This window comes from Grammomys surdaster, unplaced genomic scaffold (assembly GCF_004785775.1).
Source record: "Grammomys surdaster isolate TR1022 unplaced genomic scaffold, NIH_TR_1.0 125562, whole genome shotgun sequence".
Taxonomy (NCBI): Eukaryota; Metazoa; Chordata; class Mammalia; order Rodentia; family Muridae; genus Grammomys; species Grammomys surdaster.
Window position 1 is genome coordinate 425,574 of NW_021620409.1, and position 68,807 is coordinate 494,380.

General features: G+C 46.3%; 5 protein-coding genes and 1 pseudogene across 5 annotated transcripts in view; 4 read left to right on the top strand and 2 right to left on the bottom strand.

The window, feature by feature from the left end:
• Window positions 1–13,032, top strand: part of Stat2 (signal transducer and activator of transcription 2) — a 19,982-nt gene extending 6,950 nt beyond the window's left edge. Inside the window, exons 9-24 of the mRNA XM_028786617.1 lie at window positions 1,844–2,002; window positions 2,097–2,189; window positions 2,392–2,451; window positions 2,814–2,831; window positions 3,429–3,522; window positions 3,634–3,681; window positions 3,779–3,862; window positions 4,024–4,122; window positions 4,212–4,347; window positions 4,464–4,516; window positions 4,632–4,726; window positions 5,398–5,534; window positions 5,709–5,891; window positions 6,110–6,167; window positions 10,886–11,166; window positions 11,381–13,032. Coding sequence (XP_028642450.1) covers window positions 1,844–2,002; window positions 2,097–2,189; window positions 2,392–2,451; window positions 2,814–2,831; window positions 3,429–3,522; window positions 3,634–3,681; window positions 3,779–3,862; window positions 4,024–4,122; window positions 4,212–4,347; window positions 4,464–4,516; window positions 4,632–4,726; window positions 5,398–5,534; window positions 5,709–5,891; window positions 6,110–6,167; window positions 10,886–11,166; window positions 11,381–11,523 — 1,741 coding nt within the window. The 3' untranslated portion in view covers window positions 11,524–13,032. The remainder of the gene's footprint in view (window positions 1–1,843; window positions 2,003–2,096; window positions 2,190–2,391; window positions 2,452–2,813; window positions 2,832–3,428; window positions 3,523–3,633; window positions 3,682–3,778; window positions 3,863–4,023; window positions 4,123–4,211; window positions 4,348–4,463; window positions 4,517–4,631; window positions 4,727–5,397; window positions 5,535–5,708; window positions 5,892–6,109; window positions 6,168–10,885; window positions 11,167–11,380) is intronic.
• Window positions 13,033–17,016: 3,984 nt separating this feature from the next.
• Il23a (interleukin 23 subunit alpha) lies at window positions 17,017–19,217 on the bottom strand. The gene is made up of 4 exons (XM_028786710.1): window positions 18,649–19,217; window positions 18,325–18,429; window positions 17,923–18,069; window positions 17,017–17,820 (listed from the first exon to the last, which is right to left on the bottom strand). The coding sequence occupies exons 1-4, from the start codon at window positions 18,808–18,810 to the stop codon at window positions 17,641–17,643; spliced, it is 594 nt and encodes a 197-aa protein (XP_028642543.1). The 5' UTR covers window positions 18,811–19,217; the 3' UTR covers window positions 17,017–17,640.
• A 1,041-nt stretch (window positions 19,218–20,258) lies between these two features.
• Window positions 20,259–20,359, bottom strand: LOC114638299 (annotated as a pseudogene).
• A 3,885-nt stretch (window positions 20,360–24,244) lies between these two features.
• Pan2 (poly(A) specific ribonuclease subunit PAN2) lies at window positions 24,245–43,023 on the top strand. Its single transcript, XM_028786701.1, is given in 27 exon segments — window positions 24,245–24,363; window positions 24,986–25,384; window positions 29,690–29,859; window positions 29,960–30,080; window positions 30,235–30,312; window positions 30,669–30,936; window positions 31,971–32,313; window positions 32,504–32,600; window positions 34,123–34,239; window positions 34,395–34,514; window positions 34,764–34,892; window positions 35,005–35,204; window positions 35,312–35,448; window positions 35,578–35,684; window positions 35,861–35,959; window positions 36,072–36,142; window positions 36,244–36,385; window positions 36,667–36,684; window positions 36,686–36,838; window positions 37,010–37,069; window positions 37,673–37,763; window positions 39,086–39,243; window positions 39,333–39,476; window positions 39,854–40,033; window positions 40,636–40,729; window positions 41,905–42,102; window positions 42,398–43,023. Coding segments are annotated over 26 exon segments (3,612 nt in total). The 5' UTR covers window positions 24,245–24,363; window positions 24,986–25,102; the 3' UTR covers window positions 42,433–43,023.
• An 892-nt stretch (window positions 43,024–43,915) lies between these two features.
• On the top strand, window positions 43,916–48,824 carry Cnpy2 (canopy FGF signaling regulator 2). The gene is made up of 6 exons (XM_028786702.1): window positions 43,916–44,225; window positions 44,786–44,898; window positions 45,051–45,166; window positions 47,644–47,847; window positions 48,160–48,256; window positions 48,652–48,824. Exons 2-6 carry the CDS (start codon window positions 44,811–44,813, stop codon window positions 48,693–48,695), a joined length of 549 nt encoding a protein of 182 aa, XP_028642535.1. The 5' UTR covers window positions 43,916–44,225; window positions 44,786–44,810; the 3' UTR covers window positions 48,696–48,824.
• Window positions 48,825–59,322: 10,498 nt separating this feature from the next.
• Window positions 59,323–68,807, top strand: part of Cs (citrate synthase) — a 22,146-nt gene continuing 12,661 nt past the window's right edge. The window contains exon 1 of the mRNA XM_028786645.1: window positions 59,323–59,524. Within this exon, the coding sequence (XP_028642478.1) occupies window positions 59,483–59,524 (42 nt within the window). The 5' untranslated portion in view covers window positions 59,323–59,482. The remainder of the gene's footprint in view (window positions 59,525–68,807) is intronic.

A 68,807-nucleotide genomic window follows, 5' to 3' on the forward strand; every position in this document is an offset into this window, starting at 1 on the left:
TATTTATTATGTATGAATATACTGTAGCTGTCTTCAGACACACTAGAAGAGGGCATCAGATCTCATTACAGATGGTTGTGAGCCACCATGTGGTTGCTGGGATTTGAACTCAGGACCTCTGGAAGTGCAGTCAGTGCTCTTAACCACTGAGCCATCTCTCCAGCCCCACTATGTAGCTTTGAATAGCCTGGAACTCACTGTGTTGACCAGGCTGGCTTTGAAACTGACCAGTTCTCCAGCCTCTGCCTCCCCAATGTTGGGATTAAAGGCATGGGCTACCATGCCTATTTAATAAAATAAATCCTTAAGAAAATAAATGGAATATTATAAAATGTACATTAAAACACTTCTTTTTTTAAAGATTTATTTATTTATTGCATGTATGTGGGTACACTGTCGCTGTCTTCAGACAAACTAGAAGAGGACATCAGATCCCCATTACAGATGGTTGTGAGCCACCATGTGGTTGCTGGTTGCTGGGAATTGAACTCAGGACCTCTGGAAGAGCAGTCAGTGCTCTTAACCGCTGAGACATCTCTTCAGCCCCATTAAAACATTTCTTAATAATTTATTTTTATTTACAGTGGAGTTTTGCCTGCATATATGTTTGTGTGATGGTAGTAGATCCCCTGGAACTAAAGTTACAGACAGGTGTGAGACACTGTGTGGTTACTGGGAATTGAACCCAGATCCTCTCGAAGAGAAGCCAGTGCTCTTAACCGCTGAGCCATCTCTCCAGACACCATTTCTCGAATTTTAAAATTTTCTACTACTGTGTGTGTCTGTATGATGGGGAGGACACACATGTTCTTTGGTGTGTGTGTGTGTAGCTCAGAGAAGAACTTGGTGGGGTTGTCTACTGCCATCTTTATATTCCAGGAACACAACCCAGGGACCCAGGTGGCCAAGCTTTCTTGATGAGCACTTTTACCCACTGTGCCATGTCTCAGGTTGTTGGCGCATTGTCCGAGGTTTTACAAAAGATGGTTCTGAGCTGAATGTGGTGTTGGAGTCTAGTCATCCAAGTCCTAGGGAAGCAAACACATGAGAACCAAAAGTTCAGGCTAACCTGTAGTATATAGTTGGACCCTATCTCAGACACACACACACACACAAAAACACACACACAAACACACACACACACACACACATACACACACACACAAAACCGAGGGTCTGAGGAAATGGCCCCATCAGGAATATGCTTGCTATGCAAGCATAGGGCCTGAGTTCAGCTCCCCAATACTTACTTCAAAGCTGGACACAATACCAGGCACCCATAAGCCCAGCACCAGGTGGGCAGAAATAGGCAGATACCAGGGTTTGCTGGCCAGCCACTTAAACAAAACAGTGAGGCCCAGGCTCAGTGAATGAGATTGTCTCAAAAGAGGTGAAGAGGAACAGATGAAGAGACTCAATCCTTCTGTCCCAGGCTGGCCTTGAACTCACTATTTAGCTGAAAATGAACTAGTCTTCCTGCCTTCATCTCCTCAGAGCTGGAACTTCCAGTGTATATCCCTGTGCCTAGTTGATGCAGTGCTGGGGACCAAATCTAGGGATCTGTACTTGTTCTACCAAATGATCTACATCAATAACCGCTTGCATTTACTTACTTATTTTTGAGACTGGATCACAGTACATGATGCAGGCCAGCCTTGAACTCTCAACCCTCCTACTTCAACATTGATTGTGTGAGGATCACAAGGGTGAAATCACACACCTCGGGCTCTTTTTAGCTCAAGTCAGTTTCCGACTTCCTACACTATTAAAGAGAGAACACTCAAGCCTCCAGTGGGGCTCCAGAAAACTTACACATTCTTTCTCCCTGGACTCTGTCACCCAGGTTGACAGCTGGAGCAAAGTTCTTGTTCCACCTTCGACAGCTACTGAAGCAGCTGAAGGAGATGAGTAACGTGGTTCGGTATGAGGGTGACATGTTAGGCCAAGGGGTGGACCTGCAGAATGCCCAAGTCATGGAGTTACTTCAGCGTCTGCTCCAAAGGTCTGGTGGCCTGGGAGGCATCTGTGGAGGGGAAATAATGAAGAAACACGGGGAGACGGTTGTTACAGACGCAGCTGTCATCTTCTTTCCTTAGGTCCTTTGTAGTGGAAACTCAGCCCTGCATGCCCCAGACCCTCCATCGACCCCTCATCCTGAAGACTGGGAGCAAGTTCACTGTCCGAACAAGGTTTCGTTTGCCAGCTCCTGCCTCGTCTCCCCTCGGCTGCTGCCGTGCCTTTTCTGAGCGTGCAGATCCTTTCCCTCATGAAAGACTTCCCTTTTTCCCCTCAGTTCACCTTCCCCTCCTAATCCCCTCTTTTTTTCTACACCTCTGGCCGTATTGAGAATTTGAGATTGACCACTGTATCCAATCATCTGTCCCCACCCAGACTGCTGGTGAGACTCCAGGAAGGGAACGAATCACTCAAAGCAGAAGTCTCCATTGACAGGTGAGCTGAGGCAGCTGAAGGATGTGACTAAAACAGCCAATGGGCACAGGCTGGAGGCAGCGGTACCCACCGCATCCGGCAGGATCCTCCCTCAGGCTGCCTTCTGTCCATCCGTCCCACCTCCCGCACACTGAGCATGTGCCAGGCTCATTTTTATGTGCTACAGGTCCACCAGCCAGACATGGCCAATGCGTCAGACAAACACGGACACGAACTCGGAGATTCCGTGTCCCTTCTGCCAGGCCATGCCATGTTCACACGAGCTCAAGAAGGCAGTGTGAACAGAGATCCGTCTGACTACCAAGACCAAACTCCTGACTACTTTCACCTCCCAGTGACTTCTCTTTTCTCTTTCTTTTCAGGAATTCAGAGTTACCAGGGTAAGTGTCTGACAAGGACATGTATACTGCGTGACCTTCAAAAACACACGTGGCAGCCCTGTGGGAATTGTGGGGGCATGTGGACAAAGGTAGAGAGGGGATCCAAAGTGAAGAGGAATTTTGGTTTACTGCTAAGTTGTATTTTTTATTTTAATTTTTTTTTTTACACTTTGCTTACAGAAAGAATATGTGTGATTGTGTGTATGTGTGATTGTGTGTGTTCTATTGTGTGACTATAATCACACACACACACATCAAGAGAGGAAAAATATGAAAGTATGTGTACGTCAGAGGACAACTAGTGGGCATGTTCTCTCCTTCCACCATGTGGGTCCTGGGGATTGAACTCAAGTCATCAGACTTGTCCGAAAGCCCCTTTACTTGCTGAGTTATCTCACTGTCCCTTTCCTGTTCGTTTTTTAAAACTAACTCTGAGCCAGCCATGGTGGAACACACCTGACTTTCAGTACTTAGGAGCCCGGGGCAGGTGAATCACTGGAAATACAAGGCTAGCCTGGACTACACAAAGGAAAAAGAGAGAGAAACAAAGATACTAACACTGCTCTTTGTCTCTGTTGTATCTTCTCCCTGGAACAGCTTCCGGAAGTTCAACATTCTGACCTCAAACCAGAAAATCTTGACCCCCGAGGAGGGCCAGAGACAAGGCTTAATTTGGGACTTTGGCTTCTTGGTAAGAAGGGTTAACAGAATTGGCATCTAATCCAGAGGGGCAGGAGCTGGAGCATTTCCAGGCTTTGGCCTCTGGGTCCCTGCCCTGGCATTGTGTTTCCTGAATTCGCAGACGCTGGTGGAGCAACGCTCTGTGGGTGCAGGAAAGGGCAACAACAAGGTAAGGCTGACGGCGGCTCACCCAGCTCACCGGCTCACCAGCTCACCGGAGCAGTGAGCTTCGGCCAAGGGAAGCACTGATCACTGTGCCCCCACAGGGGCCGCTGCCTGTGACAGAGGAGTTACACATCATCAGCTTCGTGGTGGAATATGTATACCAGGGTCTGAAGATGAAGCTGCAGGTGAGCGCTGGGAAGCGGGGAGCGAAAGAGGCAGCAGGTTTAGAGGAAGGGGCAGGAAGGGCAACAAACAGAAGAGTCCTGGAGCGGGGAACGTCGTCACCCACGAACCGACACAGACGTCTGCAGTTATAAGCATCCCGTGACTTCTGTCTTCCTCCTAGACGGACACTCTCCCTGTGGTGATTATCTCTAACATGAACCAACTCTCCATTGCCTGGGCATCCATTCTCTGGTTCAACATGCTCAGCTCAACTCCCAAGGTAGGAGGAAGAGGAGGCGGTGAGCCAGTAAGGGGAGGCTTGACCTCCAGAAGCGCTGCATCTGAGCTGTCCTACCCCCAACCCTGCAGGACCAGCAGTTCTTCTGCCAAGCTCCGAAAGCCCCATGGAGTTTGCTGGGGCCTGTGCTCAGTTGGCAGTTCTCCTCTTACGTTGGCCGTGGCCTCGATTCTGAGCAGCTGAGCATGCTGAGGAAGAAGCTATTTGGTACCTTTTTTTTTTTTTCGGCCATTCCCTAGCCTTTGGCTTGCCCCTACCCTGTGCCCTCTGCCTGGCCTTGTCCTCCTTCAGTCACCCCAACCACCTGTGACTCTGATCCACAGGAAAGAGCTGCAAGATGGAGGATGCACTGTTGTCCTGGGTAGACTTCAGCAAGGTAACACCCTGCAGCCTGTGTCCCGATAGTCCCCGGTTCAAACACTGGGCCCACCTCCACCCTTACCCACAAGGGCAGTTCCACATCCCTTCCTGCCTTTCTGGTCCTCCTTCAGCGAGAGAGCCCCCCTGGCAAGATCCCTTTCTGGACCTGGCTGGACAAAATTCTGGAGCTGGTACATGACCACCTGAAGGATCTCTGGAATGATGGGTAAGACCTGATTCTGCCTTCCTTTGTTTTCCTCAACTCGCCTCAGGACTACACTTAGTGCGCCCCCTGATGGCACAACGTAGAGACAAACCAAACCAAACCGGTGCAGGTCCCCATTAGTAATAGCAGTTGTGGTCTGTATTTGTCAAGCATCTACTGAGTTGCAGAGCCTGCCGGGTGCTTCTGTTCATGCAGTCCTTACGACCACACTGAGTGGGGAGTACTTCCACCTTCAGCTCCATGAGGAAACCCAGACTTAGAGAAATTAGGAACTCGCTCAACGGAGTTGAAGAGAGAGGGAGGTGGGGAGAGATGTGTCAGTCTGTCTGTCTATCATGTAGCTGGCTGACTGTCCTGGAACTTGCTGTGTAAACCACATTGATCTGTCTACACTTGCCTCTGCCTCCCAAGCGCCGGGATTGCAGGCATTCCCTCCAATGCCTGGCTCTATTATATTTTTATGTGCTTATTTTGTGTGCAAGTGTGTGTGTTCGCGCCTGCGTGCACATGGGGGTCAGAGTGTAGCTTACAGGGGTAGGTTCTCTCCTTCCACCATGTGGGTGGTCAGGCAGGCGGGAGGTACCTTTAGCTGCTGAGCCAGCTCCTTACCCCACCGAATCCTCACAAGTGGGACCGGGACCTTGGGGTCTAACAGGCTTTATCTGCTCCAGTCGCATCATGGGGTTTGTGAGCCGCACCCAGGAGCGCCGACTTCTGAGGAAGATGATGTCTGGCACCTTCCTACTGCGCTTCAGTGAAACTTCTGAAGGGGGCATTACTTGCTCTTGGGTGGAGCACCAGGACGACGGTCAGCAGCGCTCCCGCCCCACCACCGTATCATTCCGCCAATCTGCTTTCTGCCAGGCACCCCACACACCCTCCCACTCTGATCCACTGTCTGCTCTTGGCTTGGGGGGCGGTGTCTGTTTGGGCAGGGAATCCCTGGGCTAGTCTCACTTGTAGTTATGCATGTGTTCTTCAGATAAAGTCCAATTCTACTCCGTGGTGCCCTACACCAAGGAAGTGCTGCAGTCGCTCCCCCTGACAGAAATCATCCGCCACTACCAGGTTCTTGCCGAAGAGAACGTCCCCGAAAACCCGCTCCGCTTCCTCTATCCCCGAATCCCTCGGGACGAAGCTTTTGGGTCCTACTACCAGGAAAAAGGTTGGAGTCATTGGCATACATCCTAGAACGAAAGTATCCTCAGATATCGATAGATATAGATCCGACTCCCGCCTTTCACACACGCGGCACGTTTGTGCACAGTGCACGCTCGTTAATAAGGAGCGTGCACTCTTGTCAGGACCGTCTTGCGCTAGGAGAACTTTGACCTGTGTGACCAACACATTGATCTCTCCCATCTCCTGTCTGTATCCCCACAGTTAATCTTGAAGAACAGAGGAAATATTTGAAACGTAGACTCATTGTGATCTCTAACAGGTGAGACACAAGCCCTTCACTGGAAATCCTCTGGCTGATAGCGCTTTCAGCTGCCTAATTCCAGTCCCTTCCTTCTCCTCTCCGCCACCTTCCGTGACTCTAGTGTTTTTCTGCTTCGAGCTGCTCCTCTCTCATGGTTTCCTGCTGCCATCTTTTCCACTGTCCCTGATAGTAATGATCACAACCGTTCCTGTGGGACCGACCCTTCCTGATGACAGGGTGCTAGATTTAATGAAAAAAAAAAAAAATCCGTTGAATCCTGATGAGGACCCACTGTAGTAGGTAACAATGTTGGCCATGCTTATTAGGAGCCTGTTATTGCTGGGAGTTCTGTGTGTTCTCTAATTTTGTTGAAGCTTCACACATGCGAGGCATGACGGGTATCAGCTAAAGAAACTGAGTTTCAGTGTGATAAGGCAGCGAGTGTCCTTTAAGGTACATGGCCAGTGAATGACCTAGCTCGGTCAGATCATTCATTCATTTACTGATCGATGGATTGACTCTGTTTGAGACAAAGCTCCTGCTGGCCTGGAACAGGATATGTAGATCAGGCTGGCCTTGAACTCACATAGATCTCCCTGCCTCTGCCTCTCAGGTGCTGGGATTAAAGGCACCAGTGCTCAGCTTATTTTTTTGTATACATGTTTTGCCTGCATGTATGTCTGTGCGACGCTTTTGTGTCTGGTGCCTGTGGAGGCTAGAAGAAGGTGTCGGAATCCCTGGCACCGAGGTTACAGATGGCTGGGAGCCGCCATGTGGGTGGTGGGATTCAAACCTGGAACCTTGAAAGAGCAGTAATACTGGTCTTAACTGCTGGCCTATCTTTGTTGCTCACTCCTTTGAGGCAAAGTCTCCTGTAGCTGAGGCTAGTCTTCCTCACCTTCCCCAAGTGCTGAGTTTACACCCCCATTTCTATTTTCTGTCCTTCATTTGTTTGTTTTCTGACATAGAAGCCCAGTAGTCTTCACTGGCCTTGAACATGTGACATGTGACGTGCTTCCTGCCCTGGCCTCCTGAGTGCTGGGAATTTTACAGGTGTTAAGTTTGCTCCTCCTGGGATTGAGATTCATTTAATTAGCTATTCTAACAATGACATGATACCCCACTGTGGGTTTGCATTTTCCTAATAACAAGTTAAAGATGTGCTTTTTGTACGCTTTGCCGTGTGTGTATCTTCTTTTGAGGAATGTCTGGGCAGATCTTCAACCCAAGCCAGGTGTGGCAACATGGGCCCGTAATCCAGTACAGGAGAGACTGAGGCAGGAGTTTTGAGCATTTGAGGCCAGGCTGGATTCCGTAATGAGACCCTGTCTCAAAGAAAACAAAAAACAAACAAACAAACAAAAAACAGTAGCTCTTTGATCCATTTGTAAATAAGATTATTTGCTTTTTAAAGATATATTCACTTTTACTGATGTGTGGGAAGGTTTTTGGCTTCCGTGCCTGTGCACCACATGAGTTCAGTGCCCTCAGAAGCTGGAAGGAGAAGTCATCAGATCCCCTGGAACTGGAGTTACAGAAGTTGTGAGCCTCCATGCAGGTGCTGGGAACCAAACCCTGGTCCTCTGCAGAACCAGCCAATGCTCTTAACCACTGAGCCATCTCTCTAGCCACTTATTTGCTTTTTTACTGTTGAGGTTTTTTTTTTTTTTTTTAGTTCCTTTTAACTCCTGGATAGTGAGTCTTTGTTGAGTGAATAGTTTATAAGTGTTATTTCCCACTTGCAAGTTGCCTGTTATCTCGGGTGATTGTTGCTTTTGCTGTGAATTTCCTTAGTTTGATTTAATTACAGTTGATCTGGTTTCTGCTTTTGTTTTGTATGCTTTCAGGGCTATGTTATCGTCTATATCACTGTTGCAAGGTTTTCCCTTTCTTTTAATTTTATTTTATTTTAATTATACATATGTGTCTGTGTGTGGATATGTGCAGAAGAGGATTTCCCATCTCCAGGATCTGGAATTACAGGCAATTATGAGCCATCCAGTGTAGGTGCTGGGAATTGGACTTAGAACCACTGCAAAACCAGAATTCTCCTCAAAAACCTTTTAGGGTTTTATTTTTTAAGTTGCTGTTTGGTAGATACCTTTTTTTTTTTTTTAAGATTTATTTGTTTTATTTATATGAATAAATAGTTGCTCTCTTCAGACACACCAGAAGAGGGCATCAGACCCCATTGCAGATGGTTGTGGGCCACTATGTGGCTGCTAGGAGTTGAACTCAGGACCTCAGGATGAGCAGTCAGTGCTCTTAACCGCTGACCCATCTCTCTAGCCCTCTTTTAGAATTTTATAATTTCAAGTTTTATATTTAGGTCTTTGATCCCTTTTGTGTAGGTTTTTTTTTTTTGTTTCTTTAAGGGTTTTTGTTTGTTTGTCTTTTCCTCAAGGTAGAAACAAGATTTCTTTCTGCAGCCCTGGGTGCCCTGAAACTTGCTCTGTAGACCAGGCTGGTCTCCAACCCACAGAGATCTGCAGGGCTCAAGTGTGTACGACCATGTCCTGCTTAAAATGTATTTTTATTATTTTTAATTATGTATATGTGTGCGTGTGGGTATATACATATGAGTGTAGGCACCTGTGAGACCAGAGTCCTCCGCTCTGAGAGGGCTGGAGTCCTTCCTGGATCTGGACTTATGGGCAGTTGTGAACCACCTTACATGGGTGCTGGGAACTGAACATAGGTCTTCCGCATTTCTATTGCTTCGTGCCACTCGGCAGTGTGCACTCTCAATACTGAGCCTTCTCTCAAGCCGCCTGTGTTGATTTCTAGATTATATTTATTTCTGTATGTATGTGTGTACGTGTGTGTGAATAACACATGTATAGAGGTCAGTGGACAATTTGCAAGAGTTGGTTTCCACCTTCTACCGTGTGGGTCATGGGATTGGACTCAAATTGTCAGGTTTAATAGTACACGCCTTTACCTGCTGAGCCTTTGTTCTGGCTCCGTGGTTTTTGTATGTGGTGGAAGATACAAATCTGTGGGCTGGAGAGATGGCTCAGTGGTTAGAAGCACTGAGTGCTCTTCCAGAGGTCCTGAGTTCAATTCCCAGCAACCACATGGTGGCTCATAACCATCTGTAATGATATCTGACGCCCTCTTCTGGTGTGTCTGAAGACAGCTACAGTGAACTTATAAAATAAAATAAATTAAATAAATCTTTAAAAAAAAAAAAACAAGAGCGGCCGTGGCCTGGGGGTTTTCTTTTTTTTTTTTTTTTTTTTTTTTGGTTTTTCGAGACAGGGTTTCTCTGAGTAGTCCTGGCTGTCCTGGAACTCACTCTGTAGACCAGGCTAGTCTCGAACTCTGGAACTCAGAAATCCGCCTGCCTCTGCCTCCCAAGTGCTGGGATTAAAGGCGTGCGCCACCACCGCCCGGCAAGCAGGCGGATTTCTGAGTTCGAGAGTTCAAGGCCAGCCTGGTCTACAGAGTGAGTTCCAGGACAGCCAGGACTACACAGAGAAACCCTGTCTCTCGAAAAACTAAAAAAAAAAAAAAAAAAAAAAAGAATATACAAATCTAGTTTAATTCTTCTGTAAATGGATTTCCAGTATATTGAGGAGGCTGTACGTGTGTGTGTGTGTGTGTGTGTGTGTGTGTGTGTGTGTGTGTGCGCACACGCATTTGTCACCTTCATAAAAAATTAGTTAGCTCTTCTGGGTCTACATTCTGTTTCCTTGACCCATATGTCTGATTTTATGTTGGTAGTGTTATTTTATTATGTGAACTGTTGTTTTGAAACAGGGTCTCATGCACCTCAAACACACTATACGACTGTGGCTGGCTTTGAACCTCTGATTCTCCCGCCTTGCCCTCCCAAGGGCTGGAATGACAGGCATGTATCATGCCCAGCCTCCAGCTGCACTAAGGTTCTTTTGTGGGTGCACATGAAGTTTGTTTCTGGAAAGAGTGGCATTTGGTAGAAACTGCATTAAATTTTTAAATCATTTTGGGTGATATCGAGAATTCTGCTTTTAATCATCCTCTTGCCTCCGTTACTTGTCGTTCCCACCGATCCGATAGTCTGAGGGCTAGAGGGGCAGCTCAGCAGTTAAGAGCAGCTGGCCGTCCTTGCATAGCACCTGGGTTCAGTACTCAGCATAGCACCCACAAGGTGGCTTACAATGAGCATCAGGGGATCCGGTGTTCTCTTCTGGCCTCCACACATACCAGGTATGCATGTGGCATACGTACGTACTACATAAGAGCAGAATGCTTGCATGCAGACAGTAAAAATAAAATTTAAAAACTAAATGACAATCTGAGATTTACCCGATCGGTAGATGAGAGGGTCCTCAAATCCTAACAAGCCTGATTTCAAGGCCAGATGTGGTGGCTGTTGCCTGTAATTCCAGTGCTTCGGAAGTGGAAGGCGGCAGAAGTTCCAGTTTAGGCTTGGCTATGTAGAGATTTGAAGGCCAGCCTGTGCTACATGCATGAGACTTTGTATCCATATCATAAAATCTTATGATGAACCCCATGGTCTTTACCCCTTTGCTCCTCACCATTGTCATCCAGGCAGGAAATCTCACTATGGAGACTAGTCTCAAACCCAAAGAGATCGGCTTGCCTCTACCCACTGAGTTCTGGGATTAAATGTGTGCACAAGCACCCCTGGCTCCCTACCACCTTCTTAGGCGAGACATACAGCCCCCGCTTGCACTACGATCCTCTTCGCCCACTGAGTCTTGTCCCATTGTCTATCCTGGTATACCTAGGCAGCCGGACGAGCCGCAGCAGCCTCTGGAGCTCAAACAGGATCCGGGGTTGTTAGATCTGGATGCGGAACTCATGTCAGCGATGAAGTTAGCACAAGACCTGGAGTTGGAGTCGATGCTGCAGTCCGGATTGGATCTGGGTACAGAGCTGAAACTAGATCCAGTGCTGAGTCCGGACCCACAAATCCTGCTGGAGCCAGACCCAGCGCATGCAATGCAGCTGTTGGCAGAGCCAGATTTGCCTCAGGACCTGCAGCAGCTGAACACAGAGGGGATGGAAAGTAAGTGTTCTCTCACCATTGCCAAAAGGTGAGCTCCGACTTCCTCATTCCTTTCCTGGTGATTCCTTTTGTTAGGAAATGCAAGGGCCTCCCCTGTCTCACCCTGGTCCTCCATTTCCCAAGAGCCCCTTCAGCCCCAGAGCACACCTTTACTGCTAAAGTTGGGAGCTTCTAACTTGGATCAGGGCCTGATGTTTCTCTCTATGTCCTCTAGTCTTCAGAAACAATATAAATATTGATGACATCATGCCCAACGGTGACCCGGTGTTGGCTGGCCAGAGCATCATAGAGGAGCCTTACATGTCCTGCTCCAGCCATTTTGATGTGGATGGACCCTTGATTCCTTCTGAGGACTAGGAGCTGCGTTCCCGTCTTGTCCCTCCTAACTCCCACATCAGGATGTTGCTTCCGACAATGGGAAACTGAGGCCTTCTGAGCTGGGTTAGCCATGAACTTTGGAGTAAGAGGTAAAGGCGTAACACGGTTTTGAAGGCGCACCAAAGAGTCAGAACAGACGCAGGCCATAGTCTTTCTAGGATCCTGAGGCTGCCTGCCATGCTGGGAGACACAGAGGTCTTGAGGGCAGGTCAGGACATTTGGGAGGTCCCTAGAGGGTCTGAGGTAGTGGTGTCTTTCCCGTATGGAACGATTTTAATGTTTCGATAATTAGCTAAGTTGATGTCAAGCAACATCTGGCCTCTGTGGGGATGTAATTCTGTCCTTCCTCCTCCATTGCTGCCCTGGGTCCTGTCAAACCTAGAGCCTTGCCCATGGTAGGCAACCACAGTGACACTGAGCCATACCCGAGCCCTTCAGTTCTGTCTTCTGGTGACCTCAGGTCTCTTCCCTTCGCTCCTGTCTCCAGTTTTACATTTCCTTCTTTTCCTATAGAGGCTGAGTGAGAGTTGTCTGCTTCAGCCCACCATGTGAAACAGAATCACTGCTAGCATCACCCTTGCCATGCTCAGTTCCTCCCCTACAAAGCAATCCTGACACTCTAAAGAAGATGTGAAGCTTTGCTGCTTTAGGCTGTCTTGACTCTACCTCCCCCAGTGCTTGAGAAAATCACTCCTGGAAGTTTGAATGGTTTCTGAGCACTTGGGAATTAGTTCTTATAGTACTTGGTAGAGCTGAGAGTTTGAAGAGAACTTAGCTATTTTACTATTTTATGAATAAGAGGGCATCGCTTCTTTTGTACAGTGTTTTGTTAACATGAAAGAAAAAAATTCTATTCCTTAGGGCTGACCTGGGCAAGGACCAGGTTCCTTGGACTCAGAGCCTTGAAGGTGTATCAGACATCTTTATGCCTTAGCCATTGTTGGGGAAGCCAGGGGGCAATTGCCACCGCTTTAAGGTGTGCTTGTGGTACAGTTTGTGGTAAACAAACGTGAGGACCTGTACTGTGACTGTTTCCTACCTGGTGCATCAGAACAGTTCAGGAAGGGGTTAATAATAACTGGGAGAGAGGACAGCAGTGCCAGCCCAGCATTGAAGGCGGCACAAGCAAACCAAGAACCAAGGAGGTGGATGGCGGGGAAGGTTACACACAGGAGCAGAAGAAACTCAAGGAGCCAAAAGCAAAAGTCATGAGAAAAAGGTGCCCAGCCAACACGTGAAATTAAGCAATCCGGCAAAGCCAGGCAGGGCGGCATAGTGCGACTGCAAGACGGGGGACCGGGGTGGGGGTGGGATATGAGAAAATGTTCCTTGTGCCTCAGGTGATGGTACCACTTCATTCTGCTCCTTTGTAAGACCCTGGGTCCTCTGCTGCACCATCTCTCACCACATTCTGAATAGCTAGAACGAACTGTTGTCCTGGAGTCCTTCATACAGCATAATAAACTTTTGTTCAAAAAACAACAAAAAGTACTGTGGAAGTGTCTCTTCTCTAAACTCTCGGACTTTCTGTTCCTGAAAGCCAAGTCTTAGAGGCAGAAAGGCCAGCAACGTACAGGCATTAGGTCATCAACTTTGGCTTCTCTCAAACCAACCCCAGGACATTTCTCTGGTCATTCCTTCCTTCCTCTGGTCAGCACAGCAAATTATTTCCCTTGGACTGTCGGGGTAGTGAAGAGACAGGCATATAGCTTCCGTTATTACTGAGTCTGTGGTTAAAGTCAAGACACAAACCTGGATCTTCCCAGGCCAGTGCCTATAATCCCAGCATTTGGGAGGTAGAGTCAGGGTCAGGAGTTTAAGGCTCAGCCTAGGGTACATATTGAGTTCCAAGACAGTCTCAGATACAAGAGTCCATGTCTCTAAAATAAAAAATAAACAGGCATGGTTTAATCCTAGCACTTGAAAGTCAAAGGCAGGCATCCGATCTCTGTCAGTTCGATGCCAGCCTGGTCTACAAAGCCAGTTTCAGGACAGCTAGGGCTGTTACACAGAGAAACCCTGTCTTAAAAATAAGTAAATAAACAAACAAATAAATAAATACAAAAAAATTGAGTCTGACTCTATGCTCCATGCACCTTTCAATTGTTTTTTTGTTTGTTTTGTTGCAACAAGATTTTCTCTAGGTAATCCTTGATGGCCTGGAACTTGTATAGAGTAGGCTAGCCTTGAGCTCAGGCTAGTCCTGTTTCTCTCTTTGCCTCTCTGGAACTGGCATTACAGGTACATGCCACCACAATCAGGCACTCTGATTGATGGGTAGGTGGGTGGGCTTTTGTAGACAGAATGCCACTATGTAGTACAGGTTACAACAAACTCACAATCTACCTGCTTCAGTCACCTGAGCGCTGGGACACGAGTGTATCCCACTGGCAAAATGTATGTCCTTTGATGTCCAGGTGGTGGAAATAAAGGAAATAAACAGGATGTGGTGGCAAATGCCTCTAATCCCAGTACCTGGGAGGATGAGCTAGGAGGATTGCCAAGAGTTTGAGGCCAGCCTGGACTAGGGAGTGAGTTCTAGGATAGTTAGAGATACTGAAAGGCCCCCGGGGAGGGGAGACCCCTACTCAAGCCACGAGAACTCACGGCCACCCAAAAGACTCAGAGACAACGATCTTGATGTAACCAGCAAGAGGTATATTTCAATCAGCGCGCTGAGGCCAAGACCCCGTAACCCACACAGGGGCAGAGGAGAGGAGCTCGGAGCTCGACCCCTAGGGAGGGGAGTGTAGTATATTTAAAGGAGAAAACCACAAATTAGGGGGAGTGGGGAGGGGTAGCTGTGGAAAGTGCCAGGGTTCAGGGAACAATCATGGGGAAGCTGCCAGCCCATTACTCAGCATATGACAGGGTTCGAGGAGCAATCATGGGGAAGTGTAGGTTTTTTCTCAAGGCTCAATCTCATTCAACCATATCATTTACATCATCTGCTTTGTGGCTTGCCAAGTTCTTTTTTTTTTTTTTTTTTTTTAAAGATTTATTTATTTATTATATATGAATACACTGTAGCTGTCTTCAGACACACCAGAAGAGGGCATCAGATCTCATTACAGATGGTTGTGAGCCACCATGTGGTTGCTGGGATTTGAACTCAGGACCTCTGGAAGTACAGTCAGTGCTCTTAACCACTGAGCCATCTCTCCAGCCCGCTTGCCAAGTTCTTGTTCTTGGAGCACAAAGCCCTAGAACTAGCCAACCTGCTCTCCTGGCTCTTTTTATTGTTAGTTTGCTACAAGTGAAAAATTTTTAACCTTTCAATGCAAAAAGAAACCCTGTCTCAAAAAACAAACAAACAACAAAAACAAACTAGCTCCTTTCACTTTTTTTTTTTTGAGATTATGATATAATTACATCATTTTCCCTTCTCTTTCCTCCCTCCAAACCCTCCCATCTGCCCCTCCTTGCTCTCTTTCAAATTCAGGACCTCTCTCTCTCCATATAAATATATATATATATGTATAAATCCCCCTCCCTTTTTAATCTTCCACTCCTCCCCCCACCCCTCTCTCTTTTTAGGACAGGGTTTCACTTTGTAGCCCTGGCTGTCCTGGAATGCACTATGTAGACTAGGCTGGCCTTGTACTCAGAGATCCTACTGTCTCTCCTTCCAAGTACTGGGTTTAAAGCTCTGCACTGCTACACCTGACAGCAGAGTGGGTTGTTGTTTCTCCTCTTCCTCCTCCTCCAACTCTTCCCTCTCCCTCTCCCTCTCCCTCTCCCTCTCCTCATTTTTCCACCCCTCCTCCCCCTCCTCATTTTCCTCCCCCTCCTCCTTTTTTCTTTCTCCTCATTCTTCTTCACTTTTGAGGCTAAAGTTTTTTCTTTTTTTTAAAAAATATTTATGTATTTATTATATATGAATACACTGTAGCTGTCTTCAGACACACCAGAAGAGGGCATCAGATCTCATTACAGATGGTTGTGAGCCACCATGTGGTTGCTGGGATTTGAACTCAGGACCTCTGGAAGTGCAGTCAGTGCTCTTAACCACTGAGCCCGAAGCTAAAGTTTTAACTTGAGTACTAAACAATCTTCGTTCTGAAGGAGTCTACAGAGATCCTTAAGGGAGAATCACATGCCTTGGGAGTTACCTTCATCTTCCTGTAATGCTTAACCTGCTCAAAACTGAAGTCCTGGGCTAGGGCTAAAGCTCAGTGATAGAGCACTTGTCTAGCATACCTGAGACCTTGGGTTCAATCCCCAACCCTATGATAAAACTGAACTCTCACTTGAATCTGTGGTGAGTTGGGTTTCTGTCTTTGGTTACACACACACACACACACACACACACACACACACACACACACTCACACACACTCTTGGCCATGAAGTCAGGAAAGAAAGCAACAGATCGGGGAACATGTTGCCTACAGGTGTACTGCCCACTTCCTGACCTGAGTCCCATGTAATCTCTGCTTGGCCATCAGAGAAGCAGTACTGAGAGAGAAAGCCTACTTGTCTTAGACTATACTGCCAAAACCAGGTATGGCAGTTCATGTCTATAATACCAGCCCTTGGGAGGCTGAGGAAGGAGACCTGCCACAAGTGCAAAGCCTATTTGGGCTGTCTGAGAAGTCAAACCAAAAATTTACCAGTCTTGGTGGCACACCTGTGATCCTGAAGTAAGAGGATTGTTCTGAATTGGATATCATCAATGAATCAAGGAGTTCCAAGACTACATAGCAATACACTATTTCAAAAAACAAACACCAAAAATTCAAGCCAGGTGTGACACTGCCCTGAGGCAGGAAAACTGCCATAAGTTCCAGACAGGCTGATGGGAAACCATATTTTAAAACCGAAGTCAGGGGAGTTGTGGAAATGGTTTAGTGGGTAAAGCGCTTTCCAGGCAAACATGAAGACCAGAGATTGGAGCTCCAATATCTACATAAATAATGGATGGTCCTCATTCCCCACCTATAATTCCAGCCCTTGGGAGGCAGAGACAGGATCTCCAGAGCAACCTGACAAGGTAGCTTCAATCTGCTAACCAATCAATCTGCTAAGATAAGTTTGAGTGAGAGGCCTTGGCACAAAGCTGGGAGATGTGTCACACACCTTGAACCCCAGTGTTAAAGAGACGGAGGGCAGATCTGTGTTGAGTTCAATGCCGGCCAAGACTACATAGTGAGACTGTGTGTGTGTGTATGAAAACACTCAACATCAATTTCTGGTATCCACGATGCACAATGTATGTGCTCACAAAAGTGAACCTATATATACATACATGGACATCACACATACAGGTCAAAAAGGACTGAACATATTTGGGCAGTGGAGATACCATGTTGTCATTCAGTGAACTGGACACAAATGTGTCCACTCAGAACTCAGGATGCTCTGAGTCCTTTGACCTGAGGTGTCAGAGTAGAAGGGGTTCATATTGTTAGGGCCCTACTTTTCCCATCTCTCTTCTCTCCCAACTATGCTTAGAAATTAGACTCAGAGAGCCACATAAATAAATCTTTATTGAAAAAAATACATAATTCTTTATAAATAGAATAAATAACAATCCTCTAAACTGTTACAAGGATAAATAATATCAAAATTTCCCTTCCCGCTTAATAAATATGCAGCTTTGTCACAGGTCAGCATCACGTGTCAGTCTGTATTGGTAGTTCTGTTAGTTTTTAGTGACTAGATTCCGTTAGAACTGAGGGACTAAGCAGGCAGTTACCAGGCTTCTGTCTGGAGCACTGTGAGTCTGCACATTTCCCTGAGTCACTCAGAAAAGTATAACGTTCCTTTTATCTCCCTTTTCTTACTGGCCAAAGCCTGGGCTCACTTTTTCTGATGCTCTGGGCTTTCTCACAGTTCCCCCATGCCACCGCCCCCCTCCACTTTGGCCTTGCAGCTTCCAAGGCCAAGGGATGACTTCATTCCTCTTCTTCATCTCCTTCCTCTAGTGAGCTGCCTGCTCAGGGAGTTGTTGTTTTTCTCTTTAATAATGGTGCCCTTGCCCTTCACACGAAAGGAACAAAACAGGAACAAGTCCTAATGGGTTAATTAGCTTGTAGATGTCTGGGTTGATAGATTAGTCTTATCGTTGTAGCCATGGGAACCTGGGCGCCATCCTTAAGCTGTTGGCACTAAGGGCTCAGTCAGAGTAGCTGCTCCATGGGCAAAGACCCGGGCAGCTATGGCCACAAAAGCCTGGAGGCTTCGAAGAATCTTGGAACGGAGAAGGGGGCGCTGCCACTGCTGGCTGGGACTCAGGCTAGGCATCTGTTGAGTCTCCCAGTGGCGATCCTCTGGCTGAAGGACACAAGACACAGTCAGAAAGGATTCCAGATACCAAGCTCCTAGTTTCCATGTCAGACACTGGCTAGCCCCATCTTCCGGATCCCTGGTTCATACCTGGAGGAGTTGGCTGAGGCCCATTAGGGAGGTATGGAGCTGTTCCACGGGGCTGTCAGGGAGTAGAGCAGGCTCCCCTGTGAAGATGTCTGAGTTCAGCAGGTGCTTATAAAAAACCAGACCTTGGCGGATCCTTTGCAAGCAGAACTGGGAAAGAAGAAACCGATAAAGGCATATGGATCCTCTTTCCCAGTTCCCTGCCTTCCTTTCTTCCTCTGTTTTTCCTTGTTCTTTCTTTAGACAGCATTCCACTAACTTAGGCTTTGGCCTTAAACTTACTACTCACAGCTCAGGCTGGCTTCAAGCCCACCGTGGCTCCTTGTCATCTCATGCATAGCTACATGGTCACAATGACACCCAGCTTCCCTCCTCCTAGATACATCAACATCGGCTTAGTGGTACCTGGCTGTTGTCCTTGAGTCCTTGGGGATCACAGCCATCTCCACACTGGATATGGGGCACACTATTTTTAGTCTCTTCATCTTCTTCTTCTTCTCTTATTAGATCCTGGAATGGAGGGAGTGGGACCGGTGAGGTGAGGGACAGCTTTGCATTCCACACATCCACTGGCTCGAGACTCTCCCAGAAGCCCCAGTCTTCTGTCCTCTCTCATTCCATGATGGCCTTCAACCATCCAGATCCACCCAGGGTCACAGCTTACATTAAACCTACACCCTTGGAGGGCTTGGGAAGGTTTTCTGCATGGTTCCAGGAGCTGACACTTACCATATGTCCCACTGGTGCATGTGCGCTCCAGGCTAGTGTGCAGAGATTCCGAGAGAGCTGCTGGCACTGAGCCCAGTCAGGACTGCTACTCCTAGGCACAGCCAGGCCCTGAGCGGCCCAGGGCAACAGCCATAGCAGTATTACCGCTCTGCAATCCAGCATCTTGTTGCCTGCTTCTCAGATCTGGGTGGCTCTGTGATCTGCACCAGGCCTGTGGACCCTCTAATCTGCCTCCTTTCACTCTGAGTCTAACCCTGTAGTCTGAATTCTAAGCTGCTTCCTGATTTCTTCCTTTTGTCTCGCAGTCTCTTTTTAAGGTCCCTGCACTGTAAGGCCCGCCCTTTATTCTAGCAGGTGACTCAGAGCAGGTGGGATTCCCCTCCCTGCATCATCTCCCTCTTTGGAGAGCCCAGGTATGTGCCTCTGTTCCAAGGGAAATGAGTGGTGAGGTTGTTGTGGCTAGAGGCCTAGGTCGGGACACATGTGTCATGCTCTCCAGGAACACAGATGTCTGCAGAAGGGGCAGGGAAGTAATGGACATTTAAATGAATATCTCCAGTTCCTTCCTGTGTAATCTGTCTGATATTATTTTTTGCCTCTCAAGGCTTTATTCTTACCCAACCCCACTCTGATTTCCTCACTTCCTCTTGCCCGAGGAAAAACCAAAACAGCACTCATTCATCTCCAAATCCCATGGTGAGCTCAGATTTGAAGTTTGGTTCCTGTGTGATGCCTTCTGTGTGAGGCTGAGGCATTTCCTTCTCTCCATGTTCTTTTCCCTGGGTGATCCTGGTTTTGAAGGTGACAGTAGCCACAGAAGTATGTTGTAATCTGAGAAGCCGCATACGGACAGTAAGAAATGATTGCCCCCCATCAGGCCTTGCCTTGGAAAGGGCATTTCCCCAGGTAAGAATGCTGACTGACAGCCTCTTCATTTCTCAGCCCACTTAGCCTGCGGTTGCCATCGGTTCTGCGGGATTTAGGTAATGATTTTTCAGGGAGTCGAGGACTGGAACTTAAACACTGCAGCCCCTGCTCCCACTCCATAACTAGAAAGCGTAGACAAAAGTTCTGGGTGGTTGAAAGTACAGCAACAATGACCCGTGCTGGCCTTTCAGCCTATTGCATCCACGGGTAAAATCCACTGATGGCTGGTTGATTTCATCACCCTCCATGATGTAATACTCAGGGAAGCAGCTAGGAGAGAGAGGCTGGACGTGGGAGGAGAGGGTGGTCTGAAGCCGGGACTCCCCCAACCCCAGCGGAGGGTCCCTGAACAATCTGGACGTCAGAGTGAAGCCATAGATGACCACACGGGAGGCTCTCAAACGTTAACTTTTCCTCTGAGAGACAAGTTCTCAATGGGGGTGGGGGTGTCCCCTTTCACTTAGGACTCTTGTTTGGTTTTGGAGATAGGGGTTTCTCTGCGTATCCCTGGCAGTCTTAGAACTCATGGCTCAAAAAAATCAGATAGATTACACAGGAAAGATCTAGAGATGATATTAAGATGTACACCAGGCTGGCCTAGAACTAAGCGATCCCCCTGCCTCTACCTCCTGAGTGCTGGGATTAAAGCTGTGTACCACCTCTGCCTGAAGACTATTTTTTTTTTAATTATAAAATGCTTTATGAATTTGCATTTCATCTTTGCACAGGGCCCATGCTAATCTTCTCTGTATCCTTCCAATTTTAGTAGGGTGCTGCTGAAGCAAGTACCCTTTAGGTCTATTTTAAACTGCCCGCATGAAGCTTCTGGTTCAAATATTATTACTAGGATTCTGTGATGAGTCTGCCTACCTTTCGATGAAACATTTCCAGCATCTGAGAATCAGCTCAGTTTGGGGGAAGAAATGATTTGTCTACACAGGACAGATGTAAATGGAACAAGGGAATTCACAGGAGGATGTATAAGGGGAGTCTGCTTTATTTTGTACAATGTCTCATATTCTTTTGCTATGTCTTGTCACGGTCCTGAGAGTCCTAACAGATAAGAGGTAAAAGGTGAGGAGAAAGATAAGGAAATGGAGGCAGGAAGAGATTGACAGGGTGAGTCGGAGACACCGGGCCTCAGCTGTTTCACTTCCTGGTGCTTTAGCAGTTGAGTAGGAAGCCCGGTTGGTGGGGCGACTCCACAGTGGCTGTCTTGCAGCTGGAACCACTTCCAAGGCTACAGCTGACCTAGAACTTCATGAAACCCTTGACGTCAGCGGGCCCTCAACCGTTATGCAAATCACATTCAGAAGACACTCCTAGACAGGCCTTTCCAGATGGATGCCCAGACTCCAAATCCAGTTGAAGTTCCCCCAGGTGGTGAATGACTATAGCTAATAACGATGGCTAACTCGTATCCAACTCTCACTTTGTGACGTACCTGGTCTAAGCACTTTACGAGCATTAACCTAAGTCTCAATCAATTCTATGTAGTACATATTATATCATGGATTTACTGGGGAGACTGACCTGCAAAGATAAGTCATTTAAAGGCCATGGATCTGGGAAATGGTTAGCTGCAGTGCCGACCACAAAATTCTACTTTTAAATATTGTTAAAAGTTATTATGTGTGTGCAGGTGCGTGTGTGCTTCGGGATGCCTGTGGAAATCGGAGGACAACTCTGTCCAGACAGTCCTCTCCTTGCAGCCTTGTGTAGGTTCCAGGAGTTGACCTCAGGTTGCTTGCTGGTCTTCCAACCTGGCTTCATATTCCATGAGTGCTGGGCAAGTGTTCTACCAGCCATCGTCTCCCCGGGGATAAAGGCACGAGCATTACCACACCCAGCTTAGGTCTTCACATTTTGAGTCTCCTAACTTAGCTTTAATAGCAAGGATTATAGACCTGCATTAGGCCCAGTTTATATTCTGCAGTTTAGTTTCTTGTTTTGTCTGTTTGTTTTTGAGACAGTTTCTTTTTAGCCCAGAATGGCTTCTGATTTTTTTTTTTTTTTTTTTAGGTTTTTTGAGACAGGGTTTCTCTGTGTAGTCCTGGCTGTCCTGGAACTCACTCTGTAGACCAGGCTGGCCTCGAACTCAGAAATCCACCTGCCTCTGCTGCCTCTGCCTCCCAAGTGCTGGGATTAAAAGTGTGCGCCATCACTGGGATTTTGATTCATAGAGTAGTTTATTGAGTGTGGTGTGGCGGCACCTTTCTGTATACCCAGTTCTGGGGTCAATAAGAAGGGAGGATTACAAATTTAAAGCTAGTTTGGGATCCCTGGTGAAAATTTAGCTCAACAAAACAACAAGTAACTGATTTTCCAAGTATCTCAAGCTCCTTAACTCCCGTGGGTCTGTGAGGTCTCTTTCAATTATGAGAATTATGGGAAAAAAAAAAAAAGCCAGGCAGTCCCAGCACTTGGGAGGCAGAGGCAGGCAGATTTCGAAGTTTGAGGCCAGCCTGGTCTACAGAGTGAGTTCCAGGACAGCCAAGGCTATACAGAGAAACCCTGTTTGGAGAAAAAGAAGAAGAATTATGAGCCTTCAATATGAAGGTTTCTGTGTAGGGACTGTTTAGGTCTCTTAGCACCTAGCTTCTTGTATGAAAATTTGAATCGAAGGTCTTGTGATGCCAGAGATCCTTTGAATTAGGTGTTCTCTAGTTTGGTGTAGGATTCCTTGGTGTGTGGACTATCTGAGTGCCTATGTCCCCTTGCCCACCCCATTGCTATTTTGTTTTGTTCTTTTAGATAAAGTTTCAGGTAGTCCAAGCTGGCCTGGAATTCACAATGCTGCAGAGGACACACACACACACACACACACACACACGAGAGGGGGAGGGAGGAAGGAGAGAGAGAGAGGAGAGAGAGAAGACAGAGAGGAAGACAGAGAGAGAGAGAGAGAGAGAGAGAGAGAGAGAGAGACTTAAATTTATTTATTATGTATGTGTGCCACAGTATGTATGTGAAGACAACTATGTGAGTCCCAAGGATGAAACTCAGATCCTGACAGTTGGTAGCAAGACCTGCTGTACAATCTTGAAAGTCTCTTTCACCTTTTTGAAAAGAAAGACATTTTTATTTGGAATTGGGGGGTGGTTTTCGAGACAAGGTCTCACTGTGTAGCCTTGGTTGGCCTAGAATTCATTTTTTTTGTTTGTTTGTTTTTGTTTTTCGAGACAGGGTTTCTCTGTGTAGCTCTGGCTGTCCTGGAACTCACTCTGTAGACCAGGCTGGCCTCGAACTCAGAAATCCACCTGCTTCTGCCTCCCAAGTGCTGGGATTAAAGGCATGTGCCACCACCACCCGGCTGGCCTAGAATTCATTATGTTTGAGGACCAGGCTGTCTTCAAACTCATAGAAATCCATTCTGCCTCCCGAGTGGTGGGATCTGTATCCCACTCAGCCTGGTTTTTGTTTGTTTGAAACAGTCTCATGTATAACTAGCCTGGGACTTGCTGTCTAGAAGAACCTAACCTTGAACCCTAATCCTCCTGCCTATACCTCGGGATTACTGCCATTACAAATATATCTCCACTATGCCTGACCCAAGAAATGCTTTAAAAGTTTATTATTGGTGAGAACTTTCTTCCACAGGCATCCCACAATACGGCCTTTATGCTATTTGTTTGTTGAAAGAGATATTCACTGTGTAGCCATAACAAGCCTGGTCCTTGCCAGGTGTAACTTAGGCTGGGCCTCGAATTTGTAAGGGCTTCCTGCCTCTGCTCCAAGAATGCAGGGATTGTAGGTTTGGACCATTATCGATACAGGGCCTTTAAAAACAGAAATGACAGCAATTTGAGCTTGAACAACAACCTAAGGATGTCACAGCTTGAACCAATTCCAAGGCAGTTTAGTACACAGGCAATCTGTTAGACATGGTGACATACTCTCACAGGAGAGGCAGAGGCAGTAGGATCTCTTGAGTTGGAGGCTTGTCAAAAATCCCTCAGAACGACTGACTGCTACAGCTCAGTTGACTCAGTTTACTGTTTATCTCTCTCTGAGGGTCAATGTCCAGCTCTACACTCTAGGGGAATTTTGACAATCTAGGAGACTTGTTTCTTGGGAAAATTAGGGGACCTCTGGGGACGATACAAACATGGATGGGAATTTCAGATGGATGCCTTTAGAAATAAAGAAAAGGTGGCCACTTGGGCCACACTAGAGATCAGGCTCCCGCTTCCTGTTTTTCCATCCATATCTAGAAGTCATAGGAAATGCCAGTGAGTTTCGGGGACACGGGGTCAGAGGTATTGGAATGGCTCACAGACATAGCAAGATGAAGGTCTATACGTCGGGAATGATGAAGGCCACGCTGGGAATACCACCGGGTGAGTCCCAGTGCTTAGCCTCTGGCGCCCCTTAATCTAGTTCCTATTCGGGGGACGTAAAAGCTTGGTTTCCAAGTCTAAAGTTAATTTTGTTTAACAAAGCTTAAGAGTGAAGGGATTTCTTTTCGTAACCCCAAATAGGTCCGCGCCTGACTCAGTTTGTCCCCGGTGGCATTCCGTAACCTTGTTTTGGCGGAGCTTACGTCACACGCCTTCTCCGGAGCTACCTGTACCTGGCTCCTTCTGATTGGCTGAGGTGAGCCCGTGGCCCCTGCTGATTGGTAGCGATGGCTGTCAATCCGCCGTCCGTCTAGCGTGTGTTAGGTTGAGCTAGAGGCGGGGGAGTAGTAGGGAAACTGGAATTTCCCGCGGAGCTGACGGCGCTTTCTCTACCCCCTACTCGTTTGAATTCCACGCGCTCCAAAATATCCGCCATGGAGAAATCTTGGTAATGACCCATTCCCCGTAAGCATCCCAGGAACACGTCTTGACCTTTGCCCTAATCCTTCCCCTCCCGTCCCCTGCGCTGGGGGAGAATTCTGGGTAACCAGTTTCTCTGGTTCGCTCAAAGAATTCTGGGTAGCTATCCGTTTCCATTACTTCCCCCTTACCCCCGCCCCGTTTGTGGGTAACTGGCCGTTCTTGTTACCCACCCCCTGGAGAATGCTGGGTAACCACTGTAAAGGATTCTGGGAAACTGACTTGTCTTGCTCCCTTCACTGCCCAGCCCCTTTGTCTCATGTCCAATTCTAGGAAAAACAAACGTCTCAGAGCTCTCGACCAAACTCCAGCCCCTATCATACCCGCTCCCTTCATCTTGTGGTTCTGGAGAAAGGGAAGTCAAGAATTAGATCATTTGGTGGGGGTGGTAGAGAACTTTGAAAGTTCAGAGGTGCAGATTAAGGGACAAAGTTGTCTCACTGTACAACATTGCCCGCGTCCCCTTCCTTGCATGTTTCCTTCTTTGCCTGGCAGTCTCATCCCCTCTGCCTACCTCATTGTCCTGTTCACATAGGTGACACTTCCAGTACCTAGGCCTATCCCTGACGAGCTGCCTCTTTCCCTTGCAGGCCAGGATGTCCATTCTAGATTCACTGGTGCTGTCCTGCTGAAGGCTGGGTCAGGTGTCTGTAGGAACCGTGGCAAGGGAGGGTGTGACGCGGGTCTGACCAGCGGCCATTATCGTCATGAACTTTGAGGGTCTGGATCCTGGACTGGCCGAATTTTCCCCAGCTATGCATTCTACCTTGGACCCAGTCCTGGATGCCCACCTGAATCCAAGTTTGCTACAGAATGTGGAGCTGGACCCAGAGGGAGTGGCCTTGGAGGCTCTTCCTGTCCAGGAGTCAGTGCACATAATGGAAGGTGTCTACTCTGAGTTGCACAGCGTGGTGGCTGACGTAGGAGTACCTGTGTCTGTCTCCCACTTTGATTTACATGAGGAGATGCTGTGGGTGGGGAGCCATGGGGTAAGAACTGTACCCCTTTCTGAAGGCTGAAGGGGTGTATTAGAAATCTTTATCTGGTCTTTGCCCAAGGACAGCGCTTTGCAGGAAGTCAAAACCGAGTTGAAGTGATGAGAGTTAGCTGGGTTTCTCAAACCAAGAGAAAGGGTTGGGGCTCCAGAGATTAACTACATATTTGGTCTCATAAGGCATTCTCCACTCTGCCAATTCGCCCAACACTTACTGTGTTTATGTGACAACATCTCTCTCTACAGTCCAGGCTGACCTAGAACTCATAGCAGTCCTCCTGCTTTTGCCTCCAAAGTGCTCAGTTTATTTGTATGAATCTGTATCTGACTGTTGTTTACTGTTTTTTAAGACAGGGTTTCCTCAATCCCAATCTGGCCTTGAACTTTATGTATAGCCAAGGATGGTCTTGAATTTCTGATCCTCCTGCCTCTTATCTCCCGAGTGCTGGGAATATAGACACCAAAGCCATAGTCAGTGTCTGTCGTGCTGGGATAAACCCCAGGGCTTCATGCACAGAAGGCAAGCACTGTACCTATTCCTACATGTCGAATCCTGTTTTTGTTTTAAAACAGGGTTTTGCTCTATAACCCAGGCTGGCCTCAAATTTCGAATCGTACCATCATCTCCAGGGTGCTGAGATTATAGGTGTATCACCAACAGAGCTGAGCCCATGTTTAGATTGTACTCATCCCTTAGTTTATAGCCATCCATACCCAATCTTTAGTTTTTTAACCCAATTTAGAATTGGGAGTGTGGTCAGAGTTTGAAACACAGAGCCTCACTATGTAGAAGCTTCTGATGTAGGACCTAAACTATGCAGCCCAGGGTGCCTTTGAACTAGGAGCAGCCTTATCTCAGCCTCAAAATCCTAGTGTTTCAGGAATGCACCACACCTGGTTTATAATTGCAGAATATTTAATGAATGTTTTTGGATACCTATTACAATTATTTTGTCTTCTCTTTCTGATGTTAGTCTAAGCAGTCATCAGTGTTCATTTTCAAATGCGTATTAATATATGCTATGAAACCAAGTAGTCTCTGTAAGACCTTGGATTGCTTATTTACAATGTCATGGAGTTATAAATTATTTTTCCATTAGGAGAGATGAACTTTCTCACTGATGTATTCAGTTCAGTAAGTCAGGCATGTCTACTTCTGTGCTGGGCACAGGGAACAGAACAGAATACAACAAAGATCTTAGACAGGCATGGTTGATCACACCTTATAACCCTGATTTTGAGGCTGAGGCAGGAGGATGGTAAGTTCCAGGACAGCATGGATTACCATAGTAAGACCATGTCTCAAAACAGCTGCTACTACCAAAACAGTTCCTGCCCTTATAGAACTCGGTACAGTGAGCAGAGAAAAGCACCGGAACAAGTGATCTCCTGGCCTTAAACATCAGTGGAGAAATTGAGCATTACTGAGCTGGAGAATGGTCAGAAAGGGCTACTAGGGCAAAGGGGACAGCTGAGCTGAGTCTTGGAAAATATGTGTATGTGGAGTGTGATGTTACATACCCTAAAGTCCTAGCACCGGGAGGAACCGGCAGGAAGACCAGGAGTTCAAGGTCATCTTTGGCTGCTTTACTGAGTTTGAAGCCAGCCTGCGTTCCATGAGACTCTGTCTCAAAAATGTTGAATCAAGTAAAGGAGAAGGGAAAGCTGTATTAGTATACACTCCTGTGGTGTTGTATAGACTGGTGAGCACAGCATGCAGGAGGCTGTATTAGCCTAGGCCCCCTGGCATCGTATAGAGTGCTGAGTACAGCATGCAGGAACTACAAGAACTTAGAACGTATTGGGCCAACTAGGTAACTCTGTTGCTTGCCATCTTTGCAATATACTGAATAATTTGTCTTTTGCCTTTTTTTTTTTGAAGTAACTTCCTTTTTTCTTTTAAGATTTATTTATTTATTTATTTTTATTTATGAGTACACTGTCGCTGTCTTTGGACACACCAGAATAGGGCATCCAATCTCATTACGGATGGTTGTGAGCCACCATGTGGTTGCTGGGATTTGAACTCAGGACCTCTGGAAGAGCAGTCAGTGCTCTTAACTGCTGAGCCATCTCTCCAGCCCGCCTTTTTTTTTTAAATCACAGGCTGACTTTGAACTTGGTTTGTAACCAAGAATGACCTTGAACGCATGACTCCTACATAAATCTCTAAGCTGTGATTATAATTTCAGGCATATACCACTGTGCCTAGTTGAACTAGTCTTATTATTATTTTTTAAAGACAAGTTCTCTCTGTGTAGCCCTGGCTGTCTGGAACTCACTCTGTAGACCAATCTGGACTTGAACTCAGAGATCCACCTGCCTTTACCTCCTCACTGCTGAGATTTGAGGCATGCACTACCATGCCTAGCTTTACAATTTGAAAAAAATATATTGGGGTGGAAGATGAAAGGTAGGTACTTATTCACTCTTATTCACTCACTTAGGTACTCTTTCCTTTGTCAGCAGAATGAAGAACATACAAAACGAGATGGGAGTGTGAATCAATGATAAGTACTTGCCTGGAATGCAAGAGACCCTGGGATCCAATCTTAGTCTCTTCCCTCCCCCAGGCCCTGGGATCCTTTAGTTCATATGCCAAAGACATGGAAGAATTTAGCTTTTCCAGTGCTTGAGTATTAAGGCCAAGACCTTACAACATGCTAGGCAAGTGTTTTACTGCTGAGCTATATCCCCACCTTCTGAAACTAGTAAGCCAACTGCTAGGTACCTAATTGTAAGGCTTAGGGTTGGAATGAACAGTTAAAAAACAAAACACAACAATCCATGATCAAGGCTGGGCATGGTAGTCCACACCTCTAATCCCAGCACTTAGAAGACAGAGGTAAGTGGATTTCTGTGAGTTTGAGGCCACCCTGGTCTGCAAAGTGAGTTCTAGGACAACCAGGGCCGTCTCAAAAATAAAACAAATTTTTTTAAAAAAAGAAATGGGATTCAAGGTGTCCACATGTCTGTAATATCACCGCCTGAGAAACCAAGGCAGATTGCATAAGGTCCAGGCCAGCAAGTATTACATAGCAAGAACCTTTCTTAAAATAAAGTAACAAAAGGCTGGGGACCTATCTAAGCCAAGTACTTGTATGTGAGCCCTTAGGTTTGATTCCTAGTACTGAATAAAGCAAAAGAAAAACTCAAGCACAAATGTAATTAAAAGCAAACAAGGTTGTAAGTGAGGAGGTACATGTTTCAAGAGATCCAAAGAGGGGAGGCCATGGGTAGTGACACACAGATTTAATCCCTTTCTGGAGGCAGAGGCAGGACAGCCATGGCTGCATAGTATAACCCCCTCTCAAACAACAGAGCAAAGAAGGCGTGCACATAAGGAGTCAGAGACTCAAGTCAGAAGTCTGGAGTGAATGATAAGCCAGAGCAGGAGAGGTGTCTCACAGTCTTCGTGTTCTGGCCTATAACCATTGACTCAGTATGGCTTGCTCACTTGCTGTAGAGATTCAGATTTAAGTAAACGAGGACTCCAGAGGCAAATGCAGGAAGGTCTCTGGGTTTGAAGCCAACCTGATCTTCATAGCAAATACCAGAACAGCCAAGGATATATAGAGACATTGACTCAAAAAGCAACAACAGAAAAAGTTTAGCCGTGAAGCAAGGTCTGATACCAGTGCTTAGTGGCAGCTTAGGCAGGCCATCCTGTACTATATGAGACCTTTTTTTTTTAACACCCTAAAACTTGACCATGAAACAAGTGGCCAGCAGAGGATCAGCTATGTCCCTGGCCTTCTGAAGAAACAAATCTCTAATTACCTGAAGCATTACCTATCATTATGGTCATAAAATAAAATGAGGGTTTTGCATAAGTATTCTGTGCTGGGTGAACAAAAATAATTTGAGGCTTGAAGAACAGCTCAGGTTGGTTAAGATTACCTGTTGTCTTCCAGAGGATCTGGGTTAGAGTCTCAGCACCCACGTGGCAGTTCATAGTTATTTGTAACTCCAGCTCCAGGGGATCTGGTGCCCTCTTCCAGCCCTTCTGGAACACACCCACACACACACAAATAACATTTAAAAATAATTACTTATATAAACCCTCATTTTTTCAACTATGACCATAAAGATAGGTAATGTTTCAGTTAATAATTTAAAAATAATTTACAAAAATAATAATTTGCATTAATGTAAGGTAATCATTGCTTTATCCCTAAGATTGACTAGTCCCTTAGGCCTCTATTGTCTAGACAAAAAGGGAATCTGAAGAGTGCTCCATCCTTGGCAAGAATCTGCCATGCCCCTGCCTCACCCAAGGGTGTGTTTTCATCCTCCCCAGGGCCACGCCACTTCCTTCTTCGGTCCAGCTCTGGAGCGCTACTCATCCTTTCAGGTGAACGGTGGTGATGACATTCGGCAAATCCAGAGCCTGGAGAACGGTATCCTTTTCCTCACCAAGAACAACCTCAAGTACATGGCCCGTGGGGGGCTCATTATATTTGACTATTTGTAAGTGGCCTTTCAGTTGAGCTGGGAAAGGGGGAAATTACAGGAAGGCCGTAGGATTGGCAGCTGGTGAGACCCTGTCCTGTTGCCCCTTCTCACACAGACTGGATGAGAGTGAGGATATGCACAGTCTCCTCCTGACAGACAACAACACTCTGCTTGTTGGTGGGCTGCAGAACCACATACTGGAGATTGATCTGAACACCGTCCAGGAGACTCAGAAGGTATAAGTTTAGGTCGTGCCCAGGAAAGACCCACATGGGAGCTGGAGTCCTGGTGAGGCTGTGCTTGGGCTGTAGTGTGTTGAGATGTGGGTGTGACTTCTCTGTCTTGGTCGTGGGAAGTCATCTCACCAGCTTCTCTTCTTTCTCTCTCCAGTATGCAGTTGAGACACCCGGAGTCACCATCATGAGACAGACAAATCGCTTCTTCTTCTGTGGCCACACATCTGGCAAGGTAACCAGATTGCGTGTCTGTCCCCACCATGGGCCCTGTTTCACTAGACGCTGGGGTCTGCTTTCCCTGTGGGTGAGAGGTGAGGGCTCTGAGGGATTAAGTCATGGCCTGCTTAAACTGTGTTGAGATTATCTTGGGTCCTGTTGTTTTCTACAGCTAGGTGCCTTGGAGGCAAAGGGGTAAATGAATTCTTTAGGTCATCTCTTCCAGCTCCTGGCTTCTCTTTCTGCCTTTCTTTTCTCTGACAGTATCCTAGAACCTTGGTCGTCTCTGGCAGGGCTCTCTCAGGGTTAAGTAGGTGGCGGGGTCTCTTCCCTGTCACAGAGGTGGCAGATAACAGGTCTTTTCTTCTTCAGGTTTCTCTGCGAGACCTCCGTAGTTTTAAAGTGGAGCATGAATTTGATGCCTTCTCAGGGAGTCTGTCAGATTTTGATGTTCATGGCAACCTGCTGGCTGCCTGTGGCTTCTCCAGCCGCCTCACTGGCCTAGCCTGTGACCGTTTCCTCAAGGTGTATGACCTGCGCATGATGCGTGCCATCACGCCGCTTCAAGTGCACGTGGATCCAGCCTTCTTGCGTTTCATCCCCACCTACACTTCCCGCCTTGCTATCATCTCCCAGTCAGGTATGATGGGTACAACATTAGGTATGACAGGCACAGCACTGGGTAGGACGGGTGCAGCACTGAGTAGGACGGGTGCAGCACTGGGTAGGACGGGTGCAGCACTGGGTAGGACAGGGTGCAGTACTGGGTAGGACAGGGTGCAGCACTGGGTAGGACAGGGTGCAGCACTGGGTAGGACGGGCGCAGCACTGGGTAGGACGGGTGCACCACTGGGTAGGACAGGCTCGTGAGCAGAGACCCTGCTCCTCAAGAGTAACCCCATATACTTCTCTGTTGGGGAAAAAAATAACTGTCTACCAGGCTCCCACGGTTTCACCTGGGTTGCTTATAAATGGATCTGAGGTGCACAGAAGACAGTAAAGATCACAGGCCTGTGATCCCAGCTACTTGACAGGTTGAAGCAGAAAGATGGTGAATTCAAATCCTGACTGGGCAACAGGGAAAACAGGGGAAGCCAGAGCTGCAGCCAAATGACAGAGTGATCGCCCATAAGGGCGCTATACACCAGTAGTATCTCCTGTACACCCTGTCAGTCTCCTGTGCACCAAAAAGTGTATAAAAACAAAAAAGATGGGGACCAAGAAAATGACTCATGGCTCAGTATTCAGAGTATTTTGTAGAGAACCTGAGTTCAGTTCCCAGCACCTACAGTAGGAGGCACCAGTGGGTCTCATGCCCTCTTCTGGCCTCTACAGGCATCTGCAGTGGTATGCATATCCCAACGCAGAGCCACACTTGTAAGTCTTAGCTGGGCGTGGTGGCACACACCTTTAATAGCAGCATACACGAGGCAGAGACATGTGGATCTCTGAGTTCAAACCCAGCCTGATCCACAGAGTTCAGGACAGCCAGGACTCCACAGAGAAACCCCATCTCAGAGGGACTAGGTGGACTGACGGAAGACGTGCCTTTGCTGGGAGTGAAGCGCCCGTGTCCCTCCTCTGATTAACGCTCCTACTGACGTTAGGAGACAGTGAAGGGGTTTTCCCTTGCAGTTTCCAGGGCTCACTGGTCTGTCCCTTTTTCCCTCCTAGGTCAATGCCAGTTTTGTGAACCCACAGGCCTGGCCAACCCAGCTGACATCTTCCATGTGAATCCCGTGGGACCTTTGCTAATGACGTTTGACGTGTCAGCCAGCAAGCAGGCCCTGGCCTTTGGGGATTCTGAGGGCTGTGTGCATCTCTGGACTGATTCCCCTGAGCCATCCTTCAACCCCTACTCCCGAGAAACTGAATTTGCTCTGCCCTGTCTTGTGGACTCTTTGCCTCCTCTGGACTGGAGCCAGGATCTGCTGCCACTTTCCCTTATTCCTGTCCCGCTTACCACGGATGCGCTGCTCTCCGACTGGCCTGCTGCCAACTCTGCTCCTGCTCCCAGGTTGTACTCACTGCTGGGCTGGAGCGGGTTGTTGGGGGGAGATATGGAAGCTTTTGCTAGCCTGGCTGTTATTCCACTGCTAGTTAATTTTGTCTACCTTAAATGCTTTTTCTTCTTCTGAGCCCATGGGTTGGGAAGTGCATGGGTGGCTGTCATGGCCCCACAAGCCTAGAACTACACTGGATTATAGGCGAGCCCCACCTGTGGATGCAGAGATTCTTCGGACCATGAAGAAAGTGGGCTTCATTGGCTATGCTCCCAACCCTCGCACCAGGCTGCGCAACCAGGTATGTTCAGACACGAGCCTACTGTGCTGTGTTCTCCTGTCTCTCCGTGTATGTTTTGTTCTTAGACAGTAAAGGTTTGGGACATGTGTGCAGAATTCAAGAAACTAAGTGCTTGTTATTGTCTGATACATAGGTGATAAGGTTTTATCCCTTAGGATGGTTATTTGGTTGAAGAAAAGACATTACCCCGTCAGAAATTATTTATATCTTGTTTTAAATGCCAAATGAATGTTGTGAGCACTCCGTGCCAGAGCTTTCCAAAGCGAGCAGTTAAGAGCAGTATAATGAAGTAGGTAGACAGGCGGGCCACGAGGAGGGGGAAGACGGCGAAGGTAACAGTCGTTAGAGGGGGGGTCTCAGGAAGTAAGTGGTGACGGTATAACATTACAATGTTTTATACGTGTGATATATATATATATATATATATATATATATATATATATTGTGAGTGTGTGTGTGAGACTGTGTGAGCAGGTGTGTGAGAGTGTATGAGAGTGTATGTGAGTGTGAGTATATGTGAGTGTGTGAGACTGTGTGAGCAGGTGTGTTGCGAGTGTATGTGTGTGTGAGTGAATGAGAGTATGTGTGTGCGAGCGTATGTGTGAGTGTGAGAGCATGTGTGTGAGTGAGAGTGTGTAACCGTGTGTGAGTGAGTGTAAGCATGCTGTGTCACAAGCACATGTGAAGGTCAGAGGATGACTTATTTATTGGTTCTCCATCCATCTTGAGATCTAAGAATTTAACTTGGGTCTGAACTCTGCCCCAATTTTATAATTGTTTACAATGTGATCTGTGTTGCTTTCCTAAGGTAAACCGAAAGCATATTTCTCAGTGTTCTTTCTCTCTTCATTGGCAGCATTTTGATGGAAGACTTTTTATTTATATGTTTGTAATAGATAAAAATAAAATAGATGGCAGGGTTGATGGTTTTTTAAAATAATAAATCATATACAAATTAAACTTAGTTGCATTCCATTAACCAGTGTGAATATATTTCTGTAAGCATAGTTATGTTGAAATAAAGCTTTAAAAGTAGGAAAAATAAAAGACTAAAATAGGCAGTGGGTAAGGTGGCATACACCGGCAACCCTAGCCCTAGGTGGGGCTTTTTGGGTATATGTTGAATTTGAAGCCAGCCTTGGCTACATGAGACCCTGTCTCAAAAATTAAAAAAAAAAAATTAAAAATAAATAAAATGAAAACAGAGTTAAGTGCGATGGCACATGCTTTTAATTCCAGCACTTAAGAGGCAAAGGCAGAAGTTCAAGGCTAGCCTGGTCTACATACTGAATTCCAGGCCAACCAGGGCTATGTAGTGAGACCGTGTCTCAAAACAAAACAAAATAAAAAACATCAGAAAGGAAAAAGAAGGGGAAGCCAAAGATGTTAAACAATCCAATGGAAATTCTCTCTCTCTCTCTCTCTCTCTCTCTCTCTCTCTCTCTCTCTCTCTCTTTCTCTCTCTCTCTTTCTCTCTCTCTCTCTCTTTTTTTTAAAAAAAAAAAACAACTAAACCCCCTAGATTCCCTATCGACTAAAAGAGTCAGACCATGAATTTGACAACTTCAGTCAAGTCACAGAGTCCCCCACAGGGCGAGAAGAGGAGCCTCTCCACACCGTTTCTAAGAAATACCGGAAGGTGCTGGAGACACCGAGTCGGGGTCTTGTGGGACGTGTGGGGAAAGGGAGTCGTACGGCATGGAATTGAATGCAGTCCATAAAGGCTTCCCCCACAAGTCTGGACCCGGGAGGCCCTCTGTCCTCCTCATGCTGCTCAAACTGTCTGTGCCTTAGGTAACCATCAAATATTCCAAGCTAGGACTGGAAGACTTTGACTTCAAACACTACAATAAGACTCTGTTTGCTGGGTTAGAGCCTCACATCCCCAATGCCTACTGTAACTGCATGATCCAGGTAAGGGCTGGCTGTCCCTGAGCCTACACATGCCTCCTGCTTTCCGTATTCCCACTGCCTCTTAGTCCCCCCTCTACTCTCCCTAGGACTCCTTAGCGCCGCCTGCTGTACCTTGGCCTCATGTACTGTGTACCCTCCCTCTTACCACTGTCTCTCCTCTGTGAGCTCCATTTCCTCACTGGAGTCACGCTTTGTATCCAGTGGCTCACAGAACGCCCCCCTCCCCATCTTTCCCTGCTCCCCCTCCAGGTGCTCTATTTCTTGGAGCCTGTTCGCTGTTTGATCCAGAACCACCTTTGCCAGAAGGAGTTCTGCCTGGCATGTGAGCTTGGCTTCCTCTTCCACATGCTGGACCTCTCTCGTGGTGATCCTTGTCAGGTCAGTCCCCCGAGACCTGGGGCACTCAAAACAGCAAGGGACAGAAGGTGGATGGCTGAAAAGGGCACAGCTGTGCAAACGGCACATTTCCGTCAACATAACCCTCTTCCAGGGCAGTAATTTCCTCCGAGCTTTCCGAACCATTCCTGAGGCCTCAGCACTGGGTCTCATCCTCGCTGACTCAGATGAGGCTTCAGGCAAGGGCAGTCTGGCCCGGCTCATCCAGAGGTGGAACCGCTTCATTCTCACTCAGCTGCATCAGGATATGCAGGAGCTGGAAGTACCCCAGGCTTATCGAGGTGCTGGAGGCAGGTATGGAACTGAACAAGTATAAAGACCCCAAAGCCAGACCCTGGGACTCAAAGGGCCTTCTAACACTCGGTGTGTGTGTATGTGTGTGTCGCCCTCACCTCTCTCAGCAGTTTCTGCTCATCAGGGGACTCTGTCATCGGGCAGCTGTTCAGCTGTGAGATGGAGAACTGCAGCCTCTGCCGCTGCGGCAGTGAGACTGTGCGGGCCTCGTCCACGCTGCTCTTCACACTCTCCTACCCTGAGGGTAGCATCTGTGGTATACCCTGCACCTGGGTTGGGAGGTTCCCTCAGATAACTTGTAACACCACAGAGGGGTTTGGGAGGCTGTAGGTAGAGGGGAGAGCTTGGAGTGAAGTGTCGAGTGTCTCCTCAGATAAAACCGGGAAGAACTATGACTTTGCTCAGGTGCTGAAGCGAAGTATCTGCCTGGAGCAGAACACACAGGCCTGGTGTGACAACTGTGAGAAGTACCAGCCCACAGTGAGTCAGCTGGGGTCCCGCTTCTCTGAGGACTCATGCACGGTCTGGCATGCCAGTGTTAGCACTACCTCCCAGGGTTGTACGGGGAGTGGGAAGAATTCCACTTTTACAGATCCTGTCTAGCCTTTTTATCTTTTTTTCTGTAGACTCTGCCATTTCTTGTTTCCTTCTCTCAGATTCAGACCCGCAACATCCGACATCTGCCAGATATTCTTGTCATTAATTGTGAAGTGAATAGCTCAAAGGAGGCTGATTTCTGGAGACTGCAAGCTGAGGTAGTGACCGTGACTGACCATGGTACTGAGCAGGACTTCCCAGGACTGCTTTGTCTTCTTTATCTCTTGGGTTTACTTCTGTATATGAATGCATTCTTTCCTTTGTGTTTAGGTTGCCTTCAAAATAGCGGTAAAGAAGTTTGGCGGGGAGATGAAGAGCAAGGAGTTTGCTTTAGCTGATCGGTGGGTGCATCTTAGAGTCATCAGACGGTGGGACTACCTGCTGATTCCTCTGTTCACTGGCTACATATCTTCAGAGCACATTTCCACTTCTGTCCTAATAGGAAGGAACTGAGGAGTCCAGAGGGGTTTCTGTGTTGTTCCTCCATCGAGGAGCTGAAGAATGTCTGGCTTCCATTTTCCATCCGTATGAAGATGACCAAGAATAAAGGGCTGGATGTTTGCAACTGGGCTGATGAGCATGAGGTGCAGGTGGTTGAAAAGTGGGAAGAAGAGAGGGGCTGAGGGAGCAAAGGCAGGGCGGAAGGTGAGGCAGGGCAGGGGTTGGAGGACCTTAGAGGATCAAGGAAAGGAGTAAAATGGACCGTTTACCAGTTCTGGGGTTGTCTAGAATAACTCAGTTTAGAGTTGGGAAGTCATAGTTGGGCTAAAATGGAGATACCCTACCCTGGCTCCCCATTCCCAGGACTCCCTACCCTCTGCCCTTTATCCCCGTCCCCCATCCTACAACCCATCCTCAAACTTAGCTTAGCAGCCTGGGTACCCCCCTCACAGTGGGGTCCAGCCAGGGCAGAGGAGGAGCATGGTGTCTATGTATATGACCTGATGGCTACTGTGGTACACATCCTGGACTCACGAACAGGAGGCAGCTTGGTGGCTCACATCAAAGTCGGCGAAACCTACCACCAGCGCAAGGAGGTGAGTGAAATGACACAGAGAAGAATGTCCCTGGAGGAGGTGACTGCAGCACAGTCCTGAGTCTGTCCCCAAGCTCCTGGCTGTGGTGCAGTTCCAGGTCTGTCCCTGAGCTCCTGGAAAGGAGACAGCTAGCTATCACACTGACTTTAGCCTGGCTCTTTACCTGCACAGGGCGTGACTCACCAGCAGTGGTATCTCTTCAATGACTTCCTTATTGAACCTATTGATAAGGTAAATCAAGACGTGTTCTGTTCCCCATCTTATTCTTTTGGGGAGGTATGGCGTGGGCGTTGCTGTGTGACTCAGGTTGTTCTTGAATTCACTGTGAGGCCTAGGGTACCCTTGAACTTGTGATCTTTCTGCCTCAGCCTCTAGAGTACCGTGGTTGCAGGATTAATTACAGTCCATATCCCCTTCATCTGTCTGACTGTTAGTATGTTCTTATTCTCGGGCCCCTATAGAATGCCGGGAAGGTTCATGATGAATCTAGAGAAGCTTTGGGAATAAATGGCATCAGGAGACTTAAGAAAAAAATAGCACCTGGGTCCTGACACAAGTTTTTTTTTTTTTTTTTTGGTTTTTCGAGACAGGGTTTCTCTGTGTAGCCCTGGCTGTTCTGGAACTCACTCTGTAGACCAGGCTGGCCTCGAACTCAGAAATCCGCCTGTCTCTGCCTCCCAAGTGCTGGGATTAAAGGCGTGCGCCACCACTGCCCGGCTATTTATTCTTTTTTTAGAGAGTGAGGCAGTGCTCAGAACGAAACCCAGAGCCTTAGGCACACTAGCACTCCACCGCTGAGCTACCCCTCTACTCCCTGTGTTCTGTCTCCTCTAGTATGAAGCTGTGCAGTTTGACATGAACTGGAAAGTACCTGCTATCCTGTATTATGTCAAAAGGAATCTCAATTCCAGATACAACCTGAACAGTAAGTGGCACCGAGTAGCCCAGAGGCGTAGACAGTTTAAATTGGACTCAGGAGAAAGCCTGGGGGACATCTTTGTAGTATTCAGGATTGGTAGCTGGTGCTAACTTTTTCAGGGATACTAAAGAAATTCCTGCTGATCAGATTTTAAGTTTGGAAGCTGGCTGGGGATGGTAGCTTATGCCTGTAATCCCAGCACTTAAAAGGCTGTGGCAGGAGGATTGCCATGAGTTCATGACTTGGACTACACAGTCAGTTCAAGGCCTTCCTGGGCTATAGAGCAAGAGCCATTTCAAAACAACAAAACAAAATTAACTAATTTTGTAGTTGGAAATTCTGAGGGTGGCATGAAGGACACTTGGTAAGAGTGGCTTAGGTTAAGATTTAGATTCTGAACATTCTTATTCTCTTTTGTAGTGGTCTGAATGAGAATGGCCACCATAGGATAGCTTTCTTTTCAAATGACATTATTATTGTTTATTTATTGTTATTATTGTATGTGTAGAAACCAAGGGACAACTTTGTAACATTAGTTCACCCCTTCCATGTGTATGTGGATTCCAGGTTGTCAGGCTTGCAAAGTGAATGCTTTACCCACTGAGCCAGCTGGGCCCGGTTCCAACCATTACCCTCAAGTGGTTATCTCTTCTAGGCACGAGCTCCTTCAGAGGTACCAGCTTGGTACCTTTAAATGATCATTTCTCTGTAGCTTGTTTTTTCTGGATTGTGTAGCTAAGGTCCAAACTAAAACCTTATTCTGTCTTTTCCACCATTTCTGTCTTTTTCTTGGTCTGTTTCTTGATAATTTTCTTTTTTTTTTTTTTGGGGGGGGGGGTCCTGACACAAGTATTTGACACAGAGACAGGGTTTCTCTGTGTAGCCCTGGCTGTCCTGGAGCTCACTCTGTAGACCAGGCTGGCCTCGAACTCAGAAATCCGCCTGTCTCTGCCTCCCAAGTGCTGGGATTAAAGGCGTGCGCCACCACTGCCTGGCTTCTTGATAATTTTCTGGTTTGATCTGTTGTTACCAAGTACAGTCTCCTTTTAATTTTTTAATTACAGTTTAATTTACTCAGAGTGTGTGCATTAGTGTGTGTCCACAGCAGAGTGTGGACAGGAGGAGTTTGTGGGGGTAGGTCCTCTCCTTCCTCCATGTGGGTTCTGGGGGTCAGCCTCAGGCTGTAGACTTGGCCGCCCAGGTACTCTCCTTGTCCCCAAATGCTTTATCAAGAGATCACAGTATAGATGGACAGCCTCTGAGCAGCCATCCTGGGGTCTCCCCCTAGTCTTTCCCTAGCTCCAGTCATCTTTGCATTCTCTTTCCAGTCAAGAACCCCATTGAGGCTAGTGTGCTCCTGGCAGAAGCCTCGCTTGCACGGAAGCAACGGAAAACACATACTACCTTTATTCCACTGATGCTGAATGAAATGCCACAGGTTGGGGACCTGGTAGGCCTTGATGCCGAGTTTGTCACTCTTAATGAGGTAACCAAAGCCAAAAAATGGGACACGGGAACTCTGAGGGTATTAGGAATTGTGTTTCTCTGGTGTCCACATTAACCCTTGTGACACAGGAAGAAGCAGAGTTACGCAGTGATGGCACCAAGTCCACCATTAAGCCAAGCCAGATGTCAGTAGCAAGGATCACCTGTGTTCGGGGCCAAGGGCCTAATGAGGGTATCCCCTTCATTGATGACTACATCTCCACGCAGGAGCAGGTATGAGGATATGACGGGCGTCACAGTCAACCCTGTGCTTACATAGAGTGCTTAAGAACCCTGGGAAGGGGCTGGAGAGATGGCTCGGGCTGGAGAGATGACTCAGTGGTTAAGAGCACCGACTGCTCTTCCAGAGGACCTGAGTTCAATTCCCAGCAACCACATGGTGGCTCACAACCATCTGTAATGGGGTCTGATTCCCTCTTCTGGTGTGTCTGAAGAGAACAATGGTGGTATACTCATATGCATAAAATAAATAAATAAATCTTTAAAAAAAAAATTTCTAAAAAAAAAAAGAAAAAAGAACCCTGGGAAGAGTGGCAGGAAGAGACCATGCCTTCTCCTGCCCAGTGATTTGTCTTTTTCTCTACTCCTAGGTAGTAGATTACTTGACTCAGTACTCGGGGATAAAGCCAGGAGACCTTGATGCCAAAATTTCCTCAAAGCACCTCACAACTCTCAAGTCTACCTACTTAAAGCTTCGCTTTCTCATTGATATTGGAGTCAAGTTTGTGGGTCATGGTCTGCAGAAGGACTTCCGGGTCATCAACCTCATGGTTCGGGCAGGGCTTATTTCAGAGTGTAGTTTTTGTTGTTGTTGTCCTTTGTTTCCTGTTTGGAGTTCTTTTGTTTTTGTTCTGACACAGTGTCTCACTAAGTAGCTCTGGCTGCCCTGTAACTAGTTATGTTGAGCAGGCTGGCTTGGAACTCACAGAGGCCCAGCGGTCTCCTCCTGAGTGTTAGGACTTAAGGCGTATATACCATGCCTGAAACTCCCCCACCCCCACCCCCATATACAGCCTTCTTCCCACCCAACTTGCTCCTACCACCCTCATTTATTTACCATACTTTAAAAAACAAAACTACGTTTATTTGGTGTGTGTGTACTCATACACACCTCCTCTTGCAAGTAGCAAGTTGTGTGTGTAGAGGTCAAAGGTCAGCTTGTGCACATTGACTCTCTCCTTCCATCACGTGGGTCCTGGGCATTGAAATAAGGTTGTCAGGCTTGGTGGCAAATGCCTTCACCTGCTGAGCCACCTTGCTGGCCTCAGAGTTACTCTTAAGGACTGGCTTCTCGGGGTGTATGTCTGAATTCAGAGAACGGGAGGTTCTGGATCATCAGTCTCAAGGCTTCTGTTCTTCTGGTCCCTGCCAGGTGCCTAAGGACCAAGTTCTTGACACAGTCTATCTGTTTCACATGCCCCGAAAGCGAATGATCTCCCTACGATTCCTTGCTTGGTACTTTCTAGGTGAGTTGTTCTACCTTGTGTGCCTTATACTAAGAACTCATTAAGAGGAGAAAACTGATTAAAAGGGCTGGAGAGATGGCTTAGTGGCTAAGAGCACTGACTGCTCTCCTAGAGGACCTGAGTTCAATTCCCAGCAACCATATGGTGCCTCACAACCATCTGTAATGGGATCTGATGCCCTCTTTTGGTGTGCCTGAAGACAGTGACAGTGTACTCATAAAAAACAAATAAAACATCAGGGGGCAGGGGATACAGCTCAGCTGGTAGAGTCCTTGTTCAGGGCCCAGCACCACATGGAACTGGACATAGTGCACAAGTCTGCCTAGAGTTCCAACTCAGGAGACACAGAAAAAATAGAACTTTGAGGCTAGTCTCAGTACATAATGAATTCAAGGCCAGCCCGGCCTTGGATTTTTTGTTTTTGTTTTTTGTTGTTGTTGTTGTTGTTGTTGTTTTAAAAAAAAAAAGGAGAGTAGAAAGCACAAGGAGGCCGACGCTTTCAGCTGTGTAAGTTTGAAGCCATCCTGGGCAATACAGGAGATACTGTCTTAACAAGAACAACAGTAGAAAGCTACAGCAAAAACCAGGTGGTGCTCGTACACACTTTTAATCTCAGCTCTCAGGAGGCAGAGGCAGGCAGGTGGATGTCTCAGTTCAAGGACAGCCTGGTGTACAGTCTTGAGTTCCAGGACAGCCAGGGCTACACAGAGAAACCCTGTCTTTAAACAAACAAAAACCCTACAACAAAAAAACAGAACAGGAAACATTTTGGAATAAAGAATAGTTATTTCTCAACTTAGAATTACCATTTTCTTCTGCTAATGGTTTCGTTTAGATCTATCACTGACTTAAGAAGACATTTTCCGGGTCTGAAGAGTTGGCTCTTAACCAATAAGGTTAAGAGCACCTGCTGCTCTTGCAGAGGACCCAGGATCAAGTCCCAGTGCTTATGTGATAGCTCACGAGCATCTGTCACTTCAGTTCCAGGCAATCTGACCTTCATGCCACCATGCACTCCTATTCATAGACCACATAAGTAAATGCAGGCAAAACGTTCATAAACATAAAATAAGATGTTTCTGGGAGACTGGGAGTCTGCATGGGAGTTTTCTGGGTGCCAGGATAGAAATGAGGTGCTTTGTGTGTGAGTTCCTTAAGTACTGTATTTTCCTCAGACCTGAAGATTCAAGGTGAGACCCATGACAGTATTGAGGATGCCCGCACAGCCCTTCAACTCTACCGGAAGTATCTGGAGCTAAGCAAGAATGGTACTGAGCCCGAGTCCTTCCACAAGGTGCTCAAGGGTCTCTATGAGAAGGGCCGAAAGATGGACTGGAAGGTGCCTGAGCCTGAAAGCCAGACAAGTCCCAAAAGTAAGGCTGGGCTGCGGGCGGGGAAACTGGGTTGGGTAGGTTTTGATGGCATATATAGAGCTTGAACACCACTTCATGATTTTAACATACTCCTACCTGCTCGTGAAGCCTCTAACAGTTTACACATCACCCAGTGTTTTGAATAGCCAGTGAGAGAGACACTGGTGTGTAGCTGCTTGCCCAAGTCTGAGGAAGGTCCATGCCTTGCCCACCTTCCCTCATGTTCCTCCTTCATAGGGAGTGGCCTGGTGCCTTCTTTGTTCACCCTGGTCTCCGTGATTCTGTCTCCTCACAGACGCAGCTGTCTTCTCCTCAGTGCTGGCACTGTGAGCTGCCTTTCCTTTCAGTGCTCTGTCCCCAGGACTGAGAGGTGGCTTCTCAAGTCGGCTTTACCCTGTCCACTTCCAGAACTGGATCTGCTCAGGGTCTACAGATGGTGCTATTAATAGAACTGGAAAGCAGCAACGTTGTTGCAAAGGTTCTAGCTGCCAGTTTCCCCCTTTATCCTCTGCAAAACAGTGGGCCAGAAACAAAGCCTAAAGTGACCCAGGAGGAGTGATTGGTGTTCGTAATAAGTATCCTGGGTAACTAATATCTATACAAAAGAGCTCTAGAACCAGAACTCTCAGTTCCCAGCCAGCCAGCGAACTGGAGTCCTGGACAGTCACAGGGTACAGAGATCCAGACAGCTCAAGCATCCAGCTGCTCGAGAGACAGTGGCTGGGTGGACCAGCTTGTAGAGTCTCAATGGGCCAATCAAACCAGTGTGGAGGAAGCTGAGCTACTGGCTTCATTCCTGACCACAGCTGAGAAGTATCTGTCTTCCATACATTCTATCTCGAGTTTTGTTTTATTTTTTAAAAAAATTTGCTTAAAACAGCATGTTTTATAAAATAAAAGTATTTTTATCTCATTAGAAAACCGCTGGTGTGGGATTCTTTGGCTTCTGTCTATCTTTCTTTATTTTAACTTAACCAGACGATGAGAAAATGAAAACTGTTCAGATTCACACCTAGAAATGAAGATTCTGGAGTCCCAGAATGAATGGATCCAGGAGGAACATAATTGTTTTTTCCCTTGGACGATGTCTTTGCTGTAGTCACTTAGCACCCTAAATACATAAAGCGATCACAAATCCCAGTTTATCTTAAGACCCGAGGAGTCAGGCATGGTGTCAGCCTGTTAGCATAATAGCCGAGCAGCTGAGAACCACAGTTCCCAGCCTGCCTGCGACCGGGAGTTGAGTTCAAGGCATCCTGGGATACATAGCAAGACACTGTTTCACTCATGATAGTACCAGCAATGTGCTGGGAATTCAGAGGGGAATTGCTCTATTCACAGCCTGAGAGCTAATAATATTAAACTTAACATAGCACCACCACCCCCAATCCTCAGAGGATAAATTCAAGAAAGAGTCTACCTGAAAAGGCAGATAATACCAAAAATGATTTTTCCAATGCATACCTAAGGACGGTAATTTATTAATTTGGCACAAGAGGGAATAACTCTTTTTTTTTTTTTTTTTAAAAAAAAAAAAAAGAAAAGACCTGTAGCTACTGGGAAAGTGATACTGCAGTGCTTCCTGGGAAATGTAGTTTGCTGTGTCATGAAATCTTTGTACACTGAAACCTAGGTTTCTCTCCCACTACTAATTGCATCTGCTTGCAAGTCCTAGCCCACCTGGACCGATGCAGTATACCCCATGCACCGCTTCAGCTTGGTCCTCACGGTAGGCTAAGCTACCTTTGGTCTTTGGTTGGTCACGTGGACCGATTCGCCACGCAAGTCTGGGTCCTCACGCCTTCCAAGGGGTCCTCGCTGCCTCGGAGGCGCTCCTAAAGCTGCCTGCTCGCGCGAGAGTTTGGAGGGGAGGGCTTAGGGTCAGTTTCGTGGGGGCTCGCACGGGACCCTCAGGTCTCCGCTTAGGTGCCTAGTTAAGTGCAGGAAGCTGGGCCAGGCAGTCACTGGCCACCCTGAACCTGGCGGGCACCGGAGCGCTCTGGAGAAGCCGGGACAGCCCCGTTCTTCCCAGCCAGCTGCTAGGGTTGGGAGCCACAGAAAACAAAGTGAGAGTCCGGCTGCTTTCCAGTGTCTGGGCCACGGCGGCGGCCGTGGGAGCAGAGGTGGGACGGATGCGAGCGTCAGAGGCTGTGGGCGCACTGAGGTTGGGAATGGACCCGAGCGAAGCAATGGCGGAGTCCTTACAAAAGGGGCTGGTCTGCACGGGAACTACTTACCTTCTGGAGATGGGGATTCTGGAAACCTTGGTGCTAGCTCCATATAGGCCTCTGGTTATGGATTGTTCTCGCTGGCTTCGTGGCCTGACTGATGGTTCCCTTGCTGGCAGCCCCTTTCTGCCCGTCATCCTCGCGTAATCGATAACCTCCATCTCAAAGCTACTGCATAGCTCTGTGAGCCCTCTGTCCACTGCTAAAGTATCAATACCCAGGCCCTCACCTGTGGAGGACATAGTTTCTGGAGCTGAGTCCCAGTCCTGAGCTCTCACTTCCTATTTCCCCCATCCGGAACTCCGGTCCCTCGGGTATTTGTAACGTAGTCTTTTCCTGGATAATAGAATCAGAATCATACCGAGGCCTTTGAAGGCCTTGGAATGAAGGATGGCGGTCATGGGGAAAATGGATCGGTTTCCTCACACCTGTGTTTCGTTTTCACACAAATCCAGGTGGAGCGACCCTGTTACGCTAAAGATGAAAGGCTGGGGTTGGCTAGCCCTACTTTTGGGGGTCCTGCTGGGAACTGCCTGGGCTCGAAGGAGCCAGGATCTACACTGTGGAGGTAAAAGCACAAAGACCAGTGGAGAGGTGGGAGGAAGACGACCCTTGGGAGTCATAAAGATCCAAAGCTTGGAACAACGATGGATAGAAAAATCCTTGGGTTGACCCATTCCCCTCACCATCCCCACCCCGTGTTCTCTTCCCTGACACCAGCTTGCAGGGCTCTGGTGGATGAATTAGAGTGGGAAATTGCCCGCGTGGACCCCAAGAAGACCATTCAGATGGGATCCTTTCGTATCAATCCAGATGGCAGCCAGTCAGTTGTGGAGGTAACTTACTATCCCTCAAATAAAGTAGCTCACCCAGGCTTAGAGTATGAACTTGGTCAAGGAAGAGAAGAAAGCGGGAAGTCATTCGACTTGTAATGATAATAATCTCAGCCCTCAGAGGCTGAACAAAAAATCTTTTCTGAGTTCTAGTTCTGGTCTAGACCATAGAATTAGGTACTGTCTTCAAAAAGAAAAGAAACAGCCCGGTGTGGTGGTGCATACCATTAATCCCAGCAGAGGCAGGCTGATCTTGAGTTTGAGGCCAGCCTGGTCTACAAAGAGAGTTCCAGGACAGCCAGGGCTGTTATAGAGAGAAACCCTATCTCAAAAAACCAACCAACCAAACAAACAAACAAACAAAAAACCCAAGAAGCCAGAACGATGTGTATCTGATTGTGTATCTAAAGGATTGGGCTCTAAGCCAGGTATGGTATTTGGATGCCTGTAATCCCAGTACTGAAAGATAGAGACAGGATAGTCAGTAGTTCAAGGCCAGCCTGGGCTTCTTGAGACTCTGCCTCACAAACAACAGAGCAGTTGGGCTCTGCCTATCTGGAAGAGCCTGGAAAGTTATAACCATGTATTCCTTGGCCCCAAACTTCAATTTATTGTTTCTGCTGTAGAACTTAGACCTTGATTAGGTCTAACCTTGATTAGGTTAGCTTGTTTCACTATAGCAGTATAGTATATATACATTCTTTTAAAAAAGAATAAGAGGGCTTGTCCAGCTGGGAATGTAGCTCAGTTGAGTGCTAGCCTAGCATGCACAGAACCCTGGGTTTGGTCCTTAGCATCCCATAAACCCAGCATACTGGTACACACCTGTAATCCCTGCACTCAAAGTCTTCCTTGGAGCTGGAGAGATGGTTCGGTGGTTAGATACACATACTGCTATTGCAGAGGACTTGGTTTAGATTCTAGCACTCATGGAGTGGCTCATAACTCATTCTGGGGAATCTAATATTCTCTTCTGGTGTCTATGGCCAACAGGCATACATACATGCAGGCAAACACTCATGCATAAAATAAAAATAAACCCTTTTTTTTTTTAAAAAAAAGTCTTTATATTCAAGAAATCTATATTAGCTAGAAACATAAGTTAAAGCTATACCCAGTAATAATATGCAAGGAAACATAATGATTTATTTTTATTTTATGTGGATTGGTGTTTTGCCAGAATGCATGTCTGTGTGAGGGTGCCAGATCCCCTGGAGTTAAAAACAGTTGCGAGCCGCCGTGTGTAAACCCAGTCCCCTGGAAAAGTGGCCAGTGTTCCTAAACACTGAGCCATCTGTCTAGTTCCTTCAAGGAAACATTCCTGTGAAACAAGTTGGTGTGGTATCATCAGAGCCTGCACTGCCTCTTTATGTTTTTGGTTGGTTGGTTTTGGTTTTGTTTTGGTTTTGGATTTTTTTTTTTTTTGTTTTGGTTTAGTTTGGTTTGGTTTTTCAAGACAGGGTTTCTCTGTGTAGCCTTGGCTGTCACAGAGTAAGACTCACTCTGTAGACCAGGCTGGCCTCAAACTCAGAAATCTGCCCACCTCTGCCTCCCAAGTGCTGGAATTAAAGGCGGTACACCACCACTGCCTGGCTTGGTTTTGTTTTTTTATTTTTTTCCAAGACTGGGTCTCACTCTGTAGCCCTGGCTGTCCTGGAACTCACTATGTAGACCAGGGTGGCCTTAAACTTACAGAGATCTGCCTGCCTCTGCCTATGCCTCCCAAGTACTGGAATTAAAGATGTATGCTGCTATGCCTGGCTTTTAGTGTTATTTTATTTTTTATTTTTTTAACTTTTAATGTTATTTTAATAAATAATAAAATACCTATGTCCATAAGAACTAAGGATGTTCACAGGAAAAAAAAATTGGATTATAGTTAATCAAAGTGGCTTCTGCCTATATTTTGGAGCTAATGGTTATGGTGCAAGTTTTATTTCCTGGGGTTTTATAATCAGGCAAAATAAGATTGTACATTTGAAAGTAACTTGATGGGCTGGAGAGATGGCTCAGCGGTTAGGAGCACTGACTGCTCTCCCAGAGGTCCTGAGTTCAATTCCCAGAAACCACTCGGTGGCTCACAACCATCTGTAATAGGATCCGATGCCTTCTTCTGGTGCATCTGTTCATATAAGATAAATAAATAAAATCTTAAAAAAAAAAAAAAGAAAGTAACTTGAGAAGAAGAGAGGATGGGCAGACGTCACAACAGAATATTATTAGAGAAGGTTTTTTTTGTTTGTTTGTTTTCCTGTTTGGTTTTTCGAGACAGGGTTTCTCTATGTAGCTCTGGCTATCCTGGAACTCACTCTGTAGACCAGGCTGGCCTCAGACTCAGAAATCCGCCTGCCTCTGCCTCCCAATGTTTTTTGTTTTTTTTACAATGAGTTGTTAGAGCTGGATTCCAAAGGAAAAATGAGAGTTCAAAGGACTAATATCTGAGATAGAAGGGAGTAACCGAAGGCTGAGTACATTTCTAGGTACCTTATGCCCGCTCAGAGGCCCACCTCACGGAGTTGCTCGAGGAGGTCTGCGACCGAATGAAGGAGTACGGGGAGCAGATTGACCCTTCTACGCACCGCAAGAACTACGTACGCGTTGTGGGCCGGAACGGAGAATCCAGTGAACTAGACTTACAGGGTATCCGGATCGATTCGGATATCAGCGGCACCCTCAAGTTTGCGGTGAGTTATGTCTGTGTGGTGAGTAGCTGGTTTTGGGGAGTTCGTAGGGATTCCCGGGCACAGACTGGGAGTTGGAGGCGGGTACAGTGTTGCATGCTTGTAACCTCAGCAGTAGAGGAGCAGTGGTTGGAAGATCAGCCTAAGTTTGAGGCTGGCCTGGTTCACAGTGAGTTCTAGGGCAGCCGGAGCGATATAGTAAGACCCTGTCTATAAAATCCCCAGCCCCACCCCAAAACCAGGTAGAGAGAGCTGAGTCAGTGCCTTTGCCTGGCTCGGAATCCCGGGTCAGTTCTTTGTCTTCTTGGTCGGCAGTGCGAAAGCATTGTGGAGGAATATGAGGATGAGCTTATTGAGTTCTTCTCCAGAGAGGCTGACAACGTGAAAGACAAACTTTGTAGTAAGCGGACAGGTAAGCTCTCTGTCCCTCCCCCCCCCCCCCCATTTTACGTGCTCATGGCCTTGCGGCCCCGACCCTCACCACACAGAGCGTTTGGACACCGCACTCAGACCTCTGAGAGGTGTCCCACACAGCCAGCTTCCGTTTCCCTTGGCTCAGGGTTTGGAGTGATGTCTCTCCAGTCTCCGCCTAATACTTTTCAGAATGTGTGTTTCTGTTACGCTAGATTTGGGAGAGGGGGCAAGCGGCGGCGGGATCTGTGTGTGTGTGTGTGGGGGGGGTTGCCACTGATAGTGTATTCTTTGAAGAATGGTGGTTGTCGGTTTGGCTTGGGGTGTTTCCTGGTAAGCGGTGTATGTGCGTGTGAGAGTGGCTGTTTCCTTCACACTGTTACGCACTGTTTGCAGATCTATGTGACCATGCCCTGCACAGATCTCATGATGAGCTATGAATCACTGGAGCAAGCAGCCTACACCAACGTGACGGAACACCCCCAGGAGGGGAAGATGTTGCCTTTTATATTAAGTTTTTATGGAAATGAACTGAGAAAAAAAAAAAAAACCTCTTGAAACCAAAAGTATAAACCGAGTTGTCTTTTATGCCCAGATGTAGCCTTTCTATCGGGCTTGAAGGTGGGGGACTTCGGGAAAATGGAAGGGTGGATTTAGGGATTGTCATAGCAAAGTAGCATATATTTAAGAGGGCTCTGGCCCGTTAATTCTCTGTCAGGTGGGATCCTGTTCACTTACAAACTGTAGATGAGTATTTGTACAGTGTGTACTTAATGATGTGTTGGCAGCTGTGGTGCTGTGGAGAGAGAGAACCCAAATGACGGACAGCACAAGGTTCTAGGAGGTCCCTGGACTCCTGCTCAAAAAACAGTGAAGGTGGGAAATAATTAAGCTGTGTTTTTGTTTAGTCCTGGCTGTCCTGGAACTCACTCTGTAGACCAGGCTGGCCTTGAACTCAGAAATCTGCCTGCCTCTGCCTCCCAAGTGCTGGGATTAAAGGCGTGTGCCACCACCACCCAGCATGGTTTTTTTTTTTGTTTGGATTGGTTTTTTTTTAAGATTTACTTATTTAATGTGTATGCATACACAGTTGCTCCCTTCAGACCCACCAGAAGAAGGCATTGCATGATGGTTGTGAGCCACCATGTGGTTGCTGGGAATTGAACTCAGGACCTCTGGAAGTGCAGACGGTACTCTTAACCGCTGAGCCATCTCTCCAGCCCGCTGTGTTGTCCTTCCCTCTCTGCCCTTCCACATGGAGGGTCCAGTGAGAGCAGAGACGGGAAGGGAAAAGGATGTGGCAACCTGGCTGAAAAGCAAGGTCTGTATCAGATAGGGCAGATAAGGTAAGGAATGCCACTTAATAAGAGATTTTACTTGCTGGCCCTCAGTTTCGATGCAAACAGCAGCAATAAAGTACATCTTTCTTTGGCTTGGGAAATGGCTGTCCTGGAACTCACTCCGTAGACCAGGCTGGCATTGAGTTTACAGAGATTGCCTGCCTGTGCCTCCCGAGTGCTGGAATTAAAGGTATGGGCTACCACTGCCTGACCCTTTTGAAACTCCTCCTCCTCCTCTTCTCCCTCTTCCTCCTCCTTCTTCTTCTTTTTTTTTTTCTTTCTTTCTTTGGAAACGTCTTAAAGACCTTGTTGCTGAGGAGTTTCAGAGTTTAGAATGAAACATTTGTCTCTGTCTAAGGAATTATCTTTGAGCATTAAGTATTAAGTGAATATTTCAATTCTTTTGTTGTCTTCCCCCTCCCCACTAAGATTTCTATTTTATTTTCTGTATCAGTACCTTGCCTGTATGTGCCTGGTGCCCATAGAGGTCAGAGCTGAAGCTACAAACAGTTATGTTATGAACCAAATGTGGGATGTGGGTATGGGGAATTGAACCCAGGTCCTCTTCAAGAGCAACAGATGCTTTTGATCTACTCGCCCGTCCCTCTAGCCCCGGTGGTTGTTTCTTTATGAGGTTGCTGGGGATGGAATGTCGAAAAGCTTTGCTCTTCAGTCTTACATTTATTTTGTTTGTGAACTGCCTTTGGAGGTCAGAGGTCACCTGGACAACCTTCGGGACTCAGTCATCTCCTTTGTGGGTCCAGAGATCAAACTCAGTGTCTTTGGACTTGGTGTCATTTGCCTTTATCTGCTAAGCCATATCACCCACCCCTCAGGTTAAACAAAGACAGTTTCAACTTTTAAAGCTGGGTGTGTGGGGGCCTCACACTAGTTATCCCACCACATGGAGAAATGAGGCAGGAGGATTGCCCAGAATTGGAGGACAGCTGAGCTGCATAGACCTCATCTCAAAGAAAAGAATAAAAGGGCTGGAAAGTCACTCAGTAAGTAAAGGCAGTTGCTGCCGAGCCTGACCTGAGTCTAATCCTCAAATCCCACTTGGGAGGAGGGAACTGACTCCTCTGCAAATTGTCCTCTGACCTCCATTTTGTACACTGTGACAAAAGTGCTAAAAATTACAGCGTTTCAGCTGGGCAGTGATGGCACACACCTTTAATGCAGCATCAGGAGGCAGAGTCCTGGTCTACCGAGCAAGTTCGAAGACAGTCAGGACTATGCAGAGAGACCCTATCTCAAAATAACAACAACAAAACCCCCAGCGTTTTAGAATCATTTTAGAAAGAGACTTTGAGCTGGGCACCGTAATACCCAGCTAGCAGCTAGGAGGAGGATTGCAGGTTTGACGCCAACCTGAACTAGTTGGTGAGGCCCTGTCTCAAAAGCAAAACGACTTGAAATACTTGTGGTTTACCTCTTCCCCATCTACAGGTGAAGAAAATGAGGTCCAGAGAAGCCACAAATTCTAAAGTCCGAATTTAGTAGTAAAACCGGATCTATAATTTTCCTGTCAATCTGATCTACAGTAGTTACAAAATAGCTTCATTTTAAAACTTACTATATTGTGTTGTGGTTGATGTTATTATTGTTGTTATTATGAGTATTTTGAGACTAAGTCTTACCAGGTAGCCCTGGGTGTCTTAGAATTCAGTTCACTATATAGACTATGCTACCCTCGAATCTAAAGAGATCTGCCTGCTTCTGCCTCTCCAGTACTGGGATTAAAAGCATATGCCACAAGGTTTGGCCAGAGCATTTTAACCCCCAGACTTATATGGGGGGTTGTCTACATATATATTTGTGTATTGTGTAACTGCCTGGTGCCTTTAGGGACCGAAAGGGAGTGTTGCATCTCTTGGAATTGTAGCTGTGAGCCACCATGTGGGTACTGCAAATTGAACCCAGGACCTCTGGAAGAGTAGCCAGTGCTCTTAATCGCTGAACCACCTCCAGCCCCTGGAGCATACTTTAAAGAAAAAAAAAAAGAGAGAGAAAAGAGGGTTGTTTGTATATGCATACATGGGCACATTTAGAAGTCAGAGGAAAACTTTATGAAACCTACTCCTACCTAGACATTGTTGGGGTCCAGGAGTCACCCCACAAACCATATGAACACTGATCTTGGACAGGGATAGTTTATTGAGCATTTGCGCCAGGACTGATTGATCAGTGCTGCCAAGCAGGCTGTGACCCGGAGCCAGGATCCTTTAGAGCTTTTAAGTCTGAAATCCACAAACGTCTATGCCAAGTTATTAGACCAATTAGGAGATTTCTTTAGGAACATATCTTTGTTGTACATTTATCTTGTTCCCATTGGTTGGGGGTATTCAACTGTGGTAGGAAAATTACCTTATCTAATATTCATGTTTTAACTTGCCAACCAGGATGTCAGTTACCCACATACATGTCTCTTTCTGCCGAGCAGGATGCTAGTTCTCAGGGAGGTCTTGGGAACTTAAACTTTACTTGACCCCATTCAGAATGGAAGTTTTACTCCAAACGGCTTCTTATATTGGAGCAGGTGTCTCTCTTATGGTGGAGTCCATCCCAGGAGCAGTTATAAAGGCAAGAGACCTTACAAAAGCTCATACATAGGTGCAGGAAGTACTGCTGGGTGGTTAGTTTAGGTTCAAGCTTATTGTGGCTAACTGTACAAAGCAGTTCTAACTGGCCCCTAACTGGCCCCTGTTGTGATTGGTTAATGGCTTATGAGCTGTTACTTGTCTAGCATGGAACTTTTTCATGAGCTGTTACTAAGAAAATTTCTCACACACTGTTACTGCTTTACCAGAATGTTCTGTGTTTTGCTGTTCTGGAAAACCAGTCACAGTAGAAGTCAGAACTGCTTTGCACAGTTAGCCACGATAAGCTAACTTGGACCCAAACCAACCACCCAGCAGTACTTCCTGCACCTACGTATGAGCTTTTATGGTTTTTTGCCTTTATAAACTGCCCCTGGGATGGACCCCAATATAAGAGAGATACCTGCTCCAATATAAGAAGCAATTTGGAATAAGACTTCCATTTTGAGTAAGGGTCAAGTAAAGTTTAAATTCACAAGACCTCCCTGGGAATTGATATCCTGCTTTGAAGAAAGAGACTTATGTGTGGGTAACTGAGATTCTGGTTGGCAAGTTAAGACATGAATGTTAGGCAAGGTAAGTCTTCCACCACAGCTGAAATACCCCAACCAATGGGAACAGGATAAGTGTGTAACAAATACATGTTTCTAGGGAAGTCTCCTATCCCTAAATCCTGTTTGGTGGGATAACTTGACACAGATGTTTGTGGATTTTAGGCATAAAAGCCCTATAGGATCTTAACATCACAGCTAGCTTCTGAGTCTGGTCTGTGGCCCTGATGCATCAATCTTGGGGTATGGCATTCAACAAACCATCCCTGTTTGAGATCTGCGCTTGAGTGATTTCAGCAGCGCTTCCCAGACTCCGACAATTGATTTCCAAGAACACCAAAGCACAGAACATAACCGAATATGCAGTCAGCTGAGGCATGAGAGAGTTTCCTAGTAGCAGCACATGAGAAAGTTTCCTTGTAACATTAGTAAGCGCACAAAATGGGAGGCTAGACAGGCTGCTCACCCAGGCTTTAACAGACATGACTATAGGGACGGAATTGAGCTCAGTGAAAGTGTGTGTGTGTGTGTGTGTGTGTGTGTGTTTCACGTCCACATCTTGTTTTTTCTTTTTTATTGATTTTTTAAAATTCATTTGCATTGGTGTTTTGTCTTCATGTTTGTCTGTGAGGGGGTCCTGTGGAGCTTGAGTTACAGTTGTGTACTGCCATTTGGGGCTGGGGATTGAACCTGGAAGAACAGCTGATGCTCTTAACTGCTGAGCCATCTCTCCAGACCCGCTGCCCCCCCCCCATGCCTGGCTGAGCCTATATTCTTAACTTTGCAAATCAAGTTCTATTTTAAGTGTTAGATGCCTTCTTATTTATTTATCAGCAGTGTTACAAAATTTCCACAAACATTTCCAAAACAGAGTCTGGATGCAACCAGGAAATTTTATTATATGAAAAAGTAGTCCTGTCAGGAGTGATAGACCTGTGGTTTAGAACACTTTCTCTCTCTCTCTCTCTCTCTCTCTCTCTCTCTCTCTCTCTCTCTCCCTCTCCCTCTCCCTCTCCCTCTCCCTCTCCCTCTCTCTCTCTCTCTCCCTCTCTCTCTCTCAAAAGATTTATTTATTTATTTATTTAATGTATGTGAGTACACTGTAGCTGTCTTCAGACACACCAGAAGAAGGCATTGGATCCCATTACAGATGGTTGTGAGCCACCATGTGGTTGCTGGGAATTGAACTCAGGAAGAACAGTCAGTGCTCTTAACCTCTGAGCTATCTCTCCAGCCCAGAACACTTGCTCTTGCAGAGGTCCTGGGGTTGTTTCTCAGCACTCACATGGTGGCTCACAGCTGTCTGTCAACTCCAGTTTCAGAGGATCTGCGATCTGACACCTTCTTCTGACTTGCATGGGCGTTGGACACTCCCATGGCTCACATAAACAAAAGGTTTTTTAGAAAGAAAATGTAGTCTAGTAGTGTCATCCAGTGCCACATGCCTGTAGCTAATCTAGAGGCTGAGGTAGGAGGATCCTTGAAACTATGAGTTGGGAACCAAGCTATACAGTGAAGCAAAATCCTACTGGATAATGTTATCTCATCATATGGAGAGGCTGAGACAGGAAGGTCTTGTCTTAAAAAACAGACATTTATTTTTGTTTATTTATTTTTTATTTAGTTTATTTATTTATTTATTTTTTTAGACAGGGTTTCTCTGTGTATCCCTGGATGTCCTGGAATTCTCTCTGTAGACCAGGCTGGCCTCTAACTCAGAGGTTCACCAACCTCTGCCTCCAACTCCTGGGATCAAAGGTGTGAGCCACCACACCCAGGTGACAAACTGTTTTAAAAGGGGTCAAACCCAGGGCTTCGCCCATATTAACCAAGTGTTCTACCATTAAGCTATGTATTTCCAGCTTAGAATTCTTTGCCTTGAGAAACAGCAGAGACAAAGCTCTTTTTTCTTTGTAAAGATTTATTTTTATTTATGAGTACACTGTAGCTGTCTTCAGACACACCAGAAGAGGGCATCCAGTCCCATTACAGATGGTTGTGAGCCACCATGTGGTTGCTGGGAATTGAACTCAGGACCTCTGGAAGAGCAGTCAGTGCTCTTAATCCCTAAGCCATCATCTCTCCAGCCCTCTTTGTAACTCTTTAAAAAAACGAGAGATGTTGTTCCTGTTTTACAGCGGCTTAGTGATGAAGAACTTGCCTAGCATGTACAAGGCTCTGAATTTCATAGTGGAAAGAAAACACCGAAATAGATGTTATTCCTTTGCTGGCTTTTTTTTTTTTCTTTTTCTTACTTTGAGGCGGGAGCTTGCCGTGTAGTCCTAGATGACTGAACTGGAACTCTTCATTGCTGGGTTTTGATTTGTTTGTTTGTTGTTTTTTGAGACAGGCTTTCTCTGTGTAGCTCTGGCTGTCCTGGGTCTTACTCTGTAGATCAGATTGGCCTGTGTGCCACCACACCCAGCTTTGCTCTTGACTTTTGAAATAGGGTATTGCTTGGCATCCCTGGCTGGCTTCCCACAATCCTCCTACCTCAGCCGCACTGCTAGAGTTACAAGCATGTATACCCACACCCAAATATATTCTTTGTTTATTTTTACTTTAATTTTTTAAAAATTGATTTATTTTTTATGTGTATTGCTATTCTGCTTACATATATGTTGGTGTAAAGGTGCCAGATCCCCTGCAACTGGAGTTAAAGACAGTTGTGAGACACAATGTGGGTGCTAGGAATTGAACCCAGGTTCCCTCGGAAGAACAGCTGGTGCTCTTAACTGCTGAGCCATCTCTTCAGACCCTTAATTTTTTTTTTTTTTTTTTTTTTTGAGACAGGGTTTTTCTGTGTAGCCCTGGCTGTCCTGGAACTCACTCTGTAGACCAGGCTGGCCTTGTGAATTCAGAGATATGCCTGCCCCTGCTTCAAGAGTGCTGGAATTCAAGGCATTTTCCACACCTGGTCTCATTATTCTATTTTATAGATAAAGTGGCAAGCTCAGAGAGGTTGCTCGGTCTTGCTAGTCAATGAGGAACCAAGAATCCACCTATGATCATTTTAACCTGTGATCTCTCTGCTACACCTGACTTTAGGAAGTACAGTCTGGCCGGGCTGTGGTGGCGCACGCCTTTAATCCCAGCACTTGGGAGGCAGAGGCAGGCGGATTTCTGAGTTCGAGGCCAGCCTGGTCTACAGAGTGAGTTCCAGGACAGCCAGGACTACACAGAGAGACCCTGTCTCGAAAAAACAAAAAAAAAAAAAAAAAAAAAAAAAAAAAGGAAGTACAGTCTGCGTGTATCTTCTAGTGTTTGCAAACCACCCGGAAGTTTGGACGCATGTGTTCTGGGTTCTAACAGTAGAAAAGCATCCTCTGATCCCTTTTCCTAGACTATTTCTCATCACGAGCCCATTTTGTGGGTGAGGGAAGAGGATAGTCAGTTGAGGCTGAATTGTCGGAAAGAAGCAGCCTGTTTTCGAGCTGGGTGTAGTAGTGCATGCCCGTTGCCTGAGCTTTTTGGAGGCTGAGGCAGAAGGACTGCTTGAGCTTAGGAATGTGAGGGAGCCTGGGTGATCGTATAACACTCTGTTTCTTCAAAAATATTTTAGGGTTGAGGTTGTAGTTCACGTGTTCAACGCTTTCCTCGTGTTCATGAGCCCTTGTGTTGGATTCTTCCTACCTTGTTCGCCGTGGTCATGTCAGCTGCTACATGGTTCTTCCTTCCTTCCTTTCTTTTTCATCTATATGCATTTTAGGGTGGGTGTCTCCAGTTATGTACATCAGTTATGGACGTGCAAAGGTTTTACAGATGGGCGAAGCTGCACAGTCCTTATCTTTTAAAGTATCTTTATAGCAACACATTGTGCTGATGTCTCCAGGAGACCATAGACAGTGATTCAAAAATCCTCTATGGCCAGGGTGTGGTTTAGTGGAAGAATATTTGCCTAGTGTGCAGGATGTCTTGGGTTCCCAGGAGCTAGGGGATGGTAAAGCTTGTCAGACATGAGCTCCGGAATGAGGCAGGCTTGAGTGTGAATTAGCTCTAGCTAGGCCAGCTATGAGCAATGGCCCTTGGCCAGACATTTTATCTGAGTTTCCTTCTCTTTAAATGTACTATTACCTATATATCATAGAGTTGTAAGGATTAATTAAGATGACTCATGTACTATGGTTAGATAGTAACTTGAAACAGTAAGCACTAACTACATTTTAGCTTTGTTCAGCTAGGCATATGCCTGTGATCCAGCTACTCTAGTGCCTGAGGCAGGAAGATCACAAGTTCTCCACCAACCTAGGCAATTTAGTGAGATTTTTGCCTCAAAATAAATTTAATTTTTCTTTTAGATAGGATCTCTATATACATCCCAGGCAGTCCTTGAACTTACTGTGTAACCAAAGATGACCTTGAACTCCAGAGTTTCCTGCTTCCACCTCCCAAATGTTGGGGTTATATGTACATGTGCCATTCCTGGTTTCTCAACATTTTAAAAACAGAGCTTTGATGTAGCTCATGGCTTGGCATATATGAGACTCATGTAACCATACACATGTTCCTGTATACACACACAGAGCAAACTACTGTCTACTAAGTAAGGAAGACAATTTTAAGAGGATTCTAGAGCCAGCATGCTCCCACTTGTTTTTGACCACCAGGGGGCACCGTTGTCCCTGAGCATTTTGAATCTTCCCAAGGTCACAATGATGTCAAGTCCGCTCTGTGGCCTCTTCTTGCTCTCATTCAGATATATTTGGACCTAGAGTTTAATTAGCTATTATATTCATGGCTGTCTTAACTTTCCCATCTATGTTCAGAAAGAGACTCTAGGTCTGGGGGTATGGTTTGGTGTTTGAATATTCGTATAGCGTGTTAGAAACCACGTTAATTCCCAACAATGAGGGACAGACAGACTCATACGGACTCAGCTTTTAGGCAATACCACTTAACCCTCTTCATTTCTGGGCTTTCTCATTGATTTTCTAACAATAAACACCAGGATCGAACAACTTCAAATAAATACAATTTTGATGTTAAAATACAGAATCCTATCAAGTGGCTTAAAGCATTTACTGTCCCCACATTCTCCATGCAGTTATTAAAACTCCACTTACCATTATGGCCACCCAATAATTGTCCCTTTGGCAGCCTCACCTGATGGGGACAGCCTCTTGTTACTTACGACACTGGAGTTCAGCCCTCTGATCTGCTAGCTAGTCTCTGTGGATAATTAACTATGGGGGTGGGGGGAAGGAACCAGGTCAGACTATTCTGGGGTTATGAGGAAACCCCATGTGAGATGCTAAATTGGGAGCAAATATTGATCAGTGAAGCTTTGAAGTTCCTGGGGAGGTAGTCTAAGGTTATTGCTTCTCCAGGGGTGCAGTGTCTCTTGATAAAGTTCTCTCCTGAGAACCACCTGATTTCCAAGCAGGAATAACATTGCTGGGCAGGTATGAATATGTATATGAGAAAACTTGGGGAAATGAGGGATTTTTTTCTCTTTTTCCAAGTCTAAGCCACAAACTATATCCTCTATAAACAAGGAGTATCTGGACTTGGCTTGCATGGATACTGAGACCTCTGCACTTTGTTACTGCCATGTGGTAAGATAAAAGGATCGTACATTTGGGGCTTGGGGTTTATAGATAAGGTGCCCTGATTCTTGGGTCAGCTTCTCTCTACCCTTAGGCCGATGACACAGTAGGCACAGGAAAGTACAGAAGTTCTGACGTGTTCTACCCAGGGGCATTTAAGAGTGATGTGTAAGATCATTAAAGCCTTGTGTCATTCACTGCAATGGTTTCTGGGGAAGCAGAAATAAGAAGGCCAAGTAGGAGAAGTGTCCTCAGGTCCTTTGGAAATACTGTGAATGATGGGACAAAAAGAGAGCGTGTGTAACACCTGATCTTGAGTGGAGGGTTGCAGCTCCCGATCCTGTGGCTTAATCTAAGGTGGGCTGGCTCTATGGAGTTGTATGAGGACTGACAGAATCATAAGGTCCAGGACCCAAAGACTCAAGAGCTCCTTCATATTAAGGAGGGTTTTGTAAGACAGATTTCATACAATTCACAAACATCACTAAACATTCAGGCTTCTGGTTTTGCTCTTCTCCACATAATGGGGTGAGTATCTGTAATATCAAGATTTCTGCTGTTCACAAATGACCATCAAGCAGCTAACTCTGGCATCATAGCGGGCTTTCTGCATGATGTCACCTCCATGGCCATGAAGTCATTAACCAAAGACTTTAAGAAAAGCATGCCAAGCAGGTAGGGGAAGTGCAAAGGTTAGTTGCTGTGTGCTGTGACCTTCAAAAGTCGCGTGCTGGAGCTTTATCTTTTCCGTTCTCCGGAGAATCCGAAATGTGTTAAGGGCAAAGGGAAAAGCCAAAGAAGGAAGTTAACTGAGTTCTCAGGCACATCCTTAGACACCTACAAACCCCTCCCCACCCATTCCTAATTAGCCTAATCCTCATGGGCCAATCCTCCCCGCCATAACATCTGTCAACGGCTCAGGTCCCGCCCCTCCTCCATCTTGGGCCAATGGCCGAGGCCGGGGTGGGTCCCTGGAGAGGGGCGGGCTCAGGTTTCGGCCAGGGGGCGGGGCCTCGCCGAGGACCCTGGGCTGGGCGCCTCTGCCGGTTTGTCTACCCTTCCCCTCGGCCGCCTCCTTTCAACCTTGTCGGCCGGTTGGCGCGGTCTCCATCACAGCGGCGGCCGTTCCCGTTGCAGCTGCAGCTCTCTCCCTTCGTTCCCTTCCCTCCAGGTCCCAGAGTTCGCCCGCCATGGCTCTACTCACTGCGGCAGCCCGGCTCTTGGGAGCCAAGGTGAGCTTAAAGGAGGGAGCGCGCCGTGGCGCGCGGGGTGGGGCTGAGGCGACCGCAGGGCCTCCGGCCCCGGCTCTCCCTCCCACACCGGAGCGCAGCCCTCCGCGCCTTAAAGGGGCCCGGCACTGGCAGGCCGCCAGCCCTTCCCGAATCTCCTAGGCCATGTGCTGCGTGCCCTTCCGGCTGAGGTGAATGTTCCCGGCGCCGGCCTGCAGTCCCGGGCGGCCCGGAGGCCCGCCTTCTGTCATATCAAGCATCCAAGGTGGAAGCGAGGGATGCACGGCCCTGGCTGCAAGGCCAGCGAGCAGAGATGTGGGGTGCCCCCCGAGTTAGGGAGAGAACTGTTTGGAGGAGGAGTGGGGGGGATGTACAAATGTGCTCACTTGGTCACTGGGGCTAATTTTGGTTCTGCTTTGTAGGGTGAGTCCTGTCAGGACCTGTTTCTTTCCTCAGTGTAATTGAAGCCTTTAAGTGTCCCCCGCCGTTTCAGTTTTGGTAGAGGACTCAGAGCCCCCCAGCTCCTCTTTGTCCTTGGGACTTCTGTACCTAATATATATATATAGGAGGAGCTAGGATAGGGTGGGGCATTTCTGTTAAACCTGCTGATTGAGTATCACATAAGACTCTAGCGAGAACCAGAAAGGTTGTTCCTCCAAGCTACAGGCCAATAAATGAAGACAGGCGCGAGGTAGTAACACCAAGGTCACGTGACTCAGTTCTACTACTTACCAGGAGTACTTCCTTTTATTCCCTGGGGCCCTTTAATTTGATAGTTTGCCTTTTAAATTCTGAAGTTCAAGTCCAGAATTAAGGATAACTCATGATTTCACATTATCACTGCTTTGGGCTCTGCATAATTTGGGCCTTTAAACAGAGGCCCAGCTGTGCAGTTCTCTAATCCAAGTGGGGACAGTCCCACAAATGACCTTGGCTTCTGTTTTAGTTTTAATGAAACGGATAGGTTTTCTCATCAGTAGACAGTTTGAAGAAGAGTACACCTGGAGGAAAGATAAGACTTAGAATTGCTTTGACTTGCTGTGTGAGATGCATAGTTGTCAGGTGTACCACAAAACCTGTGGGATTTATCTTGGGGGTTTTTGTCAGTGTCCAGCAGCAAGGTAGATTTGGTAGACACTTGCCTTCCTTGGCTGTTGCTACTCCTGCTGCCAGGGAACTGGGTAAGGGAACCTCTTGGGAAATGAAGCAAATTCTAGATGGTGTTTTGGCAAAATGTCGGACCTATAATTAGATCCGTTCAGAGCTGCTCTCCCAGACCAGATAGTCTAACACAACAGTGAACTTGAAAAGGCCTTTGGATTTACTTTGTGAGTTTACCTTGCCTCTTAAAGCCCTAGGAAATTTCAGAATGCTTTGAGGAGATGACTGGGCCACATTCGTATTGTCATTCTTTTATGTTAGAAGTGGAGTTGAGGATCCCAGAAACTTAAAAGTCTTTTGGACTTGGTTGGTCAAGTTTCTTGAATCTCAGTGTGGAATGCAGTGCTACATGGCTGTAATCCCAACACTGGGGAAACGTAGCTACATAGTAAGTTCGAGGCCATCCTGAGCTACATGATACTCCCAAGTAAAGAGGTGAGGCTTACTCTTGAAATCAGCAAAGACAGCCAGGCAGTGGTAGCACACACCTTTGCCTTTAATCCCAGCGCACTGGAGGCAGAGGCAGGTGGATCTCTGTGATCTGGAGCTGGAGGCCAGGCTGGCCTCCAGAGTGAGTTCCAGGACATCAAGACTACACAGAGGAAGCCGGGCGGTGGTGGCGCACGCCTTCAATCCCAGCACTTGGGGGGCAGAGGCAGGCGGATCTCTGAGTTTGAGGCTAGCCTGGTCTACAGAGTGAGTTCCAAGACAGCCAGGACTACCCAGAGAAACCCTGTCTCGAAAAAACCAAAAAAAAAAAGAAAAAAAAAGACTACACAGAGGAACCTTGTATCAAAAATCAAAACGACAACAAGAACAACAGAATTAGCAAAGTCCAGAAGCAGAGCATGGGGTCTCTCACCTGTAAAACAAACACTTGGGAGGCTTAGACAGGACGATCATTACAAACTCAAGGTCATCGTGGGCTTCACAGAGTGGGTTCCCTTAAGCTTGCTGTGTAAAGTTAAGAACCCAAGTTCGTATCCCTGCCTCCACCTAAAGGCCACTTTAGTTACATCACCTATGAGCCTTATAATGCTGGGGTTGGGGGAAGAGTGGAAGCAGATGGGACCTCAGGGTCTCCTTTGCCAGTCAGTCTGTCAGGAAACAGGTTTTAATGAGACTTTCTATTCAGATGTTAATAAGGTGAACACCAGTGGATGAAGACACCTGAAGTTACAGACACACTGGGAGAGAGAACCATAAAACAACACACAAAACCATCAAAGCCTAACAGAATTCAGGGGTAGAACCTCGAGAGAGCCATGCAGTGTAACTGGGAGTCTGAGGAGCCTTTCAGCATATCAACATTGCTCCTAACTGCCTGAGCTTTCTAAATCAGCCCTGATTCCTTAGTCATTGGTGACCAGTTTTACTTTTTTTTTTTTTTTAAAAAAAGATTTATTTATTTTATTTATGAGTACACTGTAGCTATCTTCAGACACACCAGAAGAGGGCATCGAATCTCATTATGGATGGTTGTGAGCCACCATGTGGTTGCTGGGATTTGAACTCAGGACCTCTGGAAGAACAGTCAGTACTCTTAACCACTGCGCCATCTCTCCAGCCCCCCAGTTTTACTTTTTAATACTAAGAGAGGCTTTAAAGATTGGTGGTGGTGCACATCTTTAATCTCAGCATAAGAGGGGCTGGAGGGGCATAGAGGCAGGCTGATCTCTGAGTTTGAGGTCAGCCTGGTGTGCAGAGTGAGTTCCAGGATAGTGGGAGCTACACAGAGAAACCCTGTCTCGGAAAAAAAAAAAAAAAGGCTGAAAATCGGCAGCTAGAGCTCAGTGATAGAGTGTTTGCCTTAGACACCTTCAGAGTGTGCACTTGCACTGATGCATGGCTGTGATTCCAGGATTAAAGAATCTAACGCAGAGAGATCTCAAGTTCCAAAAGTTTCAGGCCAGCCTGTGGCTACATGAAACCTGTGTGTGGGGGGGACAATTAGGAAAAGGATTATTATTTTTTACCAAAAAATAAAATCTATCAAGACCTAAAGATGCGTAAGTAGATCTTGACCAATAGTTGTACTTATCATACTTGAGCCCAGCTTTGCCCTGGTCTCCATCGGTGATCTGGAATTGGATAGGGATTGGAACAGGGCCACCAGGTCACCTTTAAGCTTTTGAAGTCAACATGCTTAATCAGCCCTATCTAAAAGGAATATTGTTTTAAAAGTCTCACCATGTAACCCAAGTCTGGCCAAGAACTCTCTCTTAATCCCCATGTTAAGTCTGTCTCAGGTGCTGGAGAGTTCAAGGCTTGCACCATCACACCCATCCTAAAGGGGATTCTGTATCAGTGAGAATTACTTCTCTAGGCTGGGTACTTTAACTCCACACAGTACTTACAGCATGCCTACACCACAACTTTCTTCCTCCCCGCACCCCAAGACAGGGTTTCTCTGTGTAGCACAGGCTGGCCTGAAACTCAGATACACATGCTCTGCCTTCTACCCCCAGGTGCTGGAATTAAAGCCGTACACCACTGCGCCCAGCTTTGCTGCACATTTCTGTAAGCCTCAGTCTGAAGTTAATCCCAACGAAGCAGAGTCGTTTCTCTCCTGTGAAATAGGCAAAGCTCTGATCTGTGGGCATTTACCTTCCTTGACCAAGTGGGACTTAATGTTAACTGTGGGATAGATAAGTCTATTTGTTCCTACTGGCCTTTAAATTGGTAGCATAGGATTTCCTGGGCTCAGCAAAAACAGAAGCTTCTTCATGGGGAAGAAGTAGAGAAGAGATCTATCGGCATTTCTTGTTCTTAGAGTTCAAGCCTGCAGCACAGGAAACCAGACTTGGATCTCAGCTAAGGCCACATGATGATTTCTTGGGCAACTTTAGCGCTATCTTCTTAGCATCCGCCAGTTATTTCCACTGCCCAGGTTTTCTTAGACACTATTATCTGGCGTGCTTGCTGATTTGATGAGAGTGTGATCCTCAAGAAACGAGATGGAACCAGGTGGTGGTGGCGCACACCTTCAATCCCAGCACTTGGGAGGCAGAGGCAGGCGGATTTCTGAGTTCGAGGCCAGCCTGGTCTACAGAGTGAGTTCCAGGACAGAGAAACCCTGTCTCAAAAAAAAAAAAAAAAAAAAAAAGAAACTAGATGGAACCTGACAGTGTGTGTTTATATTTTTGAACTGATGTGTGTTGCTAGGCTTACAGGCATGACCTACCATACCCAGCTTTATTATTTTGCAGGACTTGAGAAAGGATTCTTGTAAAACCTGGACCAAAGTGTTAGGAGCTAAAACTTGTTTTTTTTTTTTTTAAAAAAAAATCTAGCAGAAGAGGGAATCATTTATTATTTTCAAAAAATGCTAAGGTGACGAATCATGGACATTTGGTGTATGTGTAATAATTTGTGTCTGGGCACATGTCACACAGCTCTTAGGAACAGTCAGAGGACAGTTTATATGAGTTAATTTTTTGCTCCTTCTACAAACTCAGATCATCAGATGTTAATAGCAAGTGCCTTTACCTGCTGGGCCTTCTCACCAGCCCAGGGATGAATTTCTAAGTTAAAAGTAATAAAAGCTAATACATTAAAAAACAATAAATTGGATCTGGAGAGATGGCTTATCAGTTAAGAGCATAAACTACTCTTGAAAAAGACCTGAGTTTTGGTTCCCAGGATCCAGATTAGATGACTTTATAATTGCTTTTAACTCTAGGTTCATGAATTAAAACAAGTCTTTTTTTTTTTCTTTTTTCTTTTTTTTTTTTTTTTTTTTTGGTTTTTCGAGACAGGGTTTCTCTGTGTAGTCCTGGCTATCCTGGAACTCACTCTGTAGACCAGGCTGGCCTCAAACTCAGAAATCCACCTGCCTCTGCCTCCCAAGTGCTGGGATTAAAGGCGTGTGCCACCACTGCCCGGCCTAGAACAAATCTTTAAAAATAAATTTTATAACCTAGGCATGTTGGCACTTCCCTTAATCCCAACATTTCAGAGGCAGACACATGTATCTGTTATGAGTTTGGGGCCAGCCAAGGCTGTATAGTGAGACCGTCTCCCACACATAATTTTAAAAATACTTAATAAAACGAATAGACTTACAAAGAACAGAATGGATTTCTGCTGAAACAAAAAATTAAGACTATTCTTTGTTTTTGATTTGGACAACTCAGTCCTTTTCTGAGTATGAATGATAATCTTTTCTGGTCTTCCTCTCTGAATAATTAGTGGACTTGTAGGCAAGATACTGTGAGAATGACAGGTAGGAGACAGCAAGATGGCTCAGCAGGTAATGGCACTTGGCTGCCAAGCCTGATGACCACTCGGGTTCCACGTAGTGGAAAGACAGAACCAGTTTCTGTAATTTGTCCTCTGACCTCTACACCAAAGCCATAGTATGTATGTGTGACTCAAACACGTAAGTAATAATGTAAAAGGAAAATGATAGGTAGATTTTTGCCTTTTTTTTGTTTAGTTTTTTTAAGACAGGGTGTAGTAGCTCTGGCTGTCCTGGAACTCACTCTGTAGACTAGGCTGGCCTCAGACTTAGAGATCTGCCTGCCTCTGTCTAGGATCAGAGGAGTGCACTACCACTACCTGGCTTGGCAGGTAGAATTATTAAGAGAACTCTTATTAGTATTAAGGGGGTCAGAGTATAAAATCTGACTACTCTGCTTGGTCTGTAAGTGGCCTGACCAAACATTGCAGGCTTGCTTCCAGCATGACCATTGTGAAACACAGGCTGTAAATGGCTTTAGTTCTCTGACCTGATTCTGGAAACAGAGGAGTCTTTGTCCTAGCCCAGTTTACTGTTGTTGTTTGTTAGTTGGTTTTTCTTTTTTTTCTTTTTGGTTGGTTGTTCTTTTTATAAATTTTCTTTCTGTGTAAGTGATGTACAAAATATTACTCAAAATTAAAATGGTCCTGTATGTGAAAAAAATAAAAAATAAATTTCCTTTTTTGAGTTTCTCTGAGACAGGGTTCCATATATAACTGAGGCTGGTTTAGACTGATCCTGCTCATACTGCCCAAGCTCTAAGGTCACAGGTGTGCACCACCATGGCAGGCCTTCGGGTGTAACACTAAGGAGCCTCATAAAGGGTCAACACCACTGCACCCTGCCTGAATTATTTCACTATCAGTATGTTTGTGTGTTTTCCCCTGAGAATGGTGGCCTCACCCCCCCCCATGCACCCCTCCCTCTGAGCTAGAGTTGGAGGGATTGTGAGCTATCCAGTGTTGGTGCTGGGAACTGAACTCTGGAACTGCATCTTAGCTGCTTAACCATCTCTCTAGCTCCATCATTATTTTAGGTAGGGTCTCCTGTGTATCTCTGGCTGGTCTGGAACTCACGGTATAGAGCAGTCTAGCCTTGAACTCAGAGATCTGCCTGCCTCAACCTCCCAAGTGCTGGGATTAAAGGCTTCGATACTATGCCCAGCCTCTCAAGGTTTTAATGTTGGAGTTCTGGGAATGTAGTCAGAGTCAGTGGTTGAAGGGAAATTGTCTTGTCTTGATAAAAAAGAGCGAGCCCTTCATAGGAATTAGTGATATAAGAAGATAGAAGAGTGTAAGAATACAACATCCTGAGTGGCTCTCAAATAAGATTCCAGAATGTGAGGTACTAGTTCACTGATACATGACTAGCAATTTGCCCATTGACCTATTTTAGCAGGAATATTCTTTTTTTTTTTTTAATCGTAATGGTCTTTTTTTTTTTAAGGTTCATTTATTTATTTTATGCATATGAGTACACTGTCGCTGTTTTCATGCACACCAGAAGAAGCATCAGATCCCATTACAGATGGTTGAGAGTTACCATGTGGTTGCTGGGAATTGAACTCAGGACCTCTGGAAGAGCAGTCGGTGCTCTTAACTGCTGAGCTATCTCTCCAGCCCTAGCAGAAATATTCTTAAGGACTATAGAAAAGTTTCTTTCATAGCATTACCATATAACTCACTGGTCCTTTTCTCTCTTAGCCCTGTAAAATAGAGGTGATAATATTTTTTTGATGTCAGCCCATTTAAGAAACATAATTCCGTCAATAATTGCAAACTCACTGAGCCAGGTACCTTGTGCCTACAATCCCAGTCCTCATGATGCCAAGACAGGAGGATCCAGGCCAACCTGGGCTACATAGTGGGCCCTTGTCTCAGAAATGAAATACCTCAGAAGTAAGCAGTCAGGTATAACAGCACATCTGTAATCCCAGCACTCAGGAGTCAAGCAGGAGGAGCATAGGTTCAAAGCCAGCCTGGGTTACGTGAGATCCTGTCTCAAATAAAATGAGCAAACTCAAGGCAACTGTGTATGATATGAGGTTTGAAAAGGCTTCTTAATGGTTGTGGCACTTGCACTTTCATGCTTTAGGGAGGGAATCCTGGCTGTCTGCCATTACTCGCCAAGCTATGGTAGCAGCTCTCCCCATGAAGGAACTAACCTATTGAGTGAAGTGGCTGCCCGGTTCGCCTGACAGCTGCTGTTCAGTGAGGTGACTACTGTGGCAAGCAACCAGAAGCTGAAATCCCCGGTGCCACGCCTCCAGGGTGGGGGAGGAGCTGGGAGGTAGAAGTTCAAGAGTGACTCAGAAGTTTGTAATCTTTCTGTCCTATCAGTTAGAATAACCTGAATGTACTGTACAAAGCCATTCTGCGGCTCTCTGTGGCAACCGTTGGTAGCTGAATGGAGGTGTGCCTGGCTTGGATGTGACCTCAAGCACCTCCTGTCTGGAACTGCAGACATTTCAGAGGGTTTAAGGAGGATTTAGGCACAGGTTCCAGGTTAGCATGATTATATCCTGAGTCTCAGTAACACCCCTCACAAAAAAATAGGGGATCGAGGAGTTATTTCCTGTTTTGTTGCCAAAGGGAATTAGCAATTCATTCTTTCCTAGTAGGGTTTAACTGACTCTTCGTGTTATAGCTAATACAATTCTGTCTATCTTTTTCTTTTTTTCTTTTGCGATAGGGTTTCACAAAGCTCTCAGACTGGATATGGTTCATAACTGAGACTGTTGAATTCCTGATTTTTTTTTTCTTTTTTCAAATGCACAGGTTCACTCTGTAGCCCAGGCTAGCCTAGCATTTGAGTCCTCCTGCTTCAGCCTTTATAGTGCTTGGATTACAGGCATGTCACCACCATGCTGTACAAGGCCAGTGCATCTTTAAAGAAACAAATATTGAATTTATTACTATTCACAAGTCAGAGTCCTGCATGCTTTAAAATTTGTTGTTTTGTTATTTAGCTTTTGGTTTTTCGAGACAGGGTTTCTCTATGTACAAACAGCCTTAGGTGCCTAGGAACTGGTTTGTAGACCAGCTGACCTTGTACTCCAGATATCCGCCTGCCTCTCCTGAGTGTTGAAATTAAAGGTTTCACTACCACACCCATATGTATATGAGTGGTTTGCATACGTATGTCTGCGCACTACCTGCATGTCTGGTTCGTAGGGAGATTAGGTCCTCTGGTACCAGAGTTACCATGTTTGTGGGCCAGCATGTGGGTGCTGGGTCCTCTGCAAGAACAAATGTGCTTAACTGCTGAGCCCTCCTGCATGCCTTCATACAAATTATCTCCTGTAGTTTATTTAACTGTTCTGAAAGTGGCTTACTGTGTGTGGTGCATACTGTGTACAAGTGTGTACGAGTGGAGGCTAGGGCACAAGGTTGGGAGTCTTCTGTCACTGTCAGCAAATGCTTTGAGCCTGGATGATTACCCCTCTCTGGCTAGGTTGACTGACCTTAGGATCCTCCTTTCTCAGCCCCACAGTTGGTTTCTGAGTTACAGGTACAAGCAGCATGCCTATTATGTTACTGGTTTTTTTTTTGTTTTGTTTTGTTTTGTTTTGTTCTAGACCTATATTTGCAAGATACTAATTATGGATAGAACTGCACTTAAAACAAATATGTTAAAATATTCTGAAAAGTACTTACAGGTTATATTTATTTAATAACAAAATACCTAGTAACTTTAGAAAAACAGCTATAATTTAGTATTGATGTCTTGCTTTTTTGAGGGTATTGGAGATTTGGGCTTGGTCTTCATGCTTGCAGAGTAAACACTCTTGCCCACTGAGCTATCTCTCACACCCCTAGAATTGGCTTTTTATTACCATTTTAAGATGATTTAAGAGATTTGAAACATGAGACTATTATGTTAGGT

Bases quoted from the DNA above. Each gene is read 5' to 3' on its own strand.
- Il23a (XM_028786710.1), bottom strand. From the start codon at position 18,810: ATGCTGGATTGCAGAGCGGTAATACTGCTATGGCTGTTGCCCTGGGCC. The intron at 18,430-18,648 runs GTAAGTGTCAGC...CCTCCATTCCAG, and splicing joins ATGCACCAGTGGGACATATG to GATCTAATAAGAGAAGAAGA. The intron at 17,821-17,922 runs GTATGAACCAGG...TGTGTCCTTCAG, and splicing joins GCCTCAGCCAACTCCTCCAG to CCAGAGGATCGCCACTGGGA.
- Cnpy2 (XM_028786702.1), top strand. From the start codon at position 44,811: ATGAAAGGCTGGGGTTGGCTAGCCCTACTTTTGGGGGTCCTGCTGGGA. The intron at 45,167-47,643 runs GTAACTTACTAT...GTACATTTCTAG, and splicing joins GCAGCCAGTCAGTTGTGGAG to GTACCTTATGCCCGCTCAGA. The intron at 47,848-48,159 runs GTGAGTTATGTC...CTTGGTCGGCAG, and splicing joins GCGGCACCCTCAAGTTTGCG to TGCGAAAGCATTGTGGAGGA.